The sequence below is a fragment of the Triticum urartu genome, chromosome 3A, assembly GCF_056163025.1.
Source record: "Triticum urartu cultivar PI428250 chromosome 3A, HENAU_Tu73, whole genome shotgun sequence".
NCBI lineage: Eukaryota > Viridiplantae > Streptophyta > Magnoliopsida > Poales > Poaceae > Triticum > Triticum urartu.
In genome coordinates this window covers 712213674-712285208 of record NC_141875.1, presented here as the reverse complement: position 1 = coordinate 712285208, position 71535 = coordinate 712213674, and the positions used below count along the sequence as shown (strand labels likewise).

Sequence of the window (71535 nt, the reverse complement as noted above, 5' to 3'; positions counted from 1 at the left end):
CGCAGATTTAGGTGCGGCGCACCTACCATCATCCAGAGTTAGAGTTCGTCCATGATCTCATTCACAAGGGCAGTGGCAGGGCGTGCCAGCTGCTGGATTACCGCCCGCAGCGTTCCTTCCATAGTGCCCAAAGGGTCGCCACCGCAATGGAGGCCGTTTTCTTGCGATTAGTCGTGGTGCATATCAAACTGCATGCGCGCCCAGGCAGCCGGCTTAGCCGTTTCTTCCTAGTGAGTCCATGCACCAGGCACTAGAGCAGCGCATCTTGAGGAGTCAGCGATCTTGCACCATGCCGTGTGTTGGTGAAGGGGCAGTGGCTGAATAGGTGCATCGCTCTCTCCAGGTTGCGTTCGCATAGCCCGCAGAAGTAGTTGTTTGGAACGCCATGTCGCTGAAGACGATCTGCCGTGGAGAGCCGTTCGTGAAGCAGAAGTCGTAGGAAGAACCGGCACTTTGGGGGTGCCCAGATCTTGCAAGCCAGATGTTGTGGAGACAACTCAACCCCCTAGAATTACTGATTATACATGTTCTGAGGGCTGGCCGTTTTTTCAGACGTATGAGTATAATTATCTACTTGTACGAGGACATGTGTGCGATTCTATATGAGTGTACATGCTTTTTTTCTATTCGGCTACACAGGGTGCCCTTATATATAGGCTCGGGTTACACATGTCTGACTCAAACACCTAACTCACCGCTAATTATAAGTCTAATTATAGCACAAATCGTAAACATAATATTCAGCACATATACATTGGTCCTCCTCTCCCACCTTATGTTAGGGTAGGGGGGCATTAGCCCCCTCACCCCTCAATACACAAACCAAAATTGTGACTCAAATCCTAGTCCATTGCACAATCTGAACCCCATTCTTCGCTAGATTTCCCTTGCTCTTCATCCCGTTGAATCTACCCCCCAATAAGGAAATAACCCTTCCATAATAATGAACGCTGCCTTCCACTTCAGCAACCTACTTCTCTTACCCGGTCGTCGTCCTAGAGTGGGTAAGCATAATCTCATTTCCTTATTTTTCTAATTCATTGTTGTCTGAATTATATTTTCCATACTATTTCACTCCTATCATTTCACAAGATAGGAGGTATAGCGAAGCCAAGGGATTGGGGGCTTAATTCCTACCCCCTTCCCTATCTTACTTTTATATTTTTTTTTTACCTGGTATCATTTTTTTGGTTTTTAGAGTAGGCGATGGCGGTCCTCCCCTCCCACCTTATGTTAGGTTAGGGGGGCATTGGCCATTGCTCCTTGCAAAGTAGTGGACGGATATATTCTTGTCAAATTTATTTTGTTTAAGACAAAAACAAAACATCACTACTTTTGTGATACACGTGTTGACTTTTGAGGTCGATGTTTCATTCTTTTTGTTACTAAGCAACTCTCCATCAACATAGACGACCATTACATTTACACATATTAAGGCAGTTGGTGGATTAGATGATACACTCTGTTTTATGAAGAATTGCGTGCGTACACTTGTACAGGTACATACTTTGATAATGCAGACAATGCAAATTGTAGGCTTCAACTTTGAACTCACCAAACTTTTCGTCGACAATGGCTTTTTCTCGGTACAACAAAACGTATGTTTGAGGTGCTCTCCGTCAGCATAAGAAAATAGCAGTAATATGTTTCATTTCCCCAAAAGTTAACTGATCCACATATATTCTAGATCTTGGACTTATTTGAATCTCCCTCGGGAGTACACGCTAAAACCTGTGGTGGCAGAAAATTTTTCAGGATATACTACAATTTTGAAAATCTGATGGATGCTACACAGCACTATTATTAACTGCGGAGGCGGAGCTTGGGTCCACACGTCATCACAATCACAACCAGACTAAGGCCTTGACATGAAACAATAATCCGAGTGGATTAGAAGATGATGGCCTGCCGAAAAGTGAGAAGGGCAAACAGTAGTATAATACAGCAGGCCACCCTGGTATTGTACACTTTGGCCTTTTGACAGCTGCGTATCTGCAACTGCAAGCCCTCCCCACAAGCACCCTTTTTGACCGTGAGGGCTGAGGGCACTTTTGGAAACATGAGGCAACATTTTATCAGCTGCATTTAGTGGCAGATGGGAGGCCATGGATGAGTTCCTGTGCATAAAGCAGGGAGGTGTTTTCCATGGTAAAGTTATATTTTGACCTAACTAAAGTGGTCTCTTCAAGCAAGTATGGAGGCAATTAAAGTGTTTGCACGAATGCGATTAGGCCGGCGACATTAGTACTGCGATACATGAGGCGTAAAAGTTTCGGTGAACAAAGAAGCTTCAGCAACACACAAGCTTCAGACAGAGCCTTGCTTCGGACCAAAGCCTCTCTGCCTGTCCTCTGTTCTTTCAGCATGAAGAACTCAATAGTATCAGCCTGGGAGGTCGAGTAATTGCAGATTGAGTTCACTGCTACTCCATCTGTAAAGAAATATAAGAGTGTTTAGATCACTAAATTAGTGATCTAAAAGCTCTTATATTTCTTTTAGGGGGGGAGTACTAAAGAGCAAGTACTACAGAGTAAAATCAGAAGACAAAAAATGAGGTGCAGTATTACTGCATCAACGCGCGGAACACCACTCGATATCATTAGCATCGCCCTGGGAGATTGCCAACGGTGTGTGAGAGGTGAAGTGCATGAGCTGACCACCATCGCACTGAATTGTGATTAAACTTAGCAAAGGGCAATGTTGGGTCTTTACTAGCAAGTAACTCTGGAACATGAAATTTATAGGACCTACAGAAAAAGGATGGTCAAAATCCAAGCTCTCTTACTTTGCTTATGGCAGCTGGCACAATTGGCTACTATGCTGATGACAAACACCACATGATGCACTGCAGGGGACACTGGCGACAGAGGTGGTGGCACTGCTGCCGGTTGTAGCCTCTAGGAGGAGATGGAACTGGTGGATTTCCATCGGGAGACAGCCAACTCTTCTTGCGGGATATGTGGGATGCCCACCGGACAAAGCAGGCAGAGCAGCTTGAACCCGCTTGAGCAAGTGCGGTCTGTCCAGCGGCGTTTATTTGGCTTGGTTTGCAAGGCCGGACAGCAGCTTAGGGGCCAGCCACGCCCCACTTGCACCCATAGTGATTTGAGCACACTAACATCGTCTTGAGAACTGTCAGATCTATCTTAAATGAAGATAAATGCCCATGTCATAATATTGTGGCTCACTCTGAAGCAATCAACGTTATGAAGAGTGCCACAAGAGGTAACTGCACCTCACTCACCTAGAACAGCCTGTGATCAGAAACATCAGTATCTTCAGAACTGTCTACAGCATCTCCAGCCGCAACATCATTGGCATCAGATTCACTACTAGAGTCATATTCCTCATCAGATTCGGATGTATCCATGATGTCAACATTAGAGAAAGCATTCCTAGCCAGATGAGGTCCTTGGTCCTTTCCATGATTCAATTCCTCCATTTCCGGTGAAGAAGCCTGGCTACCACCACCATGGACCAGATCAGCATTCTGGGGTTGTGGTTTTCCATAGAGTGCAACATGCCGATAGTATAGTTCGAGCTCCTTTTCAGAGATTGCGATGAAACGCCGAACTGTCTCCAGTGATTGTTCATATTTTGATTTTTCAAGTGCCTGGGATAAAAAGAAGACAGGTGTCAGGGGCCATTTGAAAAGATGCGCACTTATATACAGTCAGCCTGATGACTAATGATCAGAACCAAATACTGCCACTGAACTTAAGCTGTGGTTTTGGACATATGAACTAGGAACAGGCTGCTGGTGTGCCGCTGATGTGATGTTAACTGTCAAACCATGCTAAAGTGTATAATGTTGAGCATCTTACAGTTTACAATGTTGTGTATTAAATATAAACTGTACCACTTTGTTGATTATTCTTTTTCCTTACAATACTTTTTTTTCTAAAACATAAATTCTGGAAGCTGCACTCCTTCAGTATTATAAGCAAAACATTGCCATCCACAAAGAAAATAACAGAAAGTTCAAAAGAATAGCAAAAGGGGAAATTCTCTGCAGTTTCTGGTTGCTACGTACTAGCAACCATTAGCAAGCATCAACTTGAGACAAACCAATGGAAACAGAATAATCTTACCTACCTTTTTCTTTGACAGTGTATCAATTGGTGACATGACTTCTGGCTGAACATAGTCCTTTCCTCGGTAGAAGACTATGGTGTCATTTCCAATAACATTAATAGGGACACCACCACTCAGCCGAGCTATCTCATTTGCATACTCCTGGATTTGCCCTGGTTTGCAGGGCTTACAGATGACCTTGACAGTCTCATGTTTCTTCCAGTGCAAATGCATGTTCAGAATTACACCCCCAAATACTCCTCGCCTTCCAATCGGGACATAGTTTGACTTTTTCTGTGAAACTTTCTTTAAATAAAATCTTTCCTCACCATCGAGATCATCTCGTTTGGCGACAGGGCCTTCAGCTTTCGCAACCTCGTACCTCTTTAGCTTCTCAACCAACATAGCTTCTTTTAATTTGGACTGGAAGAGAAACAACACATATTAATAAATCCTCTTCCACGAATCAAAATGAGAAATTAAGCATCTTATTTTCCATTTGCTTCGGTGGTATTGAAAGTTTCCATCAAACAAGCTAATTTTAAACGGCAAATACTAAACGATGGCCAATCCTGGTAGAAGACTATGTCATTTTCAACAATATTAAATGGCCAGTCACAGTTTCCAAATGAGCCAACCGCATCATGACAAAAATAGCTACCAAAAAAGTAATAAGGAAAGCACAATACTCGTGGAATAGAAATAAAGGACTGATTAAATATTGAGTAGCAATTAGCAAGTCCTATTCATAATATAGAAAAAAGCAAGGAAGTAACAAAGCAAACCAAATGGACAAAAAAGAAAATAAGGTTGAAAATAAAACTAACTTGTTGATACCTTCTCGATCTTGTATTTGAGACGAGCTTCAGGTGTAGGAAATTTCTGTTTTATTTTTTTCCCCTTGGGTCTGATACGACGTGGATCGTTTTTATTGGCCTCCTTCCTTTTCCTCTTTTCCCGCTTCCTCTGAAGCTTCAAACGCCTCTTTGTCAAAAACCTCCCCTTCTTGGAAGGCTCCACCTCCTCAATCTCAAACTTGGGTTTCCCATCATCAGACAAAACCAGATTCACTGATTCATAGCTAGCCCATCTAACACCCCGTGAATACATAAACGGGTAAAAGGGGCTTAAGCATTTGCTAGGGGAAATAGCATCAGATCTGCAATAACTAGAAGGCAAAATATGAGGAAAACTAAATTCAACTTGTGGACAAAATATGATCAAAACGATAAGCCATGTCTTACGTACTTGGTAGACACTTCTTATGTTTACACTTAAGACACAAAATTGAGTGACGAAATAGACCACATTTGACAAATCATGTCAAGTGATACTACTATGTGAAAAATGCAACCACACTTCATACAGAACTATTACAATTAAGACACATTTTGGTTGCATGAATCAGCTGCAACTGATAAATTCTGACACTTCATGAACAAGCAAATGAGGTATAAATTTTGGCCATGTGGTATGCAGAAAACATAGAATTAAGGATTGAAAGAGAGGAGAATCAACAAAACAGTTTCACTACCTGTGAGCCGGAGGGGGAGGTGAAAGCAGTATCTTCTGGGATGGATTAAGGAGTGTGAAGGAAGCAGCCAGCTTCCTCAGATTTTGACGCGACAGAAGACGGATTGCCATTAATTGTCCATTACTCTTTGACAATGCATCATAAAAAAAATTCAAGACTTGCCTGCAAGAAGAATGAAGAACAATCTCTTACTATCTTCAATAACACACTTACACAGTTGAAGTGCAAAAAATGTAATGAATATATTTCCATCCGTATGAGTTGTGATAAAAAAATTGACAGCAAATAGACTTTATTCCACAAATAATGGATAAGTCATTTACAATAAGATGAGAAATAAAGTCTGGGATAGAACTTCCCCAAAACTTCATTTGATTCATACGGCTGGAAATATATTCATTACATTTCTCAGAGTTTGATTCTCGGAAGCAATGAACACAAGAAGATTTTTTGCAAACTCTGAACCCATTTGCTTGCACTCCATAATGGCAGCCACTTCAGGGCCATAGCAAGCTTCCTGTTGGTTAAAAGCCTCAACTGCATTCTATCAAATTCGAGATTATCAGCGAGTTACAGCCAATTCTTTGCACAAGCCAAATACCGTTTTGGATCGCATGTATCTTCGCAGAATTAGCAGTGCAAACATGAGGATGAACCATGTAGCCGCTGCAATCAATTCACCTCTGTCATCACGAGCAACAGCACCCGTAGCTCCCGACATGGTTTCAGCACAGAAAGATGCATCCACATTTACCTTGACACTACCTCTACCCGGTTTGTTCCACATGAGTTGTGATAAATATACTCAATGCAGATGCACAATTTCAAGAGGTCCAGAGTTAACATGTAACTTACATAATATACAGATGCATTTAACTCAAACATTCAGCTTAACAGATAGATAAAAATAGACTAGTTTCATCACAAGCAATATTCGTTAGCTACTAATGCATGATTTATCGCATCCAGAGAAAACTTTGATTTCTACCAAACTCAGAAGTATCTGATGTCCAGAAATTCGATTAGCAGAAACACAAACTGAATTTCTCAAAAAAACATGGAATCTCCAATGAAGGTAGGACAAGCGACAGCAAGCAGAACCCACAAGGATCTGTGATAACAAAATCCTAAATTAGCAGACCGAATTCAGGCCGCTTACCGCCGCACATGACAGAGGAGCAGCAGGTGGTGGAGGAGCATCCTATCAATCCCAGTGGCGGCCCTCGCAAAAGAGGCCGTGCACGCGGAAGAGGACGGGTAGGAGACGGCGCGCAGAGTGAAAGAGCTGGCGCTGGCCAAGGAGCTGCGGAAGGGGAGGAAACCAATAGGGGAGCAGGAGAAACCGGCTGCCGGGCGGCGCGGCGAGGAGAAGTAGTGTGGGAGTGAGCCGCCGGGCCTGAGCTGGAGGTAGGGCGGGCATAGTTTAAAATACCAAACCAGTAATCAAACCGGTGAGGCTGTCGGTTTTACAGGTCGGATGCCGGTTCACCGGTTCGATGTCCAGTTTTTTAAGCCATAAAAAATATATGTTTAGCAAAAAATACACCAATCAATAGATAATAAAATTTGTAACAACATGACAGAGTAACCAGCAACCACATGATAATATCTACTTCATATAAATGATAATTCCTGACTCAAAACTTTGTAACAACTCACAAAGTAACCAGCAAGCAACTAGAAATATAGGAGCAGCAGTTAGCAATAGCAAGTGACAGCCACATAATTCAATCTCTAGTTATTTATCAACAAACACCAATCCAATCTCTCTAATTATTTATCAAAAACTACCAACCCAATCTCTCTAATTAGCAATTACCAAATGCCAATCCAAGTTCTCTAATCGCATGAAGACAACAAAAGCAACACAAGTTCAGTGGTTCAGATTTTCAGAAAACTTCACAAATTCACATATTGATGCTTCATGGTAGGATCAACGAATTGGGAGACAGACAAGAGAAGAGAGGGACCAGATCAGATCGTACCGGCGTCGGACGCCCCGGTAAGCTGGTCCTCCTGGCTCCTGCTCGGCTGCTCCCGGTCTGGACTCTGGACTGGCGCGGAGGAGGCGACGGAGGCTGGTCCGGGTTGGACGTGGACCAGGCGGCGGCGGCGGCCCCTCTCCCCAGCCGTCAGCAGAGGCGGCGCGGGACGGCGGGAGGCGGGAGTGGCGGCGCGGCGTGGTGTGGTGGTGCGGCCCCGCGGAGCGGCGAGGGAGGGGCGGGCCTGGAGCCTCGCGCCTGGCGGCGAGGGGCGGCGTCGCCGCGCCGGGCAGGGGTGGCGGCGGAGGGGCGGCGGCGCCGCGCGGGGCAGGGGTGGCGGCGGTGCCCGATATGGATGCTAGGTGGGGAAAAAAAAAAGAGGAACTGCTCCCAATTCAGCCGAATCTAGGCCATTTTTTCATTTTCCATTTGACCCCCCGCACGTAAACGACTTCTTGAAACGACATTGAACCGTTCTGTTTTTAGGTTTGATGTTTTTAGGTTTCTTCAAAAAATAATCACACTATTTCAAAATATAAGATGTGTTTTTTTTACGGGTAGTAATCTTGTATTACTCACAAGGAAAGGTCATTACAATCTGCCAGAGCTACGTCTAGAAAAACTGAAAGTCCTGAACCAAGCCAGGTCATAGTCCTACCCTCCATCCTAGCAAAATTAGCTAGACTATCACTAACCTTATTTTAAGAACGGCTAACAAGAGTAATACAAGTTCTACGGAGGCTCATCAAATGCCTAATCTCTTTAACAATAGCATAGTAAATCGATCTATCTAGATCTTGTGACTGAATCAGCTCACGACAACCATGGAATCCATCTCTATAACAACTGGCAGTTCACTTATCTGGATTGAAAGTGAGAGTCCTTTCATACAAGCACTGAGCTCCGCTTCCAATGCTTCGTGACATGAGAAAAGCACTCTGCAAACAGAGAAAATGATTGCTCCTTTGTCGTCCTGCAAGACCATACCGGCTCCAGCTGCTCTATCATGAAAGGACCCGTCCGAATTTATTTTAACCCAGCCATCCAGAGGCAAACTCCATCTAGCCTCATGACCTGGCTGTATGGTTCTTACTTCTTGCCGGTACGAGATAATCGATTTTCCTTTAGTAGGATCATCACATAGATCAGTTTTTAGCCCTATGAGCAAGTCCAAATAGCTTACCAAGAACCTTTTAGAAGATTCAGACGGGGAAGGAAGCTTGTGATGAACAACTTCATTGTAGACATGCCAGTACCGCCACAAGGTCATCAACATCATGGATCGTTCAATGTCCGGGAGAGGTTCTAGTGCATGTAGTAACCATTATCTGCCTGTGTTAACAATTGTATTAATTTCAGGCAAGACCCAGACCTCTGCCATGGTATACCACAGTTCACGAGCAAGAGGGTATCATACAAAAGGGTGGAAATTATCCTCAATCTCAGTCGCACATAGCGGACATATTCCATCAGTTTCTAGACCATGCTTGTGCTTGTTTTGCCAAGTCGGTAAGGAGTTAACAGCAATCCTCCAAGCAAAGTTACGAACAGAAGGGGGTACCTCACATGTCCAGATTAGCTGCCACCCTTTCCGTCGGCCATCAGGAGCAGAGCTCGAACCAGTTGCTGAATCCCGATTAACCTCTTCAAATGCAAAGTCATAAGCACTTTTAACTGAGAAGCGACCGTACTTACCCGGTCCCCGAGCTATCTCATCCTCCTCTTGCCTGGGAGAAGCTCTAATTTTCAAATTTTCCATCACATCAGCAGGTAAGAAATACTTCTGCAGCAAATTCACGTTCCAAGAGCCATTGTTGTTCAACAAATCAGACACATATCGGATCCTACACGTCCCCTGGGTAGTAATTGGTTTGAAGGAGTAGGGACGAGGAATCCATCTGTCACGCCAAACTCATATGCTTTTGCCATTACCCACTCTCCACAATATACCCTTCTTCAGTAAATCTAGCCCATGGCTAATAGCCTGCCATGATGAGGATGCATTTCCACTAAAAACTGTGTCCTCCAGATTGCCGTCAGGATAGTACATGGCCTTTAAGATTTGAGCACAGAGGCTATGTGGTCTAGTAATGAGATGCCAAGCTTGTTGAGCAAGCAATGCTTGATTAAAAATCTGAAAGTCTCTGAAACCGACTCCCCCTCTGCTTTTAGGTTGCATGAGCTTTTCCCAAGAACGGCAATGTACTTTTCTTTTGCCTCTGGCCGATCCCCAATAAAAGCTCCTGACCATTCTCCTGAGCTCATCACAGACAGAGTATGGAAGCTTGAACACCCCCATGATGAACGTGGGAAGTGCTTGCGCAACTGACTTTATAAGTACTTCTCTGCCTGGATGTGCTAGGTGACCATCACCCCACTGAATTAATCGCTTAGTTAAACTCATTTGGAGGTTCTGGAATCGTCCTTTAGACATCCGACCATCGGGTGTTGGATGACCCAAGTATTTTTCCTCGAAGACCGTGGACTCCACATGCAGCACTTCTCAAACTTCCTCTTGCACAATAGCAGGGCAAGATTTACCAAATAATAAGGAGCATTTTTCATAATTCAGTTTTTGTCTGGTTGCCTTACCATACTGTTCTACGGCTGATTTCACAATTTTCCGCTTGAACCTTGGAAGCCTAAAAAATAACATAGTATCATCCGCAAATAATAAGTGTGAAATGCCCGGGGCGCGCCTACACACTTTGATGGGAGTAATATCACCTGATGCCACCTTATGTTTGAGAATAGATGACAAACCATCAGTCACAAAGAGAAACAAGAACGGGGAGAGAGGATCGCCTTGCCGAAGACCACACGATGGTGTAAATGAATCCAAGAGGGTCCCATTTAATCTGACAGAGTGTTTCACAGAGGTGACACACGATATTATCCAGTCCACCCGCCTGTGACAGAAACCCAACTTTTGCATCACCTGCTTCAAGAACGACCAGTCCACACGATCATACGCTTTGGATAGATCAAGTTTATAAGCGCAAAAACTCTTAGTTGGATCTTTTTCCTATTTTATATGATGAATACACTCAAAAGCAACAAGGGCATTATCTGTAATCAGTCTCCCGGTATGAATGCACTTTGTTCAATTGAGATGATATCGTCCAGTAAAGGCCTCAAACGATTAACAAGACATTTAGAGATGACCTTGTAAGTAACATTACATAGACTGATTGGCCTGTAGTGGGTTAGGCTGGTGGGATTAGGAATTTTCGGTATGAGCACAATAGAAGTAGAGTTTTAGCCCTTCCGGAAATATTCCTGTCGTGAAGAAATCCTTTACTGCCGCAACCACACTATCTTTCAAGGTACTCCAGTTACGTTGATAAAAACGCGCCAGAAATCCATCAGGGCTAGAGGCCTTCAATGGCCCTATCCGAAACAAAGCAGCAGCAATTTCCTTCTCCCCAAACGGCGCACATAACCTCTCCTTATCCTCCAATGAGATTTTTGTTTCTAGCAGTTCCAAGACTTCAGCAGCATCAAGGTTATTATCTGCCGAAAAGATGCCCTTGAAATATTCCGTAGCCAAGCTTGTCATCTCATTAAAATCAGTGTGAACATTGCCAATGTTGTCCGTGATACTTCTGATCTTATTTTTCCTCGCCCTCCATACAGCTTTACTTTGGAAAAAATTTGTATTCCTATCACCTTCTTTTAGCCATGAAAATTTGGACCTTTGTTACCATATCATTTCTTCCTGGTAGATGAGCTCATTCATTTTATCTGTGATTATTCTGATTTCCTGTCTGCCCGCATTCATGTTCATCAGCTCCTCAAGCTGTGATCGAGATTTAGCCAACTCTCTCGCTACATTACCAAACTTCCTACTGCTCTAAGAACCCAGTGTTGCCATCGTTTTTTGTAGAGCTTCCTGTAGCTTGCCAAGATTATCGACGGAGCCCACCGAGTCCCAGGCTTCTCTTATCACAGTCGGCAGAGCTGCATTCCGTTCCCAAAACACTTCATACCTCCTAGTCTTCGGCTTCACATGCCCTTGTTCCTGCTCCCCTCTCAGTACCAATGCTGCATGGTCAGAACAGGGGGACACCACATGTGTCACAGATGAGACCGGAAACAAATTTCGCCAAGTGTTAGTTGTTGTAGCACTGTCCAATTGAACCTGAACATTGTTACCGCGCCACTGCGTTTATTGTCGTACGTGAATGGGATCCCTGAGAACCCCAAGTCCACCAATCCGCAAACCTCTAGGGTGTCTCTGAATGCAATCATTTGAGGTTCCGGTCTTGGCATGGCAGAAAAGTGCTCAAAATCCCACAAGGCTTCGTTGAAATCCCCTACCACCAACCACGGTCTGTCACAAACATTCTTAAGATTCTTGAGATTTGTCCACATCGCGTGTCTATGTTCAACCCGTGGTTCTCCATATACGCACGTAAGTCTTCATTGCTCAGCATCTGAATTAATCCGGACCAAGGCATCAATGAACCGACCATCTTTATCCAGAATATCAACCACACATGCCTCATATACCAAAACAAAGCTAGACCACCACCGAGTCCATTACCATCCACCCCTTCAAAACCCTTCAGCCCAAGTCTACCTCGAATCCTCTTCATCTTTTCAGTTTTTCTGTCTGGTCTCACAAAGAAACACAAAAGTGGGGGAATGCGACTGAGAGACCGTCGCGATTTTGCGAACTGTTCGGGAATTCCCCCTCCCCGGCAGTTCCAACTGATAAGATTCATTGGGATTGGCGGTCCTCCACCCAATCTCAATCTCGATGAAACAGAAACCCTTGATGCCGGCAAGCCGTGGAGGGAAGAAAAATCTGCTGTCGCCAAAGCCGACGGGGGGACAGAAGACGACGTCCACGATCAGTTCGTCAGGACGGATGGAGTACCACACCAACGGACGACCAAATCAACGCCAAACGTACACAAACTAGATCACGAAATCCACACACAGGACATCAAAACTCCCTGCAAGACATGTTCCTCCGGCCGTGGACGATGGAACAGACAAAAGCAATCTACTCCTGAAAACCTTGGTGTACAGCCACCACGGACAACAGTGCGGAGATAGGGAGACCAACCACGGCACCGCGGTGCCGTCCTGGGATTGAAAACGCTGGCACCCACGCGCGGCGGCCGGCGGCGTACCAGCCAAACCCTAGTTCGCCTTAAAAAAGATGTGTTACTTTTTTGAAAAGTCAAACTTTTAAGTTTGATAAAAGCTACATATATATATATATATATATTAAAATATGTAATATCATATTGGTATTTTTAAATTCATCATGAAATGAATCTCCATACTTTTTTGTTTCATATTCTAGTAAAGTCAATATTTTTGCTCTAAACTTGGTCAAAGTTAAAGAAATTTGATTTTCTACAAAACTAATAACCCTTATATTTTGGAATAGATGGAATACTTAGGTTAGCGGGTGGGGAGATGATAGTATGTTTTATTTTCTTTTATAATGCGGTGACTTGACATGTCATTCGTAGTGTGATTCTGTCTTATCCGTTAATCAACCTATATTTATGTGGAAAAAAATTATGTGTTAGTGGTTGCATGTACTACTATATTGGTGCTACAATATCACATGGTGACACTTACTTTTTCCACTTGGTGGGAGGATGTGTGGAATTGATATATTTTTATAGGTCGATTGTTGCTGATTGATTTGAAAAATCGTTTGCCCTGTCTAAATCTAAACAAAATTCAAAATTAAAATAACTCAATTGAATGGAAGAGTTTCAAAATTAGGAAACATGATGAAGTAAAAGAATTGAATGGGAAAGCTTGAGAAAGTGTTTGACCCGGTCAAAATCAGTTGACCTAATTCTAAACCGAATATGTTAATTAATTGTGAGGTCCTAACAATTAGGAAGCATGGTGTATAGTATAAAAGAATTGAATGAGAGGGTTTTGAGAAATTGTTGACCCGTTCAAAATCAAATGACCCAATTCTAATTGAACCTCAATTGAATGTGGGCTCTTTAAAACTAGGGACCTTAATGTTATAGAAGATGTATATGTGTATTTTTTGCAAATATTGAAACTTTAAATCTGAGGAGCTCAAGCTTTATTAGAGCATCTCTAGTAGATCCCGTATATCGCCGACCCGCAAAACTTGTTTACAGTTCGCAGAAAAATGGTTTTGTTGGCCGACGCGGGTGCCAGCCCGCATATCAAATGTGGTTTTATCTGAATTGGACACATATGCACATATTCAGAATTACTATTTCGCAATATAAGAAAAAATGTCAATGTTACAATACAACAATCACCCAAATTATAATAATTATTCAAATCGTTGCGTTAACCAACTATGCATACCGCTCGGCACAAGCACAAGTACAAGTACAAGAACTCACCGGCTGCTCGAGGCGGTGGCTCTACGACGGTGGATCCCGAGGCGGCGACGGCGGCTAAGGGCGGCTCGGATGGCAGATCCGGTGAGCCGGTGAAGCGGCTCGGATGGCGGATCCGGGGAGCCACTGAAGCGGCTCGGTGGAAGAGGGTAGGGGCGCCCCCTCCCTCCCCTCTGGCGCGATTCCGCCCGCATATTTGGCCGGAATCGCCGGCGGCGGACGGGCGGAACCAATGGCGGGCGGCGGTGGAAGGGGGTGGGGAAAGGGCACGGGCTGAAATGCCCCTCCCGCCAACCGCTTTTTTGGGATACGGGGCACCGTCGAGGCGAGACGGAAACCTGCGTTTTCGCAGGTTGGGGATGGGATTTTACCGCGCCCCTCAAATTTTTTTACGGATTGGACGCGTTTGCTGGGTCTGGTCGGGCAGCATTTTATGCGCGGACGCTTATTTTGACAGTTATTTTGTGGGTCGGGGTCTTATACGGGTCTGCTAGAGATGCTCTTAGGCACTTTCGCTATCAGACCTCAAGGTAACAGGAGAATTCACTATGTGATGCATCAAGAAACGTGTAGAAAGCATGTCAAACAGACATTTGAAATTCTGCAAGCTCGCGTTCCCATTGTTCGTGGCTTTGCAAGATTCTGACACCAAAACGATTTGTGGCTCATCATTGACCGCGTGTGTGCTCCCATTATGTGATCACAGAGGACGACTGGGAACAACAACAAGATTTTCGCTATGAGAACGAGGGGAACAAAGTTTATGTGCCAGTTGTTGTGCCATAGAGGGGTGAACGTGGATTTCAGAAATTTCTTGAGATGCATCGGTAAATCAAAAATCATGCGGGGCATGAACAACACATGTGGTCCCTTTTAGTCAATACACTTATTTATATATTTATTTGTTTGATTGACTTAGACCATTTATTATGTTTATACTTTGAATATTTTGACAGTTTTCTTTTTGCAGTTTTCTGGCAGTTTTTCCCGTAAAAACTTGTCACCTCTGTACATAAACTTTTCGTTTCTGGTCTGAAATGAAAAGACGGTGCTCCTATCGGTTCCTCAGAAAAAAATAGACCATTTGTTATGTTTTAATTTGAATTTGAATATTGAACAACTTCATAAATTGTGGTTTTGAAATGATGAATTATGTGTGTCAGAAACAACATTATTTGAATTATTATGTTGATATAAAATAGAGATGCATATGCCATCTGTATGTTAGCTTAAAGATGAATAGAAGAAAAGCAGTTTTAGAGGAGGGCGTATCGGGGACACTAAATTATAAGGACACCCTATATCCAAAAATTTTCAGGAAATTTTTTCAATTTATTCATCTTCGATACAGCGAACACAAGAAATAACAATACATCCACATTTGTAGACCATCTAGCAACAACTACAAGCATTGAAGTGAGCCGAACGCGCGCTGCCATTATCACCCCTCCCTCGCCAGAGTCAGGCATGGCATTGAAGTGAGCCGAACGCGCGCTGCCATTATCACCCCTCCCTCGCCAGAGTCAGGCATAACTTGTTGTAGTAGACAGTCTGGATCGCCGTACTAAAGCCCCATGGGACCAATGCATCAGAACTACATCTCTCGCCGATGAAAAGAAACTTAGATCGAAGGGATCCAACTTCAAGACACATGAATAAAGACGAACAAAAATTGGATACATCAAAGACAACCACTTTTCGAATCGTGCGAGATCCGCCGGAGACACACTGCATAATACATTTTAGGGGAGCCTTTTACATGACTTATCGAAGATGCTCTTAACGTAGAAAGAATGGAGAAAAGATTCATGTCATTCTCACGTCCGACATTAATTAAACGGATTTTGTACAAATAACCGAGAACTTTATTGGTAACAAACTTTTTCGTGAACCTTGCCGTGATGCATGTATGTGTAGTGCTGAGGAGAGCCATCATCAGATCCTGGCTGACTTGGCCTGCACCTTGATACGCATGGTGGAGTTGTAGTGCACCACCTCCGGCCGCACTGTCTGCAGCGAGAACACCTCCGACTGCAGGTAGCAGAACCCGTCGCCGGCGTCGCGGCCGTAGTAGAACTGCGCCGCCGCGCACGCGCAGTCGTCCAGGCACGCCTTCTTGCACGCCTCCTCGCTCACCCTCTCCATGGCGCGCATGCTCGTGGCGTGGTCGTTGAAGTAGCCCGTGCCCGGCAGCGACACCAGCCGGTGCTGCGCGCGCCGCCCCCGCGACGATGAGTCGCAGGACGTCGCCGGTGGATTCGTCGGGACGCAGCCGCGGTTGGGCCTCCGGAAGTCCACCGCGCGGAAGTTGGCCGCGTCGGGGCAGCTGCACTGCGTGTCGTCCGTGCACACGCCGTACGCGCCGCAGACGGTTGGGTACGCGCAGCCGCCGTCCGGGAAGAGGCGCAGCACGTCGAACACCGGCGCCCAGCCCGAGCCGGAGCGCCACTCGTAGAGCCGGAGGTGGCCATCGTGCTCCAGCCGCATGTACTGCACCGTGCCGGCCACGACGGTGGGCAGCTGGATGGTCGCCAGCGACGGCGCTCCGGGCCGCGCGGAGACCGTGAGGCTGCCGTTTGTGTACGTCGCGTGGGCGCCGGCAGCGGTCTCGCCGAAGCCGAGGTGGTAGTAGCGCTGCGGCGGCGTGGCGTTGACGTATGCGCTCAGGGCGTCGTCCTCGACGGCGAGGTAGAACCTGCCGTCGCGCCAGTCAGCAGCCGACGTATTGGCGGTGAGCCGCGCACCGTGCCCGAGTGACTGCCCGACGAGTAGCGCGTCTGTGGGGTGGTCGAACGACTGCCACACCGTGGCGTTGCGCCCGTCGAGCAGCACGAGGTTGCCGTCGCTTCCGATGGTCACCCCGGCGACGGACCGGCCCTTGGTGCCGGCGGACCACACCGCCGAGCCGTTGGCCGACCTGAGCACGAGGTCGCCCTCAGGCGTGAGCTCCGCTGCGGCACCCTCGCCCAAGGGGCTGCCACGGTTGGCCGACCAGACGACCTGCGGGACGCCGGTCGTGGTGGACGTGATGAGCGCGCCGCTGTTGGAGTACACGACGGCGACGCCGAGGAGGAAGTCGGCGCACGGGGCCGCGCCGTGGCCGGTGCAGAAGAAGCCGAAGGCGTAGGAGGGGCCGTAGCCGGCCGGGTTGAGCCGCAGCAGGGCCACGCGCGCCACGGAGCCGTCGGTGTAGACCACGTGGTGCGGCAGGCCGGCGTCCGTGTTGGCCCAGGTCGTGGGCGCCCTCGCCGCCGGGTAGTCAAACCGCTGCGGCGGCTGCGCTCGAACCCCGCTGCCGACGAGAAGGACGCCGATAAGCGCGACGACGCCGACGATCGTAGCACGGTGCATCATCGTCGTGGGCTGTGTGTGACTTGATCGTGATGTGATGAGATAGTGGATCGAGCACTGTGGTGCAAGAACGATCGATGGAGCGTGGTTTTTTATACTATAAGCGATCGGTGGATCGGTGGATCGCGGCGACCTGGACGCGGATCGGGATCGGTATGGAAAGGAAGCACGTGGAATTCCGGCGTGGAAGTCGTCGTCGCGGCCGGGATGGCGCCGCCGCGTGCCGTTGGTTCACGACCCGTCAGCGCGCGCGTATGTACGTACACGCAACGTGGCGGCGCCGACGGACTGTGCCGGTGGCCAGCTCACTGCCCGCCGTATGCATGTGCAGGATGGAGGCCCTCGTAGTGATTTTGTAGTCTGTGTCCAAATTTGACTATGTATTTAACTAATATATACATAAAGTATATGCTACACAAAGTATATTGTTGGATTTGTATTTGAAAAAAGTTTTCTATGATATAGTTTTCGTAATATATACTTTATATTTTATTAGTTAAATTACTGATCAAACTTTGGCTCAAAATGAAAGGGGCCTTATAAACTAGGCCGGAGGGAGTACTGTTCTTCGCTGAGCACAGTGAACACGTTGACTCATTGGGGTGCATGTTTATCCAGGCACTTATCGTGTGAAAAAAAAGATCCCACGAAGCAAACACTCTCTCCTCCAACGACCGGCGCTGCTTCATGTGCCTGTTATAGCTCTTTTCGCAAACGGGTGCCTAAAACGCACCACACCTCCGCTGCGAGCTGGGCCGGCCCATATATCTCCTGCCTTTTCTGTTAAAACGTTCAAAAAAGATACACCGCCGCAGTTCAAACTCGCGATCACTTTCTTCGACGCCAATGACAGTAACCATTATGCCATCAAACAACTATTGCTTTCTAACTTGTTTTTTATTGTTGGTTTTGGTCCCGGTTCGTTGGTCATTTCCAAGGCGGTTTTATTTTTTAAATTTTTTCTTCTTTTCTTTTTGTTATTTTATTTATTTTTCAAATTCGTTTTTCCCAAAATAATATTTTCCCCATCTTTTTGAATTTGTAGAAAAAATCTGTGAACATTTTAAAATTTCTGATTTTTTTCCAAAATTGATGAATTTTTTACTAATTTGATGAACTGCTTTCCAAAATTGATGATTTTTTTAATTTGATAAACATTTTTTTAATAATTTGATGAACTTTTGTTCAAATGCAATGTTTTTTTTTTCGATGAACTTTTATCAAATTCTATGAACTATTTTTCAAGTTTGATGAACTTTTTTCAAATTTGATGATCTTCTTTTCAAATTCAATGACATTTCTTCATATCTGATGAACTTTTTTATAATTTCGTGAACATTTTTTGAAAATTTCATACACATTTCAAAATCTTGATTTCTTTTTCATTTTTTCATTTTTTTTGTAAGTCAACTATGTCCAGTCAGTAGCAGGCAGACGATCAAACACCGAAATGACGTAAGGGAACGCAGCCCCATTCTATATATTTCAACGTTCCGAATGAGTGAAATATATTTTCAGAAATAAGTGGAATAACCTTTTTGAATTTAGTCAAACCAATTTTTTGAAATGAGTGAAATTTGTTTTTCATGCATGTGAAACATATTTCAGTGTGAAATATGTGAAACTTATTATTCCAAAAATGTGAAACTAGTTACTTACACAATGTGAAGCTAATTATTTCAAATTAGTTTTAAAATGACAGGGTTTTGAAATAAAAATCAAGGCCATGACACCGCGGGCCAGGATGCGATTTCGTCATGTGAAAACGAGTGAAATTGTTTTGTTAAAGGATAGTTTTTGAAATATATGAAATTGGTATTTTTCAAATATATAAAACATAATCTAGTCTGCAACGCGTGCGTCTGCATCCAGTACAACTCAAAGACGATGTACTAGACATCCGTCACTGGGAGTATCTCGCCATGATGACTTAATCAGAGATATAATAATATCAATCCATGAAGCGTGTATATCATATAAAACCATAAAAAAAGTTCAGCGAGCTATATCATGCCCAACCATTATTCGAAGAAAAATAACCTCACATAAGATAATATATGTAAGTAACTGCTGTTTTGTTAATGCAACTGATTATTTTTGGGAGTTTGGCCGTATAGCATTCCAAGTTTCTTACTATTGCTTTGGCCAAGAGACTAGTTAAAAGATCTGCCATCTTTTGACACAACAGAAGGTTGATTTTAGTCTAAAATCCTAAATTTTAATGGCAAATGAAGTCGAGCTAGATTGATGTCAATGAGAGTAACCAGCTGAAATCTATTCAAACTTACTCTTTTTTTTTAAAACGAAGGCTCAAGAAGAGCCCGACTTTGAATTAACAAAGCCATCAACCGGCCAGGGATTACACAAGGCCACCAATACAACCAACTGGAAACAGTAAAGAAAACAAACTGCAGGTACACGATGATGCCGAAGCAGTTTACAAGCACCAAAGACTACACGCCCTATAGAAGTAAACGGAATAAGCACTAGCTTGTAGTCTACGGAGTCCTCCAAGTGAACTATAATCAGTAGAACAAACAGAGGGGAACTTCGGGCGGAGCCATTGCCCAACGTCGATGAACCGAGCCCTCATCTACCCTGGAAGGTGCACATCGAAAACATGCCACTCCTCTCCAAATCCGGAGGGGACCCCTGCCCCTCGCCTTGGCTCGAAAGGCGCCGGACCGCCGGAAGATGAAATTGCCCTCCCTGGAGCAAGGAGAGGGCATGATTCTGAGCACCAAGGGAGATACTCAGCTCGACACACCGCTGCACGAAGGATACCAGATGCAAGTCCACACCGCAGCCCACTGATACAAGCACGAAGAGGAAAAACTGCACAAGGGAGCTGTCACTGAACAAACCAACAGCAAGGAGAAAATGGAGCATCCATAACTGGAATCAGAACAACCCGCAGAATCAGCTCCGTGGCCTTGCAACCGCATCTGGTTGCTGCCAACACAAAGGAGAGGATCCCTATCCCCTCCCTGCCCAAGGCAAAGATGTTGAGCAAGCAAGCACAGATCAGCCAACGACCATCGAGAGGACAACGGACCAACACTAATTCAGAGACAAAAGCACCATGCTCCAAATCCCTTGCCGAAGACACAGCAACCCAGCCACCATCGCCCAGCACCACAGCATTCTCCCACCTTGCCCAAGCCGGCACCTTCAAGAAGGAGGCGACGCACACCGCGCCGTTGTCGACCTGTCTCAGCAAGACATGGGATTTCTCCTGGGCATGGAGCGGGAGGGAGAGGGCACGAACCTCGACGACGCCTCCGAGGAAGGGAACGGCACCGGCCGATGTCGCCGCCGTCGTGGCTAGAGCACACCAGCCAAGGATTTCTCCCGGTTCGGTCCGCACCTCCAGGCAGCCCGACAACGGATCCGGCGGCCAGAGGCCACCGACGACCAGATTCGGCGGGGCCAAGTGCTGCGTGGGGGAGGGAGACTGCCTTCAGATCTAGCCGCGAGCGAGGGGGGCGCAACACCCGCTGTAGCCGGCAACAGCTCCCGCCGTCCCTCGCCACCCTCGCGGCCGAGGAAACGAAGGGGCACCACCTGCGACGCCACTTGCAGAAGAGACAGCGCCGCCTCGGCGTCCGGAGTCCTCCAGGCGGGAGCAGCAGATCCTCGCCGCCGCCGTCCTTGACGACCCCGCGGACGGCGCCGGAGGTCTCCTCGGGCGGCGGCGAGGGGGGAGGGGGAGGCGGGAGGGAAGGTTCGGCGGCTAGGGTTGGTCGCCACCCGAGTCGCCCCAAGCGGAGCGACGCGGGGGCCGGGCCATCAATTATGGTATCCATTTCAAACTTACTCGGCATGGCAGATCCAAAGCAACCGAAGGCCACTTTATTAGGCATCGCAGTCATCAGGACTTAGATCAACGTTATATAATGCCAATGCATCAAGCAACAGACGTGGTGAATATGTAGCCGATATTTTAATATAAAAGCATCAACAAATTCTAAAGCAAATTGTGTATCTTCATGGTCACCAGGAGTAGTTCTAGAGATATAATAATGTCAATGCATCAAGCACAAACATGATGAGTATGTAACCTACCATATAAAACCATCCAGAAATTTTCCAGTAAATTGCGCATCATGTCCAACAATTTCCCCCAAGGGGATAAAAACTAGACTCATGCGCCTCAATCAGATCATAACTCATAGTGAACACAAAGTTATTACGAGCTCAAAATTCTAACCAGGCAATTATTAGTTACCCAAAGACAAGGACTCTGCCTTCTCGACGATTGCTTCTTCTTTCTTCACCCACTCGGCGGCCGTGGAGGAAGTAGCCTCCTGCTCAACCACCACGTCCTTCTCATCGGCAGCGGTGGCGGCAGACACGACAAGTGCTTCTTCCATCTTGGTCTCATCAGTGTCCGGGGAGAGAGCGGATTCCTCTCCCTTGTTCTTGCTTGCATCGGCGGTGGCAGCAGCGATGGCGGCTTCGGCTTGGTCGGAGACGGTCTGCTCAGCCTGGAGCACGGGGGCGTAGTAGTCGGCGTGGGCGTCCATGCACTTCTTGAGGTCGGTGATAGCTTGGGAGCAGCGGTCGACCATGTCGGAGCCCGCCTTCTCCGGCGCCTGCACGCACTCCATCCACGACACGAACGCCTCCTTGCAGCCTCCGGCTTCCATGTACAGGCACAACCCGCACTCCCCTTCTTCCTCCCCATCCGCCGGCTCTGCCTCTGTCTCGACTACTGCTTCCACCGCCGCAGCCTCCGGGAGCGCCTCCTCTCGGCTGCCTCCGGCGCGGGACGACTCCTCAACGACGATGTGGGGCGCCACGGAGGGGTCGATTTCGGACGCTGCCGACGACATTGCAAACTTCTCGCGCGAGTTTTGGATTCGATGGGGAAAAATAAGTGTTAGCGAGTCTGGCGGGCGGCGTGCTCTGGTTTTTGTGGAGGAAGAAGAAGTGTTCGTGACGGTGACGGTGCCGCCGCCGCTTGGTGAGAAGAATTGTCCTAGGACTCGGAGACGGGGTCTTTAGTGGGCCGGAGACTTTGTAGCTGGCCTCTCAGAGTTTGTTAAGGCCCCGCCAATAAGTCTTGGCTCGTTTAAGTCCGGCCTAATCTTTTTCCTATAATAATAAAGCAAGGGACTGTCTATTTGACATTCGACTGTTTTTCAATTTGACAACATTCAAATTTCGTAGCAAATGAAAATGACACCTGTATGTCCCAAAAAAACCCTCCCACCAGCCACTTTATTTTCTGTATTTCGGCAAAAACGGGTCGGGCAAAACCCTGACCCGGTTTACAAAAAATACACTCTAAATACATATATAAACCATCGTGAAATCTAGGGGAACTTACACTGGAATCATGGCTCATATAAAAAGTCAGGGAATTACATAGCCGAAAAACTTTACAATTAGACAGTAACTTGCATAAATATACTGAAACTACAGGATGAATTACACAGTAATTATATAGTGAATTACACTGAAGCTACGAGAAGAATTACACAGTAACTCTAATATAATTACTGAAACTACAAGTTACACAGTAATTCTACAATGAGTTGCACTGAAACTACGGGATGAATTTCACAGTAATTCTGTATTGAATTATACTGAAACAAGAAGAAGAATTACACAGTGATCCTATGTTAAATTACACTGAAAACTATGGGCAAATTACATAGTGAATACCTGATTCCAACATGCTATAACCAACGACAAGAATAGCACATCCAGTTGCTGAAGGAAAATAACCTACAAAAAGAAAAGAATAAACACAAGAAGATAAACAATCAATTCAAAAAGGAAAAGCAGAGGACAAAGGATATATGCAAATAAATTAAAACAAAAAATACCATGAGATGAATCTGCTCTTGCTGAGAACATATCCTTTGAAGTACCAGCTTCAGCATTAGCTTCACCGAAGATAGACAAGGAATGAATTGTGTCTTGATTTGACACACTCTACCAAAACAAAGGGGACAAAACAATTACATGAAAAAAAAATTAACACTGGAACTATCCAGAACCATAAAAAAGATGACTAAAAAAGAAAAAGAACCTGATCCGCTTTATGAGCTGTAGAAGTACTAGAGATTAACACTGGATTGTGAATACCACCATCAGTAACATCACGAGCAGCATTAGGGGTAGCCTAGCCTACATTTGGAATCTCTACATGTACTTCACTGGATGGAATATCCTCAATGCTTGCACGTTTCTTATCAGGAATAACGGTCTGAATAGAAACAGACTTATTGCATGCACAACATCTCGAAACAAAGCAACAAAAATGAGATAAAGTAAACAAAGACACAAAAACTAAACTAATAAAAGTCAAAATGAATACATAAAATGAGAAAGCAAAAATACAAGGGAAAAAATGCAACTAACCAAAAGAGAACTTATTCTGTGAAGTATCCTCGCCGACAGAAACTTTTGTTGCAGGAGCAGTGTTTTCGTGCAAAGGCCACCGGGACAAACATTCCAACACCTCAATAATAAGAGACTCTGACCAATCAACAAATATCTTGGGTTTACTTTGTTCCTATCCTCAACAAGCTCAAGAAGTTCCTGAGCAGTCTGAAAAAAATAAACAACCGAGAAATGAGACAAGTAATAAAAAATGCAAAAAAGCCAAAGTAAACACTGATTACTACATATATGAAAACACTATAGATGGAAATATACACATATCAAGTACCTTGGAGCCAAACCGAGGGCCAAAAGAATTCAGAACAGTCACTGCAAACAAGGCATTGCGAGGAGGAAAATCAACATCCTTACTTGTTGTAGATTTATCAACACGCTCCTGCAAAAATAGAAACAAGTTTACACACACCAGAAGAAAATTAAAAACATAACCAAAAGCAATAAAGAAAATGAACAATACTACCTGCAAATGAACTGTAGGACAAAAAGCCTTCAGTGGCCTCTTCCCATAAGAGCGGCTATTGTTTCTGTCAAGCTCTGCAAACTACTTGACTTTGTTACCTCTCCATGCTAGTAGATGAGACTTGACATCAAGGACAGAGTGGGGACTGAAATTGAGATGATCATGGTAAGAAACCTATAACAACGAACACAAACGAGGTTAAAAAAGGAAAGAAAAAAAGACACTACACGATCAGTGGAATGATCTACATATGACAACAGCCAGGGCGTAATGGCAGCCACCAAACGTCACAGATCTCTTCGAAGCAACTTTAGTAGAATCCTTGAATTTCTTAATACTAGACATCAACCACTCATAAACAAATTGCCATAGATCGAGCTTGCAAACAGAGCGATAATCCTTGATATGTAGATACTTTGGACTAGGACTGAGGCTAGAGTTTGGACATAGAAATGAGGAGAAAGCAACAATCATGAAGCATATGAAAATGTCGTCGTCAGGCAACTCAACTTCAGAAGATTTCAGCTTGTTGGCAAAGAAAGAAACTGGAGGAATACTTGACAGATTGAAATGAGAGAGGACAAAATCACGGCCTGACTCAGGATCACAAAGAAGTGGCTCGCCATCTACTAGGAGGTCAAGGATATTGTGAATGTCATATTTGGTGATTGGGATGAACTTCTTTTTTAACTGGAACTCAAAAGCAGATACGTCAAACCTACTGGCAAGCCACTTAACTAGCCTAAGAGCAACCTCAGTCCTAACAAAATTAAGAAGACACCCCATGCCATAGGTCTGAATGACACCCTTATACCTATCACACATGCCATCAACTACCCCAGAGAAAAACTTTCCAGAAATATCTGGTGAAGGTCGGACAAGTCGGGAAATCAGTAGACCATTTCTGCCTCTACAACAAACAAAAAGGAAATAGATACCAAAGAAGTGCACTAAAAAAGTAAATAATAAGATGAACAAGCTAATACTGAACGAGAGCATCATGGCAAGAGGAAAATGACTAACCACATTTCTTCTACCAGCAGATGATAACTTCTTCCTCAGTGATTTTACTTTTTGAAAAAACATAAAGCCAAAAGTCACCTCAACAAGAGAAAATAACCAACAACATAAAACAACAAGAACAAGAAAGAGAAAGCAGATAACCAACTTGATTAACATAGAACTTGAAAAGAGCTTTGTCAAAGGCTCCTTCATCAAAAAGTTCCTGAAAAAAGGAAAAAAGACAACAAAGCCAAAATAAATAAACTGATTACATAAACTCAAAAAGAAAATATAACTAGAAAAAAATAAAAGAAAAATAACTACCGTAGACATTAGATATGATCAATCTTCCGCAAAGTCATAGGCACGAATGGTTCACGAGTATGATCTGCACTCTCAAAAGATGACACTAACGGAACGTCCTCGTGAGAGACTTTCTGAAGCTTTCCCATAAATCTAAACCTGAAAGTTACAGAGCTAAAGCATGAACATTACACTACAAAAAATAGGTAAATCTGGGCATGATTACACTGTAAATCTGGGCATAGTAGACAATGATTCTAGTGCATAATACACTGTAAATCTGGGCATATACACTGTAAAAAACATGAGTAGTTGGGCTAAATTACTGTGTAACTACTAGGACAAATTACACAGTGATTCCATGGCATAATACACTGAAAAAACTTGCATATCTCAGGACACTGTAATCAGGATTTACACTGGAATCAGGGGGAAATTACAGAACACTGCTAACTGTAATTGGATGATAAATTACACAATAATTCTGGGAGGAAAGTTACATTGTAATTCTGGCAGCATTTGGAAGTACTACACTGTAAATTACACATTACTACTAGGAAAAATTACACAACAATTACAAACATGGGAGAATTATGAGAATTACACTGTAATATGGGAGTATAACACTGTAATTACACAGTCATACTACTAGAACATATTACACAGTAATTACAAAAAATATGAGAGAATTACATTGTAAAATGGGAGTATTACACTGTAAAAGTAGGGACGGGGAGGTTCTGCAAACATATTACAATAGTTACATTGAAATGGGTAAGATCCACAGTAATTTTGAGCTACAATACACAGAGATCCACTTGCATAACTAACTAACCACATGCTGAAATTACTAGGATTGCAGAGTAAAATTAAACTGAAGTTACACTGTGATTTACAGTGTAAGTACACTGATACTACAGTGTAATTACATAGTTAGTACAATGATCTTACAGTGCAAGTAACAAAGTAAATACACTGATATTAGACTGTAAATACACTGATATTACAAAATAATTACATAGTTAGTACACTCATATAATAGTGCAAGTTACAAGGTAAGTACACTAATAATAGCCTACAAAATACAGAGAAAGGAAACTGAAATTCAATCGGAAATTTCAGTGGAAAACAAGCATCAAATTCAGTGAGATTCCTGAAACACATTCAGACACACCTTAGTTACCGGGGGGAATCATGACCAGCCACCTACAACTATCATCTAACAGAAAGGGGACAGACACCACTGCAATTAAAAGGCAAATCAACCGCTGCAACTACCAGTAGTGTACCTCCACCATCTACAGCACAAAATAGACAAAACTAAAGCCTAGCACACGTCAGGGGAGAAAAACAACCACAAATAAAGCTCCTAGAACCCGCAACTACAAGCTCCTACACAACTATAGACCTAGAACCCGCAACTACAAGCTCCTACACAACTCAGGCGAGCAGAATGGAGGGGGGAAATTGGGCGGACTACGAAGGGCAGACTAGAACAACACGGCAGCACCTACCACAGATCCACGAACAACAGCAAACAGACGATCCACGAACCACGACCACGAAACTCGCCTAGATCTGGAACTACAGGACCAAGAGGAACGCGAGAGACAAGGGAAACCAACCTCGGCAGCCGGGGAATGAAGAGAAAAGGGAGGAGAAATCAAAATCCAACGGTGGTATAGCTCGGAATCACCATGAACCGCCTCCTCTCCGCCGCCGCTCGAGCTCTCTCCCTCGGCCTTATCGAAACAGAATGACCAAATGAAAGGGAACGACACCCACTCCAAAATTCAAACAGGACAAAAGCCAACAGGACGGGCGCGGTTACAGGTTGAGACAAAGAAAAACCGAACCCGGTAAAAGAAAACCAACAGGAGGAAACAGGGCGCCAACACGAAGAAAAAAAGAAAACTAGCGCGAATCTCCGCGGGAGAACGGACGGAAACAAATTTGAATGTTGACGAATTGAAAAACACTTGACTGTTAAATAGAAAACCCATAAAGGAAATAGTGCTTCTGGTCATCCGTCAGAAAAATTGCCCCCGAAGTTCGCACTAATTACCCGCTATGCTACCGGTAAGTGAGAATGCCGGTTGCATCCACCTTGTGTTTGGTTCATATCCAGCAACACTCTCAAATATTGCAAGCATATGTTCTTGGCCCGCTGGTTGGAGCTTGAGTCTTGCGTCCTGTAGATCTGGGTTCGATCCCTTCTCCCTCTTATTTTTTCTTTCTTTTCTTTTGGTTGCATCATGTAACTGCTGCTCGACCTGACCTGCTTTTTTTTCTCTTTGTTTATTTTTTTTCAAGTTCAAATGTTTTAAAAATACTGATATCTGTCAAATCCTAACTTCAAATCTAACATGTTATACATGAAAATTTCTCAAAAAAATATGTAGATTTTAAATATGCTATTATCTTGTATGTTAATCATTTTTAAATTATGTTTAGGATGGATCATAGTTTGATGCTCTCACAAAAGCTATTACAAATGAAACATAGTATTCTAAAAAAATGTTAGTCACCACAAAAATAATTCCATTTTGAAAATATTCTCAAAAATTAGATAAAACACCTTCTCAAATTAAATATATATTCATGTTTTTCTGAACAAAAAAAATAAAAATGATTGAAAGACTCTTTCATCGGAGAGCTGAAATGGGTCATGACAAACATTGCTATGATACGTCCAAATTCCATAGTCCAAAAAGAAATACTCAATGTAATTTTATTTCTGACGTTTGCAAGAATTGAATTAAAAAAGTGTTACATAATTACATTGGAGATTATGATATTTTTTTTCTCTCCCGTTGCAACGCACGGGCCCTTTTGCTAGTCACCTAAAAAAAGTTTAAGTCCCGCCTAATAGGTAGGAGGAGTGACGGATAAGGAATTTCTAAAAAAGAAGGGCCTAGTAAAAATCAGTCGACTGAGATTTAACAAGTCTCAGTCGACCATGCAGCATTTTATGCCATCGTTTGTAACATTTTTTCCTACCGGTTGCAACATCCGTCTTGCTGGTTATAGCATGTCGTTCATCATCGGTTGTATCATGTCATCTCACCGGTTGTAATATCGTTCATTGACGGTTGTAGCATTTCAGTTAGAACAGTTGTAGCATTTAGTGTTGTTGCTTGCAATGCCGTCGCAACATTTTTCATCGCCGTTTGTAGCATCCAGCTGTGCCGCTTGTAGCAAAAAAAAAAAAACATGCTGAAGTCACTCGACCGAGACTTCGTTAAGTCTCAGTCGGCAGAGTTCTAGACACACCCCAAAAAAAGTAGCGGGTAAGCAATTACACACAACTACGACCGAACACTGACACACCACACCAACACCACCAAGCTCCTCACTCCTCCACGGTTACGGCCTACGCCGTTGCTGCCTTCCGCTATGACAAAATTACCTACTGGAGTCACGGCCGGGCTTCATCTTTGTCAGCATGGCCACCGGTGAGGAAGCTGCCAAGGCCATCCACATGTTCAACGAAGCTATGAGTTCCACACTAGTAAAGATGAACTTGGATCATATTTGTTTTCACGCGGAAAACAAGTTCCAAAATTGATGCACTTTTCGAATGTTTTTCGAAGTTTGAACTGTCGGATCAAGCTGGAATTTTGAGGGGTAGCAACCATGACAATTCCGTGCAATCTGGATGGTTGGATCTTCCAATGTATGTTGGATGCGGGCTTCCTTCTTCCGAACTCGTGCGCATTTCCGTCTAGATCTGATAGTGCCCCGATACTTCGAAGATAGCCGAAGATCCCATCATTGGATCGATATGAAATTTAACAGGGTTATTCTAGACTCAATTTCGTACAATCCCACCGAAGGGATCGGTGAAGTGATAATAGAGGATGGGGGAGAACGTAAATGATTATTTCATTCATATTTTATGCACGGTCGCACGAGAGCATTGTTGATGTTGATTCCCCGAACCATGTGGATGAATTTTTCCACGATCCCGGTTGCAATCGAGGTTGATGCTGATGAAGAAGCTCGTCCAATCCCTGGTGATCCGACCTGGAGCGTAAATCTTGACTTGGGTGATGTGGTCAGTTGAGTCAGCGCCGAAACCGATCTGAACTCCCATGTATCCACGACGTTCACCTAGCAGGACCTGCATGGGAAGCCACTATCGGAGCTAAATTCGGCATATCCCTAGGTAGGGTATCCTTAGCTCGGAGCACACTTTCAGTGCATGGCGGTATTGGCGCACTTTATCCAAGCCATACACTGCATGCATCGTGATGGCACTAAAGAGTGACAGCGTGTAATAACGAACAATATGTGGAACATATACTACGCGCATGTGGTAGCTATTTACTATCGTTACGGTCCAGTATCTCAAGTCGTGCGCCCCCAAAACCTTTAGGACTTGTTCCAGAATTCTCGGGACCAGGTCGAACTCAGAACAGGTCCGTTTTGCGTGGGATAGGTTGTATGGTCCAGCTCGTTCTGGCCAACCAAGTGGCTTGCATGAAATATCAGGTAGGGCCCGCTTAACACTGGAAACTTTAGCCGGCCAGGACGTGCTAGTCGACCTCGAAACAAATAGCTACACTGGTCGTCGCTCGGGGATTCAGATCCATCTATTGCCTTGTAGCGAGATGGTGTTCGTCGACATGGACGGGCAGCTAAGGTTAGTTTGGTTTTAAAATTCCTCATTTTGTGTATCCCGTACCACCGTGCAAATCTGATTTGATTTTCCTACTCTTAGATCAACTGGTAGCTTGATTCCCGACTGCTCCAAATGGGCCGCAAGATACCGTGTTGTTTTGCCTGCGCCATCAAATTGTTCATTAGGATCGTCTAGGGCTTGCGAGATCATGGGAGCACCTGTAGCAAGTCAGACCCAGAATGGAGCCCCTGCAGTTGGAGCAAGAATGTGATGGGCTTTGCTTATCTGCCATTGGTGAGGAGTCAAGAACTTCGATGTGTTTACTATGAACTTGACTGTGTGGTGGGATGAGTTTTTTTTTTGTGGGGATGTGGTGGGCGAGGAGGGGGGCGGTGGTTTGTGCTGCTGTATGCTGTCGTGAGTGGAATGGACGAGCTGGTCCGAGCTGTGGCGAGTAGGCCCCACTTGCCATTATGCATGCATGCATGCAGGCTCGTGCGACGACTCGGGCGTTTACCAGCTTAGGCTAGTCATAGTGGGAGTAACTTAGCTAGTAACATAGCGCACTTCGAGCAAATTTTGCTTATGTGGCAAGTAATTAATGAGAGGTGGTAACATAATATGTTACTGTAACATAACGCTTTCCAAGACAAGATGAGTCTACGAGCTAATAAATGAAGCAATCTATGATACTACTACTATTATGTTACTTTGTATTATGAAGGTAGTAACTTAGACTAGTGTCATGCATATGATACTAGTCTAAGTTACTCCCCACTATGACCAGCCTTATGCGTTCGGTCTGGACGAGTTGCATGCATCCTGTTTCGGCCGATGAAAAAGTTTGTATGAGGCTGACTGGGCTGTGGTGGTGCACACTGTAAGTGTGCATCGAGTATGGCCCAGGTGGGTGTACAAGGCGGAACTAATTTTAAGTGAGGGGGAACTAATTTTAAGTGACGACAAACAACCTTCGCTGTCCGAAAGATCGTCCTGCTCCATAATTGCACGTCCCTGCCGGTCATTGGTCACTAACTAGGGGTCACTAATGCAGAACCGGGCAATAGCACCGGTTCGTAAGGCCCTTTAGTGCCGGTTTAGGAACCGGCACTAAAGTTTCGGCACTAAAGGCCCCCCCCTTTAGTACCAGTTCAGCACGAATCGGTGCTAAAGGGGATCCACGTGGCACGAGCCAGCTCCGGAGGCCGGGAGCCCTTTAGTACCGGTTGGTAACACCAACCGGTACTAAATGGTTGTGGGGTTTTTGGTTTTATGATTTCTTTTTTATTTAATTTTGTGTTTTTCATTTTAATTCTTTTTCGTTTGCTGGTATTTTACGGTACTACACATTGTACACGTTATGCATATATATATATGTATAAATAGAATTTCTAGTAGAACCAATCATATATATATCATCAATGTCTCACAAACCACCATATTAATTTACACATACACACATGTATAGCTATATACAATTTCTCCTACATATGCATGTTGCCTTCGGAGCCAGTGGCATTAGCCTAATTGGTGCCTTCGGAGCACGATGACAACTGGAAGTGGTTCATGAGGGCGGTAGCGGGTAATAGTATTCTCCCTTCGGATTTATGACCTGGTCGAGCAAAAATCCCGCTATTTCCTCTTAAAGTGCTTCTACGCGCTCCGTTTCTAGGAGCTTGTCCCGCACCTCTTTGAACTGTTAAGAAGGAGATCAATATGCATGTGTATTAGTTGTGTGACTAGATATCGATAATGGTGTAAAAATTGTGAATAGTGTTCTGACAAGCGTACCCATTCCTGTCTTTGAGATCTGCTCCTTTCGGACGCCATCATGCGAATGTTCTCGCAAACGCAGAATGCACACAGATCAGTCCCCTGCGCCTGCTTCAGGGCCTTTATTACGAGAATGGAATTTAATTTGATCAGATAATAATTAATCAAGCATGATAATTAAAGAGATGGCAGCTAGCTAGCTAGCTAGTACTACTTAATTACTTACCTTGGATCGAAACCATTTCAGCTTTGGTTTCCATTCGCCTTCCGTGACGCTGATAAACCTTGCCCAAGCCTTGCCCGCCGACAAAGGAAATGAATAAAGGGGTTATTAAATAGTTCATATTATGAAATGACGAACTAAATAGGCCGAGATATATAGTTAATAATGATTGAAATTACCTGTTGACTATCCCAAACAAGATGTTATAGTCACTATTTGCTTTGAGTAGCGAGTCCAGTATTTCAACTGTTCCGGCGTCAACTTTAATGATACACAAGATCCAGTGAAATCTGCATGCACACACGTTTGCATGTCTTAATTAAGCGGGCATATGTAAGCAAAAACATGTAGCTAGCTAGTAGGCAAAAACAGAGAATTTGTAGTACAAGAAAGTGTAACTCACTGGAAGTTGTAAGGAAGTAGTATATCTTCATTGTATTTGAGGCGCTTCAAGAACTCTAGCATGCTGTCCTCTACCTGCTTTTCATAATACTTGTTCATTTTCCATGTGTATTCATTAACGGTGTTTGGGTCAATGAACCCAATGCCATAGCGTCCACCTTTTCTCATTTCATACATCTTCATCCTGCATAATACCACAGAAAAGAATATAGTGAGGATAATTACAGGTAATGATTGATCAAAAGGATCACTACAGCTAGCTTGAGACTTAAATTACAGAAAGAAATCACTTACAGACAATAGCAACTGACGATAGATTTGTCGAGTGCGTCTTGATTGTATAACTGAAACAGTTCAGAATACTCAACGGCCACAGCTTTCTCATGGTAGTAATCATCCTTCTTGACATCCACCATGAGGGACTCTCGATTGGATCTCTTGGTAATGTCCATGTACCATTGATGCAATTCATACATTCTCGTTGGGAGCTTGTTGACATCTTCTGGCTCGACCAAAGGTTGGCCCCAGACATATTTCCGTTTTATTTCCTCCTCTGTAATCCCAGGCATGTCCTCGATCTTGAGGAGTTGTCCAACAGTGATCTTGAGTTCTTCAGCCTACATTATATGCTCCTGGGTTATTACCACATCGCCCACCTCGGGAACGTAAACTGTTTGGCCACAATAATATTGGGCGCGCGTACTGTCACGTGTTGTTGGCGGCACAACAAGCGAGGGGATCGATTGCGCCGCCTGTTTTCCCAGCTGGGCAACGGTTTTCCCGCATTTTTTGACAGCTGCTTGTTGTTTGCTCGAGCTCGAGCTCGCCTCCTTCTGTAGACGTCGTCGATGTAACTTCCTGATGTGGCTCTCATAGTCTGTGTCAACAGGCTTAGGAGCTGGTGGTTGAGCCATACGAATGAAGTGGTCAACTACTTCCACAGGCACTTTCTCCCTTGGCGGCGGTGGCGGTTTCGGTCCAAAATGGGCGTCGAGTTCTGCCTGCACTATGGCATTGGTTTGCTCCTCGGTCCTGTCGTAAGCCCTCACAGGAAGAGGAGTAGTGAGATTTGGACCATATTTATATCGCTTGCCTCCGCCTGTACTTCCTGTACTATGACCTCGACTCGTACCGCTACGCACGATAGCTGCGGGGTGTCTCTTCTGCGATTGCTGAGGCGGCGGAGACGGCTGACGGGGCTGAGTTGGACGAGGAGGAGTGGCCTGAAGCTGTGCCGGACTTGCAGTGGCCTGAGGTTGTGCCGGACTTGGAGGAGGAATGGACGTCTGACGCTGTGTCGGACTTGGAGGAGGAGTGGCCTGACACTTTGCCGGACTTGGAGGAGGAGGAGTGGCCTCACGCGTTGGTGGACTTGGAGGAGCGGGAGTCTGCTGACTCGGTGGCGGACTTCGACGAGGAGTCGGGTGACGCGGTGTCGGTGGCCTTCAAAAGATGATGCAATCATTTCTCCATAGGATGACACGATGTATGGCCTCTCCCAATGTGTGCTCGTCGTCACCTCCAGGAATGTCAAGCTGTAGCTCCGAATATGGGTCCACCACCTCATCAACCAAGACACGAGCATAGCCCGCTGGAATCGGGTTGCAATGGAAGGTTGCCTCGGGGAATTTGAAAAAGCAACGGCGTCCGCCACCTTCATGGATATGTTCTTCATTTTGAAGTGTAGCTCGCAGTTAGTGTTCTCCGTGATGTCATCCATGGGGTATCTATCCAGCACTACTGCATCGCCCGGGGCGGAACCCATGCTGCTTCTCGGCATGGATGGGGCGGTGGTATCCAATGTTGGATCATCCGCTAGCTGCTGCAGATGCTGAGACCCCCTTTGCTGGCTAAGTGAGTCGATCTGCTCCTGCTGCCGCTGGAATTTAGCTACCAATTCCGCTTGACTTGCTTCTAGGCCTTGAAGGCATTCATAGTCCCGCTTCCTCTGCTCCTCCTCCATCTTCCTCTTCTTCTCCTCCGCAATCTTCTTTCTCGCACGGGTTCTGTAGTCGGCGTTCCAGTCCGAAAACCCCTCATACCACGGAAGAGCGCCCTTGCCTCGTGTTCTTCCCGGGTGTTCAGGATTTCCCAGGGCACGCGTAAGCTCGTCGTTCTCTCTGTTGGGCTGGAACACCCCCGATCGAGCCTCTTCTATTGCAACAAGTAGCGCATCGTCGGCTCCGTTCAGACATGCCTTCGTCGAAACATTGCCTGTCTTCGGGTCCAACTCCCCCCCCATGCGCATAGAACCAAGTCCTGCACCTGGGGGCCAGCTCTTAGTAACCGGAGTGACACTTGCATCCTCCATCTCTTTCTCAGACTTATCCCACTTAGGCATTGCCACCGCGTAGCCACCTGGCCCCAGCTTATGGAACTTATCCTTTTTTTCGGCATTCTTCTTGTTTATTCTCGACCGTTCCTTACCTAATTTTGAATCCTTGAATTTCACGAAATCGTCCCAATGAGCACTTTGATTCTCTAGTATCCCCTCGAATACTGGAGTCTTCCTTCCTTCCTTGACGTACTTCTTGAAGGAAATATGCCCTAGAGGCAATAATAAAGTTATTATTTATTTCCTTATATCATGATAAATGTTTATTATTCATGCTAGAATTGTATTAACCGGAAACATAATACATGTGTGAATACATAGACAACCAGAGTGTCACTAGTATGCCTCTACTTGACTAGCTCGTTAATCAAAGATGGTTATGTTTCCTAACCATGAACAAAGTGTTGTTATTTGATTAACGAGGTCACATCATTAGTTGAATGATCTGATTGACATGACCCATTCCATTAGCTTAGCAACCGATCGTTTAGTATGTTGCTATTGCTTTCTTCATGACTTATACATGTTCCTATGACTATGAGATTATGCAACTCCCGTTTGCCGGAGGAACACTTTGGGTGCTACCAAACGTCACAACGTAACTGGGTGATTATAAAGGAGCATTACAGGTGTCTCCAAAGGTACATGTTGGGTTGGCGTATTTCGAGATTAGGATTTGTCACTCCGATTGTCGGAGAGGTATCTCTGGGCCCTCTCGGTAATGCACATCACATAAGCCTTGCAAGCATTGCAACTAATGAGTTAGTTGCGAGATGATGTATTACGGAACGAGTAAAGAGACTTGTCGGTAACGAGATTGAACTAGGTATTGGATACCGACGATCGAATCTCGGGCAAGTAACATACCGATGACAAAGGGAACAACGTATGTTGTTATGCGGTCTGACCGATAAAGATCTTCGTAGAATATGTAGGAGCCAATATGGGCATCCAGGTCCCGCTATTGGTTATTGACCGGAGATTTGTCTCAGTCATGTCTACATTATTCTCGAACCGTAGGGTCCGCACGCTTAACGTTACGATGATAGTTATTATGAGTTTATGCATTTTGATGTACCGAAGGTTGTTCGGAGTCCCGGATGTGATCATGGACATGACGAGGAGTCTCGAAATGGTCGAGACATAAAGATTGATATATTGGAAGCCTATGTTTGGATATCGGAAGTGTTCCGGGTGAAATCGGGATTTTACCGGAGTACCGGGAGGTTACCGGAACCCCCCGGGAGCTATATGGGCCTTAGTGGGCTTTAGTGGAAAGGAGAAAGGGGCAGCCCAAGGTGGGCCGTGCGCCTCCCCCCTCCCCTAGTCCTATTAGGACAAGGAGAGGTGGTCGGCCCCCTCTCTCTCTTCCCCCCTCAAGGAATCCTATTCCAACTAGGATTGGGGGGGAGTCCTACTCCTGGTAGGAGTAGGACTCCTCCTGCGCCCACCTCCTGGCCGGCCGCACCCCTCCCCTTGGCTCCTTTATATATGGAGGCAAGGGGGCACCCTAGAACACACAATTGATCCTCGTGATCGTTCCTTAGCCGTGTGCGGTGCCCCCTGCCACCATATTCCACCTCGGTCATATCGTTGTAGTGCTTAGGCGAAGCCCTGCGTCGGTAGAACATCATCATCGTCACCACGCCGTTGTGCTGACGGAACTCATCCCCGAAGCTTTGCTGGATCGGAGCCCGGGGAGCGTCATCGAGCTGTACGTGTGCTAAGAACTCGGAGGTGCCGGAGTAACGGTGCTTGGATCAGTCGGATCGGGAAGAAGACGTACGACTACTTCCACTATGTTGTGTTAACGCTTCTGTTGCGATCTACAAGGGTACGTAGATCATACTCTCCCCTCTCGTTGCTATGCATCACCATGATCTTGCGTGTGCGTAGGAATTTTTTTGAAATTACTGCGTTCCCCAACAGTGGCATCCGAGCCTAGGTTTTATGGTTTGATGTTATTTGCACGAGTAGAACACAAGTGAGTTGTGGACGATATAAGTCATACTGCCTACCAGCATGTCATACTTTGGTTCGGCGGTATTGTTGGATGAAGCGGCCCGGACCGACATTACGCGTACGCTTACGCGAGACCGGTTCTCCCGACGTGCTTTGCACATAGGTGGCTTGTGGGTGACTGTTTCTCCAACTTTAGTTGAACCGAGTGTGGCTACGCCCGGTCCTTGCGAAGGTTAAAACGGAGTCAAATTGACAAACTATCGTTGTGGTTTTGATGCGTAGGTGAGATTGGTTCTTGCTTAAGCCCGTAGTAGCCACGTAAAACTTGCAACAACAAAGTAGAGGACGTCTAACTTGTTTTTGCAGGGCATGTTGTGATGTGATATGGTCAAGACATGATGCTTGTAACCGAGTTATCGGCAACTGGCAGGAGCCATATGGTTGTCGCTTTATTGTATGCAATGCAATCGCGATGTAATGCTTTACTTTATCACTAAGAGGTAGCGATAGTCGTGGAAGCATAAGATTGGCGAGACGACAACGATGCTACGATGGAGATCAAGGTGTCGCGCCGGTGACGATGGTGATCACGACGGTGCTTCGGAGATGGAGATCACAATCACAAGATGATGATGGCCATATCATATCACTTATATTGATTGCATGTGATGTTTATCCTTTATGCATCTTATCTTGCTTTGATTGACGGTAGCATTATAAGATGATCTCTCACTAAATTATCAAGAAGTGTTCTCCCTGAGTATGCACCGTTGCGAAAGTTCTTCGTGCTGAGACACCACGTGATGATCGGGTGTGATAGGCTCTACGTTCAAATACAATGGGTGCAAAACAGTTGCACACGCGGAATACTCAGGTTATACTTGACGAGCCAAGCATATACAGATATGGCCTCGGAACACGGAGACCGAAAGGTCGAGCGTGAATCATATAATAGATATGATCAACATAGCGATGTTCACCAATGAAACTACTCCATCTCACGTGATGATCGGACATGGTTTAGTTGATTTGGATCACGTGATCACTTAGAGGATTAGAGGGATGTCTATCTAAGTGGGAGTTCTTAAGTAATTTGATTAATTGAACTAAAACTTATCATGAACTTAGTACCTGATAGTATCTTGCTTGTTTATGTTTGATTGTAGATAGATGGCTCGTGCTGTTGTTCCGTTGAATTTTAATGCGTTCCTTGAGAAAGCAAAGTTGAAAGATGATGGTAGCAATTACACGGACTGGGTCCGTAACTTGAGGATTATCCTCATTGCTGCTCAGAAGAATTATGTCCTGGAAGCACCGCTGGGTGCCAGGACTGCTGCTGGAGCAACACCAGATGTTATGAACGTCTGGCAGAGCAAAGCTGATGACTACTCGATAGTTCAGTGTGCCATGCTTTACGGCTTAGAATCGGGACTTCAACGATGTTTTGAACGTCATGGAGCATATGAGATGTTCCAGGAGTTGAAGTTAATATTTCAAGCAAATGCCCGGATTGAGAGATATGAAGTCTTCAATAAGTTCTATAGCTGCAAGATGGAGGAGAACAGTTCTGTCAGTGAGCATATACTCAAAATGTCTGGGTATAATAATCACTTGATTCAGATGGGAGTTAATCTTCTAGATGATTGCGTCATTGACAGAATTCTCCAATCACTACCACCAAGCTACAAGAGCTTCGTGATGAACTATAATATGCAAGGGATGAATAAGACTATTCCCGAGCTCTTCGCAATGCTGAAAGCTACGGAGGTAGAAATCAAGAAGGAGCATCAAGTGTTGATGGTCAACAAGACCACTAGTTTCAAGAAAAAGGGCAAAGGGAAGAAGAAGGGAAACTTCAAGAAGAACGGCAAGCAAGTTGCTGCTCAAGAGAAGAAACCCAAGTCTGGACCTAAGCCTGAAACTGAGTGCTTCTACTGCAAGCAGACTGGTCACTGGAAGCGGAACTGCCCCAAGTATTTGGCGGATAAGAAGGATGGCAAGGTGAACAAAGGTATATGTGATATACATGTTATTGATGTGTACCTTACTAATGCTCGCAGTAGCACCTGGGTATTTGATACTGGTTCTGTTGCTAATATTTGCAACTCGAAACAGGGACTACGGATTAAGCGAAGATTGGCTAAGGACGAGGTGACGATGCGCGTGGGAAATGGTTCCAAAGTCGATGTGATCGCGGTCGGCACGCTACCTCTACATCTACCTTCGGGATTAGTATTAGACCTAAATAATTGTTATTTGGTGCCAGCGTTGAGCATGAACATTATATCTGGATCTTGTTTAATGCGAGACGGTTATTCATTTAAATCAGAGAATAATGGTTGTTATATTTATATGAGTAATATCTTTTATGGTCATGCACCCTTGAAGAGTGGTCTATTCTTATTGAATCTCGAGAGTAGTGATACACATATTCATAATGTTGAAACCAAAAGATGCAGGGTTGATAATGATGGTGCAACTTATTTGTGGCACTGCCGTTTAGGTCATATCGGTGTAAAGCGCATGAAGAAACTCCATACTGATGGGCTTTTGGAACCACTTGATTATGAATCGCTTGGTACTTGCGAACCGTGCCTCATGGGCAAGATGACTAAAACACCGTTCTCCGGTACTACGGAGAGAGCAACCGATTTGTTGGAAATCATACATACAGATGTATGTGGTCCGATGAATATTGAGGCTCGTGGCGGATATCGTTATTTTCTCACCTTCACAGATGACTTAAGCAGATATGGGTATATCTACTTAATGAAACACAAGTCTGAAACATTTGAAAAGTTCAAAGAATTTCAGAGTGAAGTTGAAAATCATCGTAACAAGAAAATAAAATTTCTACGATCTGATCGTGGAGGAGAATATTTGAGTTACGAGTTTGGTGTACATTTGAAAAATTGTGGAATAGTTTCGCAACTCACGCCACCCGGAACACCACAACGTAATGGTGTGTCCGAACGTCGTAATCGTACTTTACTAGATATGGTGCGATCTATGATGTCTCTTACTGATTTACCGCTATCGTTTTGGGGATACGCTCTAGAGACGGCCGCATTCACGTTAAATAGGGCACCATCAAAATCCGTTGAGACGACGCCTTATGAACTATGGTTTGGCAAGAAACCAAAGTTGTCGTTTCTGAAAGTTTGGGGCTGCGATGCTTATGTGAAAAAGCTTCAACCTGATTAGCTCGAACCCAAATCGGAGAAATGTGTCTTCATAAGATATCCAAAGGAAACTATTGGATATCCAAAGGAAACTATCCGAAGGCAAGACTTTTGTTGCTAAATTCGGAAACTTTCTAGAGAAGGAGTTTCTCTCGAAACAAGTGAGTGGGAGGAAAGTAGAACTTGACGAGGTAACCATACCTGCTCCTTTATTGGAAAGTAGTACATCACAGAAAAATGTTTCTGCGACACCTACACCAATAAGTGAGGAGGTTAATGATAATGATCATGAAACTTCAGAACAAGATACTACTGAACCTCGTAGATCAACCAGAGTGAGATCCGCGCCAGAGTGGTACGGTAATCCAGTTCTGGAAGTCGTGCTACTAGATCATGATGAACCTACGAACTATGAAGAAGCGATGGTGAGCCCAGATTCCGCAAAGTGGCTTGAAGCCATGAAATCTGAGATGGGATCCATGTATGAGAACAAAGTATGGACTTTGGTTGACTTGCCCGATGATCGGCAAGCAATTGAGAATAAATGGATCTTCAAGAAGAAGACTAACGCTAACGGTAATATTACTGTCTACAAAGCTCGACTTGTCGCAAAAGGTTTTCGACAAGTTCAAGGGGTTGACTACGATGAGACCTTCTCACCCGTAGCGATGCTTAAGTCTGTCCGAATCATGTTAGCAATTGCCGCATTTTATGATTATGAAATTTGGCAAATGGATGTCAAAACTGCATTCCTGAATGGATTTCTGGAAGAAGAGTTGTATATGATGCAACCGGAAGGTTTTGTCAATCCAAAGGGAGCTAACAAAGTGTGCAAGCTCCAGCGATCCATTTATGGACTGGTGCAAGCCTCTCGGAGTTGGAATAAACGTTTTGATAGTGTGATCAAAGCATTTGGTTTTATACAGACTTTCGGAGAAGCCTGTATTTACAAGAAAGTGAGTGGGAGCTCTGTAGCATTTCTGATATTATATGTGGATGACATATTGCTAATTGGAAATGATATAGAATTTCTGGATAGCATAAAGGGATACTTGAATAAGATTTTTTCAATGAAAGACCTCGGTGAAGCTGCTTACATATTAGGCATAAAGATCTATAGAGATAGATCAAGACGCTTAATTGGACTTTCACAAAGCACATACCTTGACAAGATTTTGAAGAAGTTCAAAATGGATCAGGCAAAGAAAGGATTCTTGCCTGTGTTACAAGGTGTGAAGTTGAGTCAGACTCAATGCCCGACCACTGCAGAAGATAGAGAGAAAATGAAAGATGTTCCCTATGCTTCAGCCATAGGCTCTATCATGTATGCAATCCTGTGTACCAGACCTGATGTGTGCCTTGCTATAAGCTTAGCAGGGAGGTACCAAAGTAATCCAGGAGTGGATCACTGGACAGCGGTCAAGAACATCCTGAAATACCTGAAAAGGACTAAGGATATGTTTCTCGTATATGGAGGTGATAAAGAGCTCACCGTAAAAGGTTACGTTGATGCAAGCTTTGACACTGATCCAGACGATTCTAAATCGCAAACCGGATACATGTTTACATTAAATGGTGGAGCTGTCAGTTGGTGCAGTTCTAAACAAAGCGTCGTAGCGGGATCTACATGTGAAGCGGAGTACATAGCTGCTTCGGAAGCAGCAAACGAAGGAGTCTGGATGAAGGAGTTCATATCCGATCTAGGTGTTATACCTAGTGCATCGGGTCCAATGAAAATCTTTTGTGACAATACTGGTGCAATTGCCTTGGCAAAGGAATCCAGATTTCACAAGAGAACCAAACACATCAAGAGACGCTTCAATTCCATCCGGGATCTAGTCCAGGTGGGAGACAGAGATTTGCAAGATACATACGGATCTGAATGTTGCAGACCCATTGACTAAGCCTCTTCCACGAGCAAAACATGATCAGCACCAAAGACTCCATGGGTGTTAGAATCATAGCTGTGTAATCTAGATTATTGACTCTAGTGCAAGTGGGAGACTGAAGGAAATATGCCCTAGAGGCAATAATAAAGTTATTATTTATTTCCTTATATCATGATAAATGTTTATTATTCATGCTAGAATTGTATTAACCGGAAACATAATACATGTGTGAATACATAGACAACCAGAGTGTCACTAGTATGCCTCTACTTGACTAGCTCGTTAATCAAAGATGGTTATGTTTCCTAACCATGAACAAAGTGTTGTTATTTGATTAATGAGGTCACATCATTAGTTGAATGATCTGATTGACATGACCCATTCCATTAGCTTAGCAACCGATCGTTTAGTATGTTGCTATTGCTTTCTTCATGACTTATACATGTTCCTATGACTATGAGATTATGCAACTCCCGTTTGCCGGAGGAACACTTTGGGTGCTACCAAACGTCACAACGTAACTGGGTGATTATAAAGGAGCATTACAGGTGTCTCCAAAGGTACATGTTGGGTTGGCGTATTTCGAGATTAGGATTTGTCACTCCGATTGTCGGAGAGGTATCTCTGGGCCCTCTCGGTAATGCACATCACATAAGCCTTGCAAGCATTGCAACTAATGAGTTAGTTGCGAGACGATGTATTACGGAACGAGTAAAGAGACTTGCCGGTAACGAGATTGAACTAGGTATTGGATACCGACGATCGAATCTCGGGCAAGTAACATACCGATGACAAAGGGAACAACGTATGTTGTTATGCGGTCTGACCGATAAAGATCTTCGTAGAATATGTAGGAGCCAATATGGGCATCCAGGTCCCGCTATTGGTTATTGACCGGAGATTTGTCTCAGTCATGTCTACATTGTTCTCGAACCGTAGGGTCCGCACGCTTAACGTTACGATGACAGTTATTATGAGTTTATGCATTTTGATGTACCGAAGGTTGTTCGGAGTCCCGGATGTGATCATGGACATGACGAGGAGTCTCGAAATGGTCGAGACATAAAGATTGATATATTGGAAGCCTATGTTTGGATATCGGAAGTGTTCCGGGTGAAATCGGGATTTTACCGGAGTACCGGGAGGTTACCGGAACCCCCCGGGAGCTATATGGGCCTTAGTGGGCTTTAGTGGAAAGGAGAAAGGGGCAGCCCAAGGTGGGCCACGCGCCTCCCCCCTCCCCTAGTCCTATTAGGACAAGGAGAGGTGGTCGGCCCCCTCTCTCTCTTCCCCCCCTCAAGGAATCCTATTCCAACTAGGATTGGGGGGGAGTCCTACTCCCGGTAGGAGTAGGACTCCTCCTGCGCCCACCTCCTGGCCGGCCGCACCCCTCCCCTTGGCTCCTTTATATACGGAGGCAAGGGGGCACCCTAGAACACACAATTGATCCTCGTGATCGTTCCTTAGCCGTGTGCGGTGCCCCCTGCCACCATATTCCACCTCGGTCATATCGTTGTAGTGCTTAGGCGAAGCCCTGCGTCGGTAGAACATCATCATCGTCACCACGCCGTTGTACTGACGGAACTCATCCCCGAAGCTTTGCTGGATCGGAGCCCGGGGAGCGTCATCGAGCTGTACGTGTGCTAAGAACTCGGAGGTGCCGGAGTAACGGTGCTTGGATCGGTCGGATCGGGAAGAAGACGTACGACTACTTCCACTACGTTGTGTCAACGCTTCTGTTGCGATCTACAAGGGTACGTAGATCATACTCTCCCCTCTCGTTGCTATGCATCACCATGATCTTGCGTGTGCGTAGGAAATTTTTTGAAATTACTGCGTTCCCCAACACTTCTCCCACGTCGTTCTCTTGTGGTTCTTGAATGCAACCGCCATCTTCCTAAAAGCAGCGTCCTTGACTTTCCGCACATCTGCTTCTGTGAAATTATCTGGTAGGGTGAAATGTTCCATGAGAGTATCCCAAAGAAGTTTTTTTTGATTCTCGTCGACAAAAGTAACATTTGGACGTGGCTTTGCTGGCTTTCTCCATTCTTGAAGGGAGATCGGGAGTTGGTCCTGCACAAGAACTCCGCACTGACGAACGAACTTGTCCGCAATCTTCTTAGGTGCTAATGGTTCTCCATTAGGTTTGAATGCCTCGATATTGTACTTTACGCCCTCCTTCAACTTTTTGTTCGGGCCTCGTTTCGTCCTTTTGCCTGAAGATTTGCTCAATCCGGATGGCTGAAAGAAGAAAGATCGATTCGTTAATATATCTTCAACTCATTTAAAACATGCGATGATCACCAGATTCCTGCTTATATAAATATATATACCTCGCCGGTGTTTGTTGTTTCAGGATCAACATGTTCTTCGTCGTAGTTCATGACTTCATCTTCTCGGTCGTCGCGATCGAATATCATATCACCCTCTCCGGTGTTGTTTAGAAATTCAGAGCCGTCAAAATCTTCTTCATTCTGATCATCATCTGGCCCGCGTATGATATCGAACATGGTCTGTTCTCTCTCTCTGTCGGTATTATCCGCCATAGCTTTTATTTAACTATGCCAAAAGAAATATAAAACAATTTAGTATAATCTCAAATAATAGATATAATCTCGAATACATCATCTCGAATAATATATATAATCTCGAATACATCGTCTCGAATAATAGATTTAATCTTGAATACATCGTCTCGAATAATAGATATAATCTCGAATACATCGTCTCAAATAATATATATAATCTCGAATAAATCATCTCGAATATTATATATCAAATACATCACTAGCTAGCTAGCTAGCTAATAAAGATTGAATACTAGAGAGTAATCTAGGCGGTGGACAACCAAAGTGAAGGAACCATCACTGGATCATAGCTCGGGTGATCTCCCCAAAGAACCTGCCAGGTATTGGAGAACCTGACGTCCATAGCAGCCATGTAGCGATGGACGTGCTCGTCGTCCTCCCTGACACGGCGACATACCACCTCCGGCGGGGCCGGCTCCCTCTGCACCGAAAGTGGTCCACGCGAATGCCACCAAAGGAGATGAGGGTCGACGACGGGACCCGGGGCCGGGTTCCTCACCAAGCGTCGCGCCCCTGAAGGTAGCACCTCCCAGTGCCAGCCCGGCGGAGCCCAGTCCCGGACATGGGTCCTCTGAAGCAGGACGTCGTCGCGAACGGGTCGACGGCGAGGATGCGGGCCGAGCATCGTCGACAACAAATACTATATGCAAATGTAACACTAATTATGCTATCATTGCATATGTCAAAATTCTATATGCTATTTCATACTAATTAAGCATCTAACACTAAAAACAGAAAAAACAACTTCTATACATCCATTAAAAACAGAAAAACAACATTATATAAAAAAATTCCATACTAATTAAACACTAATTATATCCATCTAACATGCATTCATACATATATACTAGTGAAAAAATAATAATCTGAAAAATCTAAACTAATTAAACATACAAAATACGTATATACTAATTAACTTAAGGAAATGTGCGTGTGTGTGTGTTCATCATGCTTGTGTGTGTATGGGCTCGGGGAGGGGCGGCGCCCATGGTGGCCACCGGGGGCGAGGGAGAGGGGTTAGAGGGGGAGAGCTCACAGCGGGGCGACGGCGACGGGCCGGGACGTGACGGGGCGGCGACGCGGGGACGGCGCGACGGGGACGGGCCCGGGGCGGCGACGGAGACGAGGGCGGCGACGGCGACGGGGGCGGCGACGGGGATGAGGGCGGCGACGAGGATGGGGGCGGCGACGGCAACGACGCGCGACGGGGGCGGCGTAGGACGGGGGCGGCGACGGCGTCGATCGATCGGGAAACAGAGGAAGAAACAGAGGGAGAATGAAATTTTTAGAAGTGATGTATATATAGAAGGCACCTTTCACCAACCGGTACTAAAGGCCTGTTTTGACCAGGCCAAGCGGCGGGAAGCACCCCCCTTTAGTACCGGTTGGTGGCTCCAACCGGTACTAAAGGCCCCCCTTTAGTACCGGTTGGTGCCACAAACCAGTACTAAAGGGGGGTGCGCTGCCAGGCGAGGGGCGCAAAGTTTAGTCCCACCTCGCCTAGCGAAGGGCAGCCGCACTGATTTATAAACCCAGCCGCGGCTGCTCCTTCGAGCTCCTCTCAAATGCAGGCCTTCTGGGCCTACCTGTGCTGTGCTGCCCCGTGAGCCTACTGGGCCTTTGCGGGCCTGCATCCTGGCCCAACAACGGGTTGGGTTTCTAGTCGTATGCAAGCCGCTCTAGCCTAGTAGATGGGCTTTTTTTGCTTTATTTATTTTTGAGTTGTTTTTTTTTTGTATTTAGAGTTTCTTTGTGAATATTTTTGCTCTAGGTACAAAAAATTACAAACTTTCTGTTAGTGCCCGTAGTTTTCAAATTTGAATAGTTTAAATTTTAAATTATTTAAAATTAGTGTGAATCACTAGTTTGTGAATAACTTAACTTTAAAAATCAGTAAAGGCATGAAAAAATTAGTGTGAATTATTTGAAATTATTCCCTTTATATTCGACGAGAAGCCAGACGGTACTTTAATACTGAGCAGGCATTCAAAGAAGATTTCCTTCTCTTCTTTGGTAAGAGCGTAGCTTGCATGACCCTGATGTATGCCGTCTTTTCCGTGCATACGTTGCTGGTCCTCCCGTGCCTCAGGTGTATCTTTTGTCTTCCCATACACGCCTAAGAAGCCAAGCAGGGTCACACAAAGATTCTTCGTCATGTGCATCACGTCGATTGCGGAGCGGACCTCGAGGTCTTTCCAATAGGGCAGGTCCCAAAATATAGATTTCTTCTTCCACATGGGTGCGCGTCCGTCAGCGTCATTCGGAACAGGTTGTCCACCAGGACCTTTTCCAAAGACCACCTTCAAATCCTTGACCATATCATGTACATCAGCACCAGTACGGTGGCGAGGCTTCGTCCGGTGATCCGCCTCACCTTTGAAATGCTTGCCTTTCTTTCTTACGGGATGCCTGCTCGGAAGAAATCGACGATGTCCCAGGTACACATTCTTATTAGCCAAACATATACTGTCGGTATCGTCCAAACAGTGCGTGCATGCGCGGTATCCCTTGTTTGTCTGTCCTGAAAGGTTACTGAGAGTAGGCCAATCATTGATGGTCACGAACAGCAACGCCTTTAGGTCAAATTCTTCCCCCATGTGCTCATCCCACGCACGTACACCTGTTCCATTCCACAGTTGTAAGAGTTCTTCAACTAATGGCCTTAGGTACACATCAATGTCGTTGCCGGGTTGTTTAGGGCCTTGGATGAGCACTGGCATCATAATGAACTTCTGCTTCATGCACAACCAAGGAGGAAGGTTATACAAACATAGAGTCACAGGCCAGGTGCTATAGTTGCTGCTCTGCTCCCCAAAAGGATTAATGCCATCTACGCTTAGACCAAACCATACGCTCCTTGCGTCATCTGCAAACTCCTTCCCGTACTTTTTTTCGATTTTTCTCCACTGCGACCCGTCAGCGGGTACTCTCAACTTTCCGTCTTTCTTACGGTCTTCTCTGTGCCATCGCATCGCCTTGGCATGCTCTTTATTTTGGAACAAACGTTTCAATCGTGGTATTATAGGAGCATACCACATCATCTTGGCAGGAATCTTCTTCCTGGGGCGCCGGCCCTCGACATCACTAGGGTCATCGCGGCTGATCTTATAGCGCAATGCACCACATACCGGGCAAGCGTTCAAATCCTCGTACTCACCGCGGTACAGGATGCAATCATTAGGGCATGCATGTATCTTCTGCACCTCTAACCCTAGAGGGCAGACAGCCTTCTTTGCTTCGTACGTACTCTCGGGCAATTCGTTGTCCTTTGGAAGCATATCCTTTATCATTACCAGCAACTTTCCAAATCCCTTGTCAGATACACCATTCTCTGCCTTCCATTGCAGCAATTCCAGTGTGGTGCTCAGCTTTTTCTTGTCACCTACGCAATTCGGGTACAACAATTTTTTGTGATCCTCTAACATGCGCTGCAACTTCTTCTTCTCCAAATCACTTGCGCAGTTTCTCTTTGCATCGGCAATGGCCCGACCTAGATTATCAACGGGCTCATCTGATGCCTCTTCTTCAGCTTCTTCCCGCATTGCTGGCTCAGCTTCTTCCCGCATTACCGGCTCAGCTTCTTCCCCCATTGTTGTATCATCGTATTCAGGGAACCCATGGCCAGGATAGCTGTCGTCGTCCTCTTCTTCTTCATTGTCTTCCATCATAACCCCTCTTTCTCCGTGCTTGGTCCAAACATTATAATGGAGAATGAAACCGGACTTAAACAGGTGGACGTGAATGGTTCTTGACGTAGAGTAATTGTGACCATTCTTACAACGAGCACATGGACAAGGCATAAAACCATCCGCCCGCTTGTTTGCCTCAGCCGCAAGCAGAAAAGTATGCACGCCCTCAACGAACTGGGGAGAGCATCGATCATCGTACATCCATTGCCGGCTCATTTTCATTACACAACACCGAATAGACCAAATTAATACAAGTTCATACATAAAGTTCATACAACACTTAAATGCAACAAACAAATAACTCTCTAGCTAAAGCATTTAAATGCAACAACAAATACGATCAAGATCGCAACTAAGGTAACAATGGATCCAACAGCATAATGATACCAAGCCTCACTATCGATGGCATATTTTCTAATCTTTCTAATCTTCAAGCGCATTTTCTTCATCTTGATCTTGTGATCATCGATGACATCGGCAACATGCAACTCCAATTCCATCTTCTCCCCCTCAATTCTTTTCAATTTTTCTTTCAAGTACTCGTTTTCTCTTTCAACTAAATTTAACCTCTCGGCAATAGGGTCGGTTGGAATTTCCGGTTCACATACCTCCTAGAAAAAATTTCTATGTCAACTTGATGGGCATAATTTGTCATAAACACGAAATGCAACTAGTTTTAAAAGAGAATATACATACCACATCCGAATCATAACAAGGACTAGGGCCGACGGGGACGGATATCAAAACTATGGCACTATATGTATAACAAACAACGTACGGGTAAGATAATTATACGAGTAACTATATATCCAAATCACACAAACATCAATTTTTATATAAAATTTCATGAACAAGAGGCTCACCACAAGGTGGTGCCGGCGATCGACGGTGGCTACGATGGAGATTTAGAAGGCACTAAGTAAATCACACCTACATATGCAAACTAAGTGTTACTTTGACCTCAAATTGCATATAAATCAAATACTAGCACATATATATATCCTCCCAAATTACTAAACTCACAAATTAATCACTATATAAAGCATTGCAAGAGCTAATCTAGCAATGAGAGATGAAAGGACAAAGTTGCTAACCTTTGTGATCATTTGAATGAATGGGGGCCTTCAAATCTTGACAAAATTTTGGGCAAAATGTGTGATGAGCTCGAGAGGAAGAGGGGAAGAACAGAGAGGAGAGGGGAAAGGGGAAGAACAGAACGAGCTCGGGTGGACGAAGGGTTTATGTAGGATGACCTTTAGTACCGGTTCGTGCCAAGAACCGGTACTAAAGGGGCTGGAGGGGCCCCAGTCTGACAACATCCTGCCACCATCCTCATTAGTACCGGTTCGTGGCACGAACCGGTGCTAAAGGTTCGCCACGAACCGGTATTAATGAAAGCGGCCCGGCTAGCCGTTGGAACCGGCACTAATGTATACATTAGTGCCGGCTCAAATACAAACCGGCACTAATGTGCTTCACGTTTGACCCTTTTTCTACTAGTGGGTTGGGGCGTCACCCCGTGACGCCACTTAGGGGAAGTTGAGGCGGTGCCAAGTGGGAGGCGCCCCTTTTATTCTCCTATTTGTACCGAAGAATGTGCTTTGTGTATTATGTGATATTGATGTGAAAAAACTGATATTTACAATAGAACAAACCAACAAAAATGCAACACGTGTAGGTAAGACAGTCACATCATACTGTCACTGTCTTATTTGTACTCTGCACTATTATGAAATCAAAACTGAAAGCACAAGTGCAAAGTTCTTGACTGGAACTACAAGAGAAACCAGTACAAATGTAACACATTCAGACAACGGATCAGCTCTAAGAGAAAAACAGTGACATCATAGATCATAGATATTAACATGTGCATCTGGTGCAACAAGCAGCAATCTTGAAGGTTACATAAGCGATCACATAGATGATAATGGCTCAGCTTGCTCGCGAAGCCCTCTGTCTCAAGCACGTCCCACACCTGCTTCCACTCGAAGGCAAGGAAGACGGTGACAGCGTCGTGGACTACTCCGCGTCCTTCTCTGCCCCACAAGGTGAGGGGCAAGTTGATGTATGCTTGCTCACATATATATAGATAAGAGTTTAGATGCAGGAAGATAATGCTCCAAAAAGTAATTGCATGAATAAAGGTGGATTCCAAAACTGAACGACCAGCAGGATTCATAAGAACCCTACAAAATGAACAAGCTCAGGTACGGGGACCAGATCTTAGCATAAAACAACCAAAGAATCAGAGGAAAAATAATGGACCAACTAAAGAATCAGAGAAATAATAATGGACTGGTAACTTCATCTTCAAATGAATATAACAATTAGTGGTGGGAAGGGGCTGATCCCTTCCCACCCACCCAGATTCAAGGCGTGGTACTTGCAATTTGGGTTTGTTCCACCAATTATACTGTAGAGGTTCCCTTATAGTCTTTTTGTTAAAGAAACAATTAGTTAGCATAGATGCAGAGCTCGATCGCATAAACAAAACAAAGAAAGCTTTCCACCATAGGTCTCCTTTAGCTTTGCCCTACTATCTTCTTTCTCAGATATGCAGAACATCAGCATAAATTATGACATTGTATTAAACAACTTTTGGTTGACAGATCAACTGAAAAAAAAATCATAACTGAAAGACAAATTTGCTAAAAAAAATCATAAATGTACATGAGACAACCATAATCTCCATATTCTCAAGGCATTTATCGAAAAGATGCCCATATCTATAATTGAAATAGGAATTATACAACAATCATAGGGATAGATTTGAGGTAACAGTAAACACGCTGGACCAGGAAAAAGAAGAGCCCAAAGTATACGTCCATGAAGCTTCCAGACCAGCCCTTTAGATCTCCTCATATGCAGCTAGTCCATCTCTTATATGAGTCTGTCGCCGGTTGAGCGCCAACGAGGAGGAAGGGACACGCTCTCATCCACCAATCACCGTCACCGCGCACGAGCTCAGATCCGGAGGCGTCGGCCCGAGCTCCGGCTACCAGCTTCCAGACCGACGACGCAAGGAGAGGAGAAGGATGTGGTCCATTCCTTGAACCTTACACACATGGAAAAATTCACGAGCTGCTTCTTCTCAGTAGCAGAACAGACAAACAACTAAAGATCGAGTAGAAAGTAACCTAGTATGAAGCTGCAAAGTGCTAGGATGGACCAGATGGATGAAGCGAGAATCATTAGAAGTAGGTTGTAGTGCAAATTAAATTAGAGCAAAAAGTCACCATATTATATTGTACAGTGAGAATTACGCAGGGTCAAGGAGGACTTTTAGCAAAGGCTGAAAAGTTAAACCATAGTATAAATAACTCAGGGCACTCAGGCCTAACCTTAACTTCCAAATTTACAGGTACAAATGCATATTTGGAGAAGTTGAGACCACTATGTGGGCCAACCTCATTCGTGAAATGATACTAAAACTGAACCATCAAATTAACTTTTCAGCAGAATAAAGTAAAAAAATGAGTTCCACCAGGGCTTGGAAAGCATAAAATGTCATTTACTCAAGCAGGCATAAATGTAAACATGATATGTTGAACTTGGCACACAATTACAAACAACTGAGCGAGAAGAGAAATAATTGACCATGAGTTTCTCTTATCTTACTTCAATCTCCCAACTGGAAACAAAACCAGTTGTTTGATTACAGTGACTTTCACTTTTCTTGTTAAATTACCCAATTGAAAACAATACATAGAGATTTACCATGCTGTCTTAATTCTTCTCCGTCGAACCAAACGGCGGTGTCACTTACCTTTTAACTGCCGGCAACCATATCAGTCATCGCCATCACATCCCCCTGCATCGCCCATCAACATCTATCAGCGATGTCTTGCACCACACTATCATAAGATGTAAAGTCTAGAAGCGCTAATAATAGAACCACTTCAGTCTATGATCAAACAATTGATAATGGAATGTTGCATGAAGTTCTATGGAGTAATGACATGAACGACAAAAATACCTAGTTTGCAACTCTTAGGCATGGTTCATCTTCAGATATGCTCCAATATATCATAGTTAAGTTTAAATAATCAGCCTAATTTGGAGCCAATAACACAAATAGTCTCTCATCTAATCCTGCTCCTACTACCATGCCAAGCGATATCTCCAAGTTATATTCAGAAAAGCATGATGCATGGTTAAATGGTTACGGAAAAGGATCTCGCCTTGTTCTAGCAGAACATGTAGTGAACCATAAACATGGTAAATGTTCTTTGAATTCATGGACTCATCAGTTGCTACTTGTGCGGAGTGTTGGCACCTAAATAAATTTGGAGGAAGCAAATGGTCAGAAAAAGCAGCTTACATTTCTCAAATTTCTTCTTTTGCTCTTCCAAAGGCGGTGGAGGAACATATGATGCAGTATCAATGATTGCTTGTCATCAAATAGTTAAATACGCTATACGAGAAAAGGGCAGCAACAACATGAACCCTATGCAAGTTGCTTCTAGGCAAAGATTTGAAATGGACAAGGCGTACCTGTATTCTGCAAAGCATCTTCAATATTGCCCCTAGTGTGATAAGCATGTCACTTGTTGTCCAAAGAAGACAAAAAAAAAAGAAATAGCTAAGTGATATTTACTTCTGTGTCCTAGTTTTTGTAGATGACATCACAAGTTCACCTTTTATCCTGTTCTTTTCCTGGACATCCGGAAACTTAAATTGTAAGAAACCTCTCTAAATATGAAATATATAATACAAAAGTAAGTACAAGGAAAATAGATAATCAGATGCATCCATCAAAAGTAAACATCATAATACAGAATCGTCTTCAGACATGATAGTAACATAAACAAATAATATGTGCAAATTAAGGTATTCAAACCATTTGGAATATCCGTTCCTTAATCCTCTCCCCAAGCCAATGAGCTTTCTCAACATTGAACCGCATGTCAACCTTTGTATTTACTGCAAAATAGTGGTACACATTTTAGCGTGAAGTGGTAACATCAGCATCCTTAAGTAATCACTATCTGGACATCCTTAATATAAATAAATGGGGAATCTGGTTTGACGGCCTGGACACTGAATGCACGATACAATCCTAGCTCTGAATCCAACCCACTTGTTTGGTTTGAGGATTGGAATATATTTGGTAAATTTAATGGACCATCCCATGATGGACTCACCTATCCTAGGATAAGGTGATCCCTCAGACAAAACACCCTACCAATGGGGCAACAACAATTCTTTGAACCTGGCAAGTGATGAAACAAAACATGCTACTGCTGACTTGGAAATGTTCGACAAAACAAATCAGCCATTAGTTTCACAATCCCGAACCATAGTTTCACAATGTTGAACCAACAAAAATTCAGACATACTACGCAAAAATATCAATGCAGTGATAAATAAGGAGAATGTACAAACAGCAAACCTTTATTAACATTCTGACCACCCGCACCCCCACTTCTTGCAAAGCTAACAGTAACAAGATCTGCACACATAGTGGGCTATTTCAGAACAGCTTGGCAAACCCACGTAATGGTTGGATACATAGTCATCAGGATCAAACGTTCAGAAATATCACTGGGATACAGAATGCAAAACTAATACTGTTGATATAAATAGTTGTAATGGATGCTATATTTATGGTCACAGTTTAGCGAATTCTTAAAACTATTTTCCTTATTCTAGTTCATAGTCAAATACCTGCAACAAGCCGTGACGAGAATATGCATTTTACTTGCGAGGAGTCACCTAGCAATAATAAGACTAGATGTTCCATTACCTCTTACATGAACCTACAGGTTAGATAAAGCAATTTACTAACCAAAAGTTTGTTATTACCTCCCATCTATACCTAATATTTACTCTGTCTCTCCTTCCTTTTTTTGCTTCAAGCTATAAGGCAAGCAAGCGTAGCTACTTCTCAAGATTAATTAACTTCTTTTCCACACTGCCAGTTTCTGCTTAATAAAAGCAGATTGGCAACAGAGCAACCAAATCAACTTCACAGCTAGCATTCACCACACTGTCAGCTTAAAATTTATAGGTAGATACACAGATACTTGAATGAGCAATCAGGAGGCTCGCTGGGGGCTTCAGGTGCCCATTTTGTGCTCCGTAAATAACATTTTACTACAGAGACATTGTAATCCTCCTGAGCCTTTAGCAAATACGGTAACTCGATCGAGATCCCCATCTTCTATGTTTCTAGTCACAAGCTACAAATTTAAAACTGCAGCCTGATGTTGTGCTTCTTTCCTTGTACTACCAATGCCTTCACCCACTTTTTCTCCCACTATCAAAACCTAAATACATGAAGCAAGCTGAAGAACACTAAAAGAGACAATAACAAAAATTTCCACCCAGTCCGCCATTAGAGGACAGAGGGAGCGGGGAAGGCAGGGGAGGTGGGGAGGGGCGCACCAGATCGGACAATTTGATGAGGCCCTCCAGACGGGAGTCGTTCTTGACGTTGAGGCAACGGAAGGAGATGCAGCCGGCGAAGTTGGGCGGGGGTGGGTCGACGAGGTGGTCAACGTCGAGGACGGAGTACGGGGTCTCGGCCATGAGCTTCTCGTAGCGGGGGGAGGAGATGAACCCATCCGCCCCGAACACGGCGTCCAGATCCAGCCTGCCGCCGTTGGCGGGCGTCGGCGGCGGCGGCAACCCAATTGGGGAGGAAAAACGAGAGAGAGAAGAAAGGAGGAGAAGACGTGTACGGGAAGAAAAGAACGCTGGCCAATACGTTTCGGTCCGAGCAGACGACTTGACCTGCAAAGCTCGATCCCGATTGGCGCCCTGAATAGTGCGGCTGTGATGACGTGTCTATCGGCAGGGGATGCCATTTGCGCCACCGTTAATGGGTTTAATTGCCTTATTTTGCAGGCCGATGATTATTTAAAAAAAAACTTGTAAAGAAAAAAAAAGGAGATAACAATTAGACAAACCCATGATTTGATGACAGTACCTGCTGTGTTGGTATGTATCAAACGGCATGTGGTCAGACCGGCAAGTTGGTGGTGAGCCAAGAAGGGTTGGCTAGTCTAATAAAAAATGATGGTTACAGTGCTACATACCGAGTGTCGGGGCAATTTGCATCTCTGATGGTTACTAATGTGAAAAAGTATATTTCATAAGTACAAAGCATGCTTCCATTAAACGATTAGCAACGCATGCATGTAAACTGTGGGCCTAGTGTAAAATGGACTGCGTCCCGTGATTAGTACGAGTTGATTAGCTAATGTGCTACAGTGATTATCAAATAATGATTGCCTAAGACGCCTAGAAAAGGTTTGACTACATGAGCAACTTATATGTGAATAAGATTTATTTTGCTAACCCGTATAAACAACCCAGCCGAACGTACAAACTATTCGGTGCCCTGACCTGTGCCGAAAGATGGTACAAGTTGCAACCTGTTCTAGAATGCGGCCTATCATGGTGCTGGCTCATGGGATATCTGCTGCGCGTGCTGCTCGAATCCAGGACCAACCTTGCTACATTACGCGGTCAATGCTGCCAGGAGAAAAACAGACGCAGCTTCCTTATACATTGCTCAATAAATGCTCGATGATGATCGAAATGCATGTGAATGGTTGGGATAAGCATACCACTGGACGCCGTGCATCAAAGAAGCTTTTTGATCCTTAGCTAGGCTACTTGGCATGATGTTTTTACTCGGGTACATGCTCTCACGAAGAAGATAATACTATATGCCCTGTTGCTTTATTGCATTGGTTTGTATACAGAGTACAAAGTACCTAGAAAATTCTAATGTGCCTATCTACGAGCCTGGACCCGGTTTTATATAGTATACCAGGGACCCTAGAGTAAATATATCCTAGTCAGCTACGTACATAATGGTAGAGTCCTCCACGGGTCTAGCTTCCTGTCTTGCAAACCAAGTCTTGTGGAACCTTCTTGTTATATGCCATGGGCCATCTGAAGTGGCGCAAGACAAAACCGACAAAGGGATTCTTAACCCGGCCCACTAGACTGGGAGTCAATATAGTGAGAGCCCCCTTAGCCGAGACACTGTCATGCGATAACTTGCAGACCAAGCGGTGGGTGCGTGATATATCCGAAGGTAAGGCGAGTGGCCTATGTCGAGCACTCGTCTTACAGGGAGAGAAATCATTTTTTGTATTTTAGAAAAATGCAATGTATAAGCTGAGCCCGCGAGAGAGGGCACTCGATACCGCCCGTTGAGACGTCACGTGCGGCAAGCACGGCCACGTGGCAACATTGTTTAGCGTGCGTGTCACATAATTAAGCCGGGTGTTTTGGTAACTATATGACGAGAATTGGGCTTAAGTCGAGTGCTTTTGGTCGCTACTCGGCATAGAGTGTTGTAAATCTAGTTTCTTTGCTTCGCCATGTGTTTCGCTGCTTTGGCTCGGCTTACACTGATATAAGTCAAGTGGCCAACAATTTATACTCGGGTTATGGAGAAGCACAAGGCCAAAAATAATTTTTGCTGTAGTGATGCATGCCTGCACTTTGCGTTAGAGCATCTCCAGCCGTTCGGCCCCCTAGGGGCTTGAAATGGCGCCGCCTGGAGGTGCGCTGGCTGAAAAATCGGCATGGGGCGATCGGTTTCGCAGCCACCGCCCCCAGGTTGCCCCCACGCGCTATTTTTTTTTAAGTTTTTCGAAACATAATCGGCCAAAATTCGGCCAAATATGACACATAATTCGGCGAAATTCGGGTGTTCCATCGTTTTTTACATATTGAAAACATAATTAAAAAAACAACAACTACTGCAGCGCCGCCTACAGGCCGAAGAGCTTGCCGAAGGGGCTGTAGTCGCCGCCGTCGTCGTCGTCCTCCTCCTTCTGCACGCCGCCGCCATCCCCGCTGCTTCCCTGCCCTGGGTCGCCTTGGCGACGGATTTGGCTGGCGGCGGTGCCTCGTCGTCGCTGTCCTCGAGGACGATGACGCCTCCCTCGTCGCGGCCGCGGCGCCGAGCGGCGATCTCCTCGAGGGTGCGGCGCTGGCGCTCCATCTCCAACCAGACGTAGTCCTCGCGCGCCCACTTGATGGCGGCCTCGTCGGCGGCGGCCATGTCGTCGTGCTCGCTCTTGACAGCGACGAGCCCCGGCTCCGTCTTTGGCTTGACGAGGCGGGAGGAGGGAGCAGAGGAGCCACCACCGCCCTCATTGATGACGAGGGCGCCGCCCGAGCGACATCTCCACGGGCTCGGCCTTGACGTTGGTGAGCACCGGCGAACCGGAGGAGCGGGAGGAGGAGGATGAAGAGGACCCGCCCGCCATGCGCCTCGGCAGCCAAGGACCGCCACTCCGGCGAGGGACCAGTGCCGGTGCCGTCGTGTACTCGAGCGGCGGCTCGTTGCCTCCCTGGAGGTGCTCGAGGACGAAGTGGAGCGTGCGCCCGGAGACGCCCCACCACAGGCGACAACCGTCGGAGTTGTGGCGCCCCCTCACCGGTGCGTTGTTGGTGGAGGCCAGTTGTTCCTCGTGGCTGCGTTGGAAGTACGACGCCCACTGCGCATGGTTGTTGGCGGCGTACTCCGAACGGCCACACACCTCCTCCGGCAGGGAGGCCCAAATGCGCGCGATCTCGCCGTGGAAGCCATCAGCGTCAGGCGGCGGGGGGACGGGGACACCTTCGGCGCTGAGCCTCCACCTCCCCGGCACGCGCATATCAGGCGGCGACGCTGAGTAGTTGGCCTCGTGGAGGAGGTAGGCCTCCCACTCGTGCAGGTGGCGGCAGCCGAAGCCGTTGGCCGCCGTGCCATCGCAGGGGAATCTCTCTCCCATCAGTGGTTGTAGACGCTGTAGGCAGGGAGAGAAGAGAGAGACGAAATGGGGCGTCGGTGGCGAGAGAGGGGCTGCGGGGGAAGGAGAGTGCATCCACTGGTGAGAGAGGGGCGGCTTTTATAGCTGCCGAGGGGCGGTAGACGTGTGTAAGCGTGGTGGGAGGGAGGGACGCGTCGCCGCGCCATCACTGCGCCGCCCATGAGAAATCAATGGAAGGCTGGCCGGCGGCAGCCTTGGCATTGATTCCTCGCAGGAAAACGAGGCGATGAGGAACACGAGATGCGGCTGGTCGTTGATTTGCCGGGTCCATCGGGCTTTTCGTGCCAAAAACGACCCCCCTGCGCCCCCGGGCGACCCCCAGCACGCTGGGTTTGGCCTGGGCTCGCCGGCGCCAATTTCAGGCCTAACCGGCGAAAATTGGGCTTCTGGGGCGCGACTGGGACGCTTTTTAGCGTCGGCGCTAAAAAAGTGCCTTTGGAGGGCCTCTTGGGGAGGGGGGGGGGGCGGTGAGTGGAGATGCTCTTAGTGCTGGTCTACCAGATTGTTGGGGAACGTAGTATTTCAAAAAATTTCCTACGATCACGTAAAATCTATCTGGAAGAAGCATAGCAATGAGCGGGGATAGTGTGTCCATGCACCCTCGTAGACCGAAAGCGGAAGCGTTAAGTAACGCGGCTGATGTAGTCGAACATCTTCGTGATCCAACCGATCAAGTACCGAACGCACGGCACCTCCGCGATATGCACACGTTCAGCTCGGTGACGTCCCTCGAACTCTAGATCGAGCTGAGGCCAAGGGAGAGTTCCATCAGCATGAAGGCGTGATGACGGTGATGATGAAGTTACCGGCATAGAGCTTCGCCTAAGCACTACGACGATATGACCGAGGTGTGTAACTGTGGAGGGGGCCACCGCACATGGCTAAGACAAATCTTGAGTGCCTTTGGGGGTGCTCCCCTCCCGTATATAAAGGAAGGAGGGAGGAGGCGACCGGCCTAGGGGGCGCGCCAAGCATAGGGAGTCCTACTAGGACTCCCAAGTCCTAGTAGGATCCCCTTTCCTATTCGGAGTAGGAGAGAAGGAAAGAGAGGGAGAGGGAGAAGGAAAGGGGGGCCGCGCCCCCACCCCTTGTCCAATTCGGTTTGGGCAGGGGGGAGATGCGCGCCACCTCTTGGCCCTTCTTCCCTCTCTCCACTAAAGCCCAATAAGACCCATTACTTCTCCCAGCGAATTCCCGTAACTCTCCGGTACTCCGAAATATATCCGAATCACTCGAAACCTTTTTGATGTTCGAATATAGCCTTCCAATATATGAATATTTACCTCTCGACCATTTCGAGACTCCTCGTCACGTCCGTGATCTCATCCGGGACTCCGAACAACCTTCGGTCATCAAATCACATAAACTCATAATACAAATCGTCATCGAATGTTAAGCATGCGGACCCTATGGGTTCAAAAACTATGTAGACATGACCGAGACTCATCTCCGGTCAATAACCAATAGCGGAACCTGGATGCTCATATTCGCTCCTACATATTCTACGAAGATTTTTATCGGTCAAACCGCATAACAACATACGTTGTTCCCTTTGTCATCGGTATGTTACTTGCCCGTGATTCGATCGTCGTTATCATCATACCTAGTTCAATCTCATTACCGGAAAGTCTCTTTACTCGTTCCATAATGCACCATCCCGCAACTAACTCATTAGTCACATTGCTTGCAAGGGTTATAGTGATGTGCATTACCGAGAGGGCCCAGAGATACCTCTCCGATACACGGAGTGACAAATTCTAATCTCGATCTATGCCTACCCAACAAACACCTTCGGAGACACCTGTAGAGCATCTTTATAATCACCAGTTACGTTGTGACGTTTGATAGAACACAAGGTGTTCCTACGGTATTCGGGAGTTGCATAATCTCATAGTCAGAGGAACATGTATAATTCATGAAGAAAGCAATAGCAATAAAACTCAATGATCATAGTGCTAACCTAAAGGATGGGTCTTGTCAATCACATCATTCTCTAATGATGTGATCCTGTTCATCAAACAACAACTCATGTCAATGGATAGGAAACTTAAGCATCTTTGATTAACGGGTTAGTCAAGTAGAGGCATACTAGTGACACTCTGTTTGTCTATGTATTCACACATGTACGAAGTTTCCGATTAATACAATTCTAGCATGAATAAGAAACATTTATCATGAAATAAGGAACTATAAATAAAAACTTAATTATTGCCTCTAGTGCATATTTCCTTCAGTCTCCCACTTGCACTAGAGTCAATAATCTAGTTCACATTATGTGATTTAACACCAATAGTTCACATCTTTATGTGATTAACACCCATAGTTCACTTCGCCATGTGACCATCACACAAAAAGTTTACTAGAGTCAATAATCTAGTTCACATTGCTATGTGATTAATACTCAAGAGTAATAAGGTATGATCATGTTTTGCCTGTGAGAGAAATTTTTAGTCTACGGGTGTGCAACATTCAGATCCGTATGTATTTTACAAATTTCTATGTCTACAATGCTCTGCACGGAGCTACTCTAGTTAATTGCTCCCACTTTTCAATATGTATCTAGATCGAGACTTTAGAGTCATCCAGATCGGTGTCAAAGCTTGCATCGACGTAACTCTTTACGACGAACTCTTTTGTCACCTGCATATCCGAGAAACATTTCCTTATTCTACTAAGGATAATTTTGACCGCTGTCCAGTGATTCACTCCTGGATCACTATTGTACCCTCTTGCCAAACTCATGGTAATGTACACAATAGGTTTGGTACACAGCATAGCATACTTTATAGAACCTATGACTGAGGCATAGGGAATGACTTTTCATTCTCTTTCTATTTTCTGTCGTGGTCGGGTTTTGAGTCTTTACTCAACTTCACACCTTGCAACACATGCAAGAACTCCTTCTTTGATTGTTCCATTTTAAACTGCTTCAAAATCTTGTCAAGCTATGTACTCATTGAAAAAACTTATCAAGCGTCATATTCTATTTCTATAGATCTTGATGCTCAACATGTAAGTAGCTTCACCGAGGTCTTTCTTTAGAAAACTCCTTTCAAACACTCCTTTATGCTTTCCATAAAATTCTACATTATTTTCGATCAATAATATGTTATTCATATATACTTATCAGAAAGGCTGTAGTGCTCCCACTCACTTTTTTATAAATACAGACTTCACCGCAAGTCTGTATAAAAATATTTGTTGGAAATTTGAAGTGTACATGCTGAAATTGTGTATACATAGTAAAGGGTGAATTGGGTAAGGTGGCAAAGATGGGCATTTTTACCCGCGGGTATTACCCGCACCCGGCCGGGTACGAGTATGGAAACAATCTGAAACCCGAGACGCGGGTACGGGTATGGGTTTGGGCGAAAAATATTGATACGGGTAAAAGTTTGGGCGAAAAATATTGATACAGGTAAGGGTTTGAACGACCATTACCCGCACCCGAACCCGGCACTGACATTGTCAGTGCCGGTTTGCTTCTAAGTTTAATGGGCAGGAAAGTAGACTTCTAAGTTTGACCTCGCTGTCCTTGTGGCCTTCGAGCTGGAGTTCGCAAAGCGGGCTCGTGGCAATAGCACAGTAAACCACGTCATTTTGGTTGTTGTAGTCGTCTTCAAACCAGAAGAGAAGCATCGGGCTAGAGCTAGATCCTGCCACGATAGTAAACACCTCGCTTTCCTGAGGGATCGGCGCAGCGAAGGAGAGCATGTCACCAGCGAAGAGGTTGAGGACACGAGCAGGGTGCAGGCCCTTGGTGGGGTGGGGACGATGAGACCATCGAATGCACCGACCATAAAAAATACAATTTGCACAGCTTAACTGATCATAAAAAATATTTTTTTGTATATTTTGAAAGTAATGATGAATGAATAGCATATCTACTACCTCTATAAAAGTACGAGAGTGCGGAGAACCAAATCATCCTATTCATCGAAACCTGCAATCCGATGGTCTACATCCTCCAGCCTACTAAACGTGTTTTATACTTTAATTACTCACCATGCCATCGTTAATGAAATTGGCCACTTACGAAACGTAATCCCCTCGCTAATGAAACGACTTAAGCCCCACGCTCGCGAAACAGACTCCCCGCCACGCTCGGGAACTGCTCGCCCCCACGCTCGAGCCCACCACGCCCGGGAACCGCCGCGCCCCTGCCTTCCCATTCTCACCGTCGGTCGCCCCACCCCGCCCGCACCGGTCGCCTCCCGCCGCTCAGCGCCGCCGGTCCACAGGGTCCGCACCCGCCGCTAGCCCCCGCCCCGCCCGCACCGGCCGCCTTCCGCTGCTCAGCGCCGCTACTCGAGGATGCTTTGCCGGCTTCCCGCAGTTGCCATCGGCATCAAGCTTGGAGGGAACGAGCTCCTCTTGGCTCCCATCTCCCTCGCCTTCGCGACCACGGTCCTCCGCTCCGCTCGCCCTCCGTCGCCGGCCGCCGATCCTCTCCTCGGACGCCGCCCCACCGTTCCTCTTCTGCTTCCCCGCGAGTGTGAGCAGCCCCCGCCGGTTCTCCTCTTCTACCCCAAGAAGGCGGGAGAGCGTGAGCATCCCGCCGGCCTTCATCTGCTGCCCCACAGAAGGACGTGAGCGCGGGGTGGCGGCGTCCTTTGAAATCCTTTAACTGGGTTACTGAGATTTAGTATTTCTGATCTTCTTCAGTCTTTCGAATAATCGATTGCTGAGATCTTGATCTTGATGTTGCATTTTCCTTGTTTTATTTAAGATTGGTTTTAGATGTAGAGTTGGGTTCATTTTGGATGTGAATGTTGGTTTTTAGATTACTCAATGGTTCATTGCAGAATGGTTTTGGTTGTTGGTGCAGGGAAGCTTTGCAACAATGTTAGACCCCCATTCAAGGTCATGTTCATCCCGGAAGAGCGGAGGCAGATTGTGTTATTTGCACAAGGTATACACAATATACGTCTCTAACATCATGTCAGTTGATTAAACAAGAGAAGAACTTCTATTGTTTTGTGAAAGTACAGTTGTATGCCTTATAACATTGTCTTCCGCTGTAATCCTTGGTGCAGAATGCCAATTTTATGCCATCGAGATCATCAACCTTCCGATGGATCTGAGAAAGACACCACCTATTGCTTGTCTGAACTTGTGTTGTCCATTGTTTGTAGGTTTCCCAATCTCTCCTGAAGCTTATCCTTTTTGATAGAATCGATCAATTAGCCCGTCTCAAGGTCTTCCCAGATATGCGGCCTTGTTGGAACAAATGGAGTTGGAAAATCCACATCACTTAAAGTCTTAGCTGGCAAGCTGAAACCTCATGTGGGATGATTCAAAAACTATCTTCTAAAATAAGATATTCCCTATATTGTGACTTGCTCAAGATAGTCTTATTTAGCTTTGCACTATTTTTTGTGCAGAATCCGGCAAGAGATCATTACATACTTCTAGGGTTCTGAGCTTCAGAATTATTTTACATGTATATTGGAGGACCTGAAGGTAATGCACCGCTACCTTACATACTTCTTTGGACAATTTTCTAATTTGGCAGGTTTAATTCAAGACTACAATTTCCTAATTTTCTAATTTGGACAATGTATGTGCCCCTTAGAAGACGACTTTTATAAAATTCATATGCAGTACTATTTTTTGTGTGTGATGCATAGCCAGGACAACCTAACTATCTGATCTTTGGGATGCTACTTTTGTGCACACAGGCAACAAAAACCGGTAGCAACGACAATGTTTGCTATGTAGATCAATACCTGCTACGTATGCATTGTTTCCTGTTATGATCAATTCCTGCTAAACCTACATTGGAACCTATGATGCATTGCGAGACCTGAAACGGCTTCAATTTTGACTTTTTTTTTGTTTCAGAGCTGTTTAATCCAGCAATGAAACGCAGGTCATCGCCCATTCTACTCGCAGCATCGGCACAAACTGCCACTGTTGACCATCATTATTCGGTCGTAATCCCGGCGTCCTCCTCCTGTTGTGCCCTTGGCTTATTGCCTCAAGGTGCCACCCAAATGCACGTGGCTGCAAAAGTGTTTCATCATGGTCAGGCACAGGTAGATGACAGCAAGCTGCAGAACAATGAGTAGCTCGACAGAGGAGTACCGACGCAACGCTCGCCATAGGGAATTGGGAAGGTACAGAGTTGGGTACGTAATCTTCCTCGGTCGTCACTTTTTTTTAAACTATCTTCGCCACAGAATGATTCTTGATGGCACTACCTCTCATTTATGTTTCCTTTTCAGCATAATCATATCCCAGTGTGTTGTATATTCTTTTCTCCAATGAGGGTCTGTTGCATGACCAATTCATTTCGACCTTCTATCTGATTGCCAGTCTGGTAACGACTTTCTGATAATTTGTATGTCTTTTGGACTGGTTATTAGTTTCTGAAATTAAGATACTGTGATTTGGGAGGAATAGATGCGTATGGACTGTTGTTACATTGCAGGAGAGTGAATTGTGATCATTTTCCTATTGTGTATACTCTGTTCTATGTAATCAGATTTTCCTTTAGCCTCTTAAAGATATTTCTCCACTTCTTTCTCATTGGTTTGTTTGCAGCCTTATTATATGTTGTATGTGCTCTCCCATTAATGTCTCAGGCCTATTAATCCATATATTAATTGTTCCTGAATTGCTGCAGGCTCCTTTGATCACTATATTTATTGGGAAGCTTGATACAAGACAATCTTAGTTTGGGCTATGATGCAACAATAGGTATGTTCTTTTTAACCGTGTTTTGGGTGTTCATTTTTAAGTGCAGTACAAATGTCATGTTTCATATTTCTCCAACAGCGTAATAATCTTTAGAGGTTCGGTAGTTAACTCTTGCATATAGGTACTCTCATATACATGTTTCTATCCTTTTACCTATTTTTGTTTGCCATTTGCTTACGCGGGCGCTTGCTAATTTTACAAGTTATCTATGGTATATTGCCATGATGCTTTTGATGCCAAAATCATGTTTTTTTCTGCTCATGTTGGCACTGTCCTCCCCATTCTCCAGGTAAAGTTTTAGGTCTAAGCTCCGATGTTCTATACAAATGGCAGATTTCAAAAATAATGAAGTATGATGTGCATGTTTCATGGATTATAACAACATCTTGGTTCTTTATTTTAGGTTCAAGCTGAGTGAACAATATTTGTGATCCAAGTGACTAGTTTTAGCTTGTCAACTTGACATATGTATGCATGAATCCCAATTTTCACATCCTTTGATTCTTTGGGTCATTTTAGAACCTCCGATGTGTTTTTATTTGCAGCACACAGCGTCGATGATGCTCTAGGACTAACAGAAAAACACTTTTGCGTTGCACAAGGTATCTTATCTCTGAAGCTAAAAATAAAGAACCAAGATGTTGTTGTTGCCTTCATCTTCCTTAACATCCGTACAACAACAAGCACGACAACCTAACTTGCCTCTCTTTGTTTGTACTCCCTCCATCCAGAATACTTGTGGGAGAAATGGATGTATCTAGAACTATTTTAGTTTTAGATACATCCATTTTTATCAATTCCAGGACAAGTATTTTCGGACGGAGGAGCTCTCTCCAAAAAAGATAAAATTACAAAATCTGCTCAAACAGTGCACTTACATTTTGACTAATTTTCAGTGAATTTGTTTTTTTTTGTAGAGAGCTCCTTGAATGTTATTTGAGCACCAAATTTTGCAAGCGCCCATAACATTTGTTGATAATCATTCACACAAAGTTTCAGAATTTTTTGAAATGTTTTGGTACGTTTTCTTGCGTGGGTGCACCGAGCCTTGGTGTAGAAAAACTACTCTCTATTTCATAGTGACATGCCAAACTGTAATTGTTGGAGATGCTATAGGCACTCCAGGTCCAACAACCCACATCGTATCTGAAATTGAATATTAAAAGTGGTTAACTTATGGCCTTGCTATTTGGAATCTTGAACAACTTCATTTGTTGCCGATTATAGAAATATACAATGTACTGATTTAGCCACATTTGCAGATCTTATGTTATTACTGCTAACATTCTTTTGATAAATAGGTTTTGATTGCCAAAGCTGGACTTGACTGAGCAGATACATTGACGATGTTCATCAAGGGGTTGTTGGATATCTTGACCGGTCTGCAGTACTTGGAAGAAAACTTCCTAGGTAACGTTCAGGAGATAAATGATTTTAATGTTACATAGCACACTCCTCTCTGCATGTTCCATGCCAAGTGGAGCAAACCCTGTTTTACTGCTTTTGTGTGACTGTAGTTTGGAACAAGATTCCTTCAGTGGGTTCTACATTTTAAGTTTAATATGAGAAATGCTGTCAAATTATCAATATGCACTTATTATTGTAACTCAATGTGAATTGAGTTCTTTGTATTTCTTTGTGCTTGTTACTGGGTATTATTTGTTAAGACCACTCAAAGCAGAGAGAATCAAAACAAAGGATGGTAAGCTGAAACTTACTGCATTTGTTTTTGAAAAACTACCATTGTTTCCAGAACACACATAAACTATAGCTTTTTAGTAGCAACATCCATTCTTATTTTCAGATTCTCAAATGCAGTGGTGCATGAAAATAGATTCCTAGCCATAGGGAAAACTATGTTGTGAAGCCCAATAAAACTTGAGAAAATGGGTTAATGATGTGGTCCAAGCAAGCTTAAATAAGAGGTAAAGACACCCAGATCCTGGGATTACCAAAGTTAACGTTTACGTGGCATTCTCATGTGACAATGCTCGTGCGACCATGGAGTTAATTGTAAGACGTACTAGAGGTGAGTTCATTATAGCAGCGTCTCAGAGGTATGCAAATATTCCAAACTCTCTGGTTGCTGAAACACTTCTCTCCAGGATGTGGTACGTACGACCTGTAAAGGAGGAAGAATGGCCTGATGTTACCTTTCAATATGATTGTCAGGTACTGGTGGAGATGTGGAACTAATGAAAAGAGAACATATCAGACATTATGGGCCTCCTGTGTGAAATTGAGGAGCCGAGCCAAGCCTTTTGTCCCTTACGGTGTCTTCTATTCTTAGAGGCTGATTTTTGTGTGCAAAGCTGCCCCTGCAGGTTAGTGACCGGAGATTGTGGCATAATGCTTCTCCGGATCAACTTTCTTTTTGATGCAAACTAACAGTAATCATGAGGAAGAGAGCTGAGCTCCTTTGATTGTGAAAAAAGTCCCTTTGATCTTTTGGTGTTAAGAGGATTGTACTTCACAATATTGGTTCAATGCCGTTGATATTTTTATGTGAGATATCTGCTTTCCATTTTAGTGCTCATTCGGGTGTGTTTTGAGTATTTGCAACATGTGATGGAGTGTCAAGATTTTCATAATACACTATCAATGCCTATGCCATTTGCAACTTAACATAAGCATTTGGTTAGCAACCTCATCTAAGAAGTATGTGTTGATCTACTATCCCTTGTTCTTTTCCTCAAATTTTAGTTATGAATTGCTTACACCATAATATTCAAGACCAAATGTAGGATTATGTCTCCATGTACTAAGCATAATGCAAGGCTTTTTTCAATCATAACTAGATTTCTTATTCTCTTTCAACATATAGAATATTCAATAGATTAAATATATTATTGTCTCTATGCAGAAGGAGGACCGCAATGATGTCCCACTTTTGAAAAAAAAACAACTTGAGTGACATCACAATATAGTGTATCCATTTAACTCATACTCTCTCCGACCCATAATACAAGATTTTGCAAGCTATTTTTTATTGCACATAGGTGTGAATCTTATTTAGTCAACGTTCGAGACGTGTGTTGCACGTACAAGCTTACTACTATAAATAAAAAAACTAAACATACCGAAGACAAAACAATGTTTGCAGAAATCTTATATGTTCAAAAGTCATCACATCTGTAATCATTTTTTCCTTAGATCAACCAAATAGTATGTTCACATCATTATAGACACTTTCACGCACATCATCAAAAATTACATCATGATTAAAGAAACCAATTTAACATTTTCCTTTCCATTCACGTGTCCATAGTTTAAGATCAATTCATACAATACTTCAACGACAAGCATCACTCATCTCAACTGAACCTTACAAGAATGAAGCTTAAGTGGGGCATGCAAATGAACGTGTCTTACCAACGTTTCAGATCTGCAATTTGAGCACATATGTCAGGAACAGCGCGACAGTAATCAAGGAGCGTCTGAACAATGCTGAAAGGACGGATCGGGCTTGATCTGACTGAATGATCTTCATACTCGAATGGGAACCTCTCTAGCTTTCTGGTGCCAAGATCATACATGTTGATGTTGCAACGTACTTCTGATGCTTTCTGGTGACAGTAATCAAGGTAGTATATGCAGTTTCTGAAAACGGATGGCAGCTTATCTGCATTGACTGATAGGCTCCTTGCACTGAGGAAGAGCGCCCGGCTGCCAATGTTCCTCACAGGTTTTAGGAGTTTCCGCTCAATGTCGACCCTGAAAACTTGCACCCTTTGGTGTCGGCGACTTACAACTAGCAGTTCTCCGGCAGACTCGACCAGGAAGTAATCACCGACGTCAGATAACTGGGCAATCTTCTCAGCGTGATAGTGCAGCGCCGTGCCCACAACCTTGTATATACCTCCCTCGTAATCGACCATGTAAAAATGACCGGCATAGGAAAGTACGCTTAAATGGTCGAACGAATTGTCCCCGAAACCTTCTAACTGCACCTGGCAGAGAGGGCTGGTGGCATCAGCACAGTAAACCACTTCTGTACTCTCACCCAGACACTCATCTCGAAACGAGAAGAGAAGCATGGGGCTAGAGCTAGAGCCGGCCACAGCAGTGAGCACCATGCTTTCCTGAGGAATTGGCGCTGCGAAAGGGAGCATGTCGCCGGTGAAGGGGTTGAGGAGACGAGCAGGGTGCAGGCCCTTGCTTTCTCCAAGGACGAGGAGACCGTCGGAGGTACCGACCATGATGTTTTCGTCGTACTCGAGCTGCCGAACACGGAGGCGGAGGAAGCGCCCCGTGGAGAGCTGGACGAAGAGGCGGCCCTTCACGTGATCCTCTCGCTTCTTCATTAGGAGCATCATCCAGTTGCGGTCCACGCGATCCTCTGGCTTCTCCTGGTCGAGCATGACCCAGTCGCGCGGGCGAAAACGGTGGTCGACCACCCCGGACAGCGGAGGCGGCTTTGGGATGGCAACTCGCCAGTTGTGGCAGACGGCCCTCATGTCCAGGTAGGAGACGACGTCGCTGGTGGCCAACAGCGAGTCGCCGACCTTGCGGACGAGATCCATGCGAAGAGACGACCACACTACCATGCTTCGCTTCGACCTACTACTCTGCCATGGTGTTCGCTCGCACTCGCACCAAGTGGAGATGGAGAGCCCGTTCGTAGCTTCGTGCATATATATAGGAGAGTGGCTGGTCGGAGGAATGCGTGTGGTCGCCGGCGGGACGCTTCGTTTCACTGGCCAAAGGAATACGCGTGCGGTCCTTCGCTATTCCCAGAAGCAGTGCAGTCACGACGCTCCATGGTAAATGTGACCGGTTCGCGAAGGGGCGCACGCGAATGCATCCCGTCACAAGGTCGCATGCAATATTCCTTCCGCCTTCCCAAGCTAGGCCGCATTCATACCACAAACCAAGCTAGTAGTATCTACGGCCGGCCGAATACCAGAAAGCTGATCTTTGTGTACTAGCGAAATACGAGTACTAGTTTTTTTTGAGGTAAAAATAGGAGTACTGGTAGCAGCAGCCGAATGAGACGGCTCAGAGATTCACAGTGAACAGCCCGCATGAGACGGACCACCTTGCCGCATCAGGCCCATTGAGCCGGCACAAACATTTCAGTCATGTTGTTTTTCTGGACTGGTGTCAGTTTTCACGATTACGGCGTTGTTGGTTCACGAGTCATGACTACTCGTCGGCAGGCGCTGGCACGCACACACGTGATGGCCGTGATCGGGTCTCCGGGGCCGGGTTCATAAAAAATGGGCAATGCTAGACTTATGTAAGGAAGCTACTTACGTTTACGTAATAGCCATCGTAGAAGATGCGAATCAACCTGTGGTTGAGTTGGTTAGGTGGACAGTGGTATCCCCAACCCACCAGGGTTCAAATCCTGGTGCTCGCATTATTCCTGGATTTATTTCAGGATTTCCGGCGATACGCTTTCAGTGGGAGGAGACGTTTTCGTCGACGACGAGGCGCCTACAGTGACTTCGTAAATCTCAAGATGATATGCCGGCTCAGTCTTTCGGAGGTGCTCATAGGGGTAGGGTGTGCGTGTGTGCATTCATAGGGATGAGTGTATGCGCGTGTATATGAGCGCTTGTGTCTGTACTGATGCTCAAAAAAAGCCATCGTGAAAGATTAAGATTGGTTTTAGGGGGAGGCTGGGGCCACCCCTGAAAATAGGAGGGGAGGGGGGGAGGGTTGTTTAGATAAGTTTGGCATGTTTCGTCAGCTTACGTACGCTCTTTGTTTAGCATTTCCGTTCATCAAATATGGTGTGCTTTCGGGTTTTTTCCGCCTCGGTCGGTTTCTCGGCGACTCCTGAGATTCTTCTTCTGCTCGTTTTTTGTCTCAGCCAAACGGGATGGTGGGTGGCCGGAAGCATCCCTGTAGCATATACAGGATGTTTGGGTGCTCAATAAAACTCACGTTGCCAATTTTTCTTATGAAAAAAAATATCTGGTCCCGTTTGGATGGTTACCGATATTTGGGCAAGTTAATGACTCTTTGTCCACAAGAAAAGATCTCAAGTTTTTCTCCTCCTGTCGGCACCGCCACCGCTCCACGCCATCTCCGATGGTCTTTCAGCCATGGAGGAGCGGAGAACCTCGGGCCCCCGCCTACGCGAGGGACCCCGTTCTTGTTCTTGTTAGGTTCAGCATCATGCTTGGGGCTGTGTGGCGGTGACGAAGCCCCTTAGTAGCAATAATGTCTCCCACATTTTATCCCTGTCCCGATGGTGCGTCTAGCATCATCGGAGAGCGTGTGGAGGTGTGGCTCCGTCAGATCTCACGAAATTCGGTCGGTGCTTGTCTTCGGTGAATTTGTTTGGATCCGTTCTTTGTTCGTCTTCGTTTGGGTGTTTATAGGTTTGATCCTTCCAATCTATGATTTTCTTCATCGGCGATGGTCCCTGCTCTGGTGTGCTGCTCCTTCCGGGCCTCAACATGAAAACTTTCCGACTGTCTACTACAACAAAGTTTGCCCACCTCCAGCAACGGAAAGGCGATGACGGCGGCGCACCTTCGGCTCGCTCTAGTGCTTTTAGTCGTTGCTAGGTGGTCCACAGACCTGGATTTAATTTTTTTGTTCATTGTAGTTTCATGATTGAAGATGAATAAATTGAAAGTTTTCTCACAAAAAAAGACTCTTTGTCCACTTTAGTTCAATTTTTCTGCCAATGTCGGTCAACCCAATCTTAAATCATGTCCACCTCCTCTCATTACCTCCCTCACCCTAGGCGCCTAGGGCAACTCTCCACTCCATATTTCACAGGTGAGCCATTGGATTCGCCTCCACTCTGTCCGCCGCTTCAGCGGCTGGTGGCGGGGAGAAGAATTTTGGGGCCTCCGCTTGGGTTAGTAGTTTAGGTTAGGCTTGTTTAGTCCTCGGAAGTGCAGTGCTCGGGCAGATGGCGGCGCTACTTCTTCGAGTTTGTCTTC

General features: G+C 45.1%; 5 protein-coding genes and 1 long non-coding RNA gene across 13 annotated transcripts; all 6 read right to left on the bottom strand.

Annotated features, from left to right (window-relative positions):
* Positions 1–2632: 2632 nt before the first annotated feature.
* On the bottom strand, positions 2633–7976 carry LOC125546155 (RNA-binding CRS1 / YhbY (CRM) domain protein). Of its 6 annotated transcripts, none has more exons than XM_048710318.2 (7): positions 7594–7976; positions 6768–7009; positions 5609–5770; positions 4912–5242; positions 4096–4497; positions 3245–3613; positions 2633–3145 (listed from the first exon to the last, which is right to left on the bottom strand). In XM_048710318.2, the coding sequence occupies exons 2-6, from the start codon at positions 6806–6808 to the stop codon at positions 3245–3247; spliced, it is 1305 nt and encodes a 434-aa protein (XP_048566275.1). In that variant the 5' UTR covers positions 6809–7009; positions 7594–7976; the 3' UTR covers positions 2633–3145. The 6 variants fall into 6 exon arrangements, with proteins under 6 accessions (XP_048566275.1, XP_048566276.1, XP_048566277.1 ...); XM_048710319.2 differs by having other exon boundaries at positions 2633–3141; XM_048710320.2 differs by having other exon boundaries at positions 2633–3613; positions 4912–5233.
* A 7631-nt stretch (positions 7977–15607) lies between these two features.
* Positions 15608–17626, bottom strand: LOC125546152 (EP1-like glycoprotein 2). Its single transcript, XM_048710316.2, has one exon. The coding sequence runs from the start codon at positions 17301–17303 to the stop codon at positions 15885–15887; it is 1419 nt and encodes a 472-aa protein (XP_048566273.1). The 5' UTR covers positions 17304–17626; the 3' UTR covers positions 15608–15884.
* Positions 17627–21302: 3676 nt separating this feature from the next.
* On the bottom strand, positions 21303–22345 carry LOC147982027 (uncharacterized). The gene has a single exon (XM_087517263.1). The coding sequence runs from the start codon at positions 22133–22135 to the stop codon at positions 21521–21523; it is 615 nt and encodes a 204-aa protein (XP_087373389.1). The 5' UTR covers positions 22136–22345; the 3' UTR covers positions 21303–21520.
* A 9597-nt stretch (positions 22346–31942) lies between these two features.
* LOC147982026 (uncharacterized) lies at positions 31943–48362 on the bottom strand. The gene is made up of 7 exons (XM_087517262.1): positions 47305–48362; positions 46493–46923; positions 40402–40445; positions 38880–38903; positions 32796–33079; positions 32503–32685; positions 31943–32389 (listed from the first exon to the last, which is right to left on the bottom strand). The coding sequence occupies exons 1-7, from the start codon at positions 48360–48362 to the stop codon at positions 32275–32277; spliced, it is 2139 nt and encodes a 712-aa protein (XP_087373388.1). The 3' UTR covers positions 31943–32274.
* A 2408-nt stretch (positions 48363–50770) lies between these two features.
* LOC147982025 (uncharacterized) lies at positions 50771–54834 on the bottom strand. 3 transcript variants are annotated; one of them, XR_015599967.1, is made up of 7 exons: positions 54534–54834; positions 53539–53598; positions 52987–53069; positions 52744–52802; positions 52468–52672; positions 51913–51957; positions 50771–51201 (listed from the first exon to the last, which is right to left on the bottom strand). It is a non-coding gene; the product is annotated as an uncharacterized LOC147982025 (long non-coding RNA). The 3 variants fall into 3 exon arrangements; XR_015599966.1 differs by having other exon boundaries at positions 50771–51957; XR_015599968.1 differs by lacking the exons at positions 50771–51201; positions 51913–51957 and adding an exon at positions 52111–52422 and having other exon boundaries at positions 52641–52672.
* A 13164-nt stretch (positions 54835–67998) lies between these two features.
* LOC147982024 (uncharacterized) lies at positions 67999–69177 on the bottom strand. The gene has a single exon (XM_087516177.1). It carries the CDS (start codon positions 69175–69177, stop codon positions 67999–68001), a length of 1179 nt encoding a protein of 392 aa, XP_087372303.1.
* Positions 69178–71535: the final 2358 nt, after the last annotated feature.

Excerpts from the sequence above, each read along its gene's own strand:
- LOC147982024 (XM_087516177.1), bottom strand. The coding sequence starts at position 69,177 with ATGGTAGTGTGGTCGTCTCTTCGCATGGATCTCGTCCGCAAGGTCGGC.
- LOC125546152 (XM_048710316.2), bottom strand. The coding sequence starts at position 17,303 with ATGATGCACCGTGCTACGATCGTCGGCGTCGTCGCGCTTATCGGCGTC.
- LOC147982026 (XM_087517262.1), bottom strand. The coding sequence starts at position 48,362 with ATGAGCCGGCAATGGATGTACGATGATCGATGCTCTCCCCAGTTCGTT. Across the intron at positions 38,904-40,401 it reads CGGAATCTGGGCTCACCATC|TTGCAAATATTAGCAACAGA; the intron begins GCTTCTTCATAG and ends CCCTGTTTCGAG. Across the intron at positions 32,390-32,502 it reads CTACTTCCTTACAACTTCCA|ATTTCACTGGATCTTGTGTA; the intron begins GTGAGTTACACT and ends GTGTGCATGCAG.
- LOC147982027 (XM_087517263.1), bottom strand. The coding sequence starts at position 22,135 with ATGTCGTCGGCAGCGTCCGAAATCGACCCCTCCGTGGCGCCCCACATC.
- LOC125546155 (XM_048710318.2), bottom strand. The coding sequence starts at position 6,808 with ATGCTCCTCCACCACCTGCTGCTCCTCTGTCATGTGCGGCG. Across the intron at positions 5,771-6,767 it reads CTCCTCTGTCATGTGCGGCG|GCAAGTCTTGAATTTTTTTT; the intron begins GTAAGCGGCCTG and ends TTCTTCTTGCAG. Across the intron at positions 5,243-5,608 it reads CCTCCCCCTCCGGCTCACAG|TTATTGCAGATCTGATGCTA; the intron begins GTAGTGAAACTG and ends TTTGCCTTCTAG.